The sequence below is a fragment of the Diadema setosum genome, chromosome 10 (genome assembly GCF_964275005.1).
Source record: "Diadema setosum chromosome 10, eeDiaSeto1, whole genome shotgun sequence".
NCBI classification, from domain to species: domain Eukaryota; kingdom Metazoa; phylum Echinodermata; class Echinoidea; order Diadematoida; family Diadematidae; genus Diadema; species Diadema setosum.
In genome coordinates this window covers 6,716,104-6,788,192 of record NC_092694.1, presented here as the reverse complement: position 1 = coordinate 6,788,192, position 72,089 = coordinate 6,716,104, and the positions used below count along the sequence as shown (strand labels likewise).

At 38.2% G+C, this 72,089-nt stretch overlaps 6 protein-coding genes across 6 annotated transcripts; 4 read left to right on the top strand and 2 right to left on the bottom strand.

Annotated features, from left to right (window-relative positions):
* Nucleotides 1-10,854: 10,854 nt before the first annotated feature.
* LOC140234455 (actin-1-like) lies at nucleotides 10,855-14,485 on the bottom strand. Its single transcript, XM_072314500.1, has 4 exons — nucleotides 14,357-14,485; nucleotides 13,593-13,835; nucleotides 12,658-12,904; nucleotides 10,855-11,369 (listed from the first exon to the last, which is right to left on the bottom strand). Exons 1-4 carry the CDS (start codon nucleotides 14,483-14,485, stop codon nucleotides 10,855-10,857), a joined length of 1,134 nt encoding a protein of 377 aa, XP_072170601.1.
* A 6,478-nt stretch (nucleotides 14,486-20,963) lies between these two features.
* LOC140234454 (actin, cytoplasmic-like) lies at nucleotides 20,964-24,536 on the bottom strand. The gene is made up of 4 exons (XM_072314499.1): nucleotides 24,405-24,536; nucleotides 23,346-23,588; nucleotides 22,041-22,287; nucleotides 20,964-21,463 (listed from the first exon to the last, which is right to left on the bottom strand). The coding sequence occupies exons 1-4, from the start codon at nucleotides 24,534-24,536 to the stop codon at nucleotides 20,964-20,966; spliced, it is 1,122 nt and encodes a 373-aa protein (XP_072170600.1).
* An 8,232-nt stretch (nucleotides 24,537-32,768) lies between these two features.
* On the top strand, nucleotides 32,769-35,761 carry LOC140234453 (actin, non-muscle 6.2-like). Its single transcript, XM_072314498.1, has 4 exons — nucleotides 32,769-32,894; nucleotides 33,422-33,667; nucleotides 34,659-34,893; nucleotides 35,235-35,761. The coding sequence occupies exons 1-4, from the start codon at nucleotides 32,769-32,771 to the stop codon at nucleotides 35,759-35,761; spliced, it is 1,134 nt and encodes a 377-aa protein (XP_072170599.1).
* Nucleotides 35,762-39,746: 3,985 nt separating this feature from the next.
* LOC140234451 (actin CyI, cytoplasmic-like) lies at nucleotides 39,747-42,873 on the top strand. Its single transcript, XM_072314497.1, has 4 exons — nucleotides 39,747-39,893; nucleotides 40,325-40,576; nucleotides 41,533-41,779; nucleotides 42,264-42,873. Exons 1-4 carry the CDS (start codon nucleotides 39,747-39,749, stop codon nucleotides 42,782-42,784), a joined length of 1,167 nt encoding a protein of 388 aa, XP_072170598.1. The 3' UTR covers nucleotides 42,785-42,873.
* A 3,089-nt stretch (nucleotides 42,874-45,962) lies between these two features.
* On the top strand, nucleotides 45,963-49,602 carry LOC140234450 (actin, plasmodial isoform-like). The gene is made up of 4 exons (XM_072314496.1): nucleotides 45,963-46,100; nucleotides 46,934-47,161; nucleotides 47,628-47,874; nucleotides 49,091-49,602. The coding sequence occupies exons 1-4, from the start codon at nucleotides 45,963-45,965 to the stop codon at nucleotides 49,600-49,602; spliced, it is 1,125 nt and encodes a 374-aa protein (XP_072170597.1).
* A 3,475-nt stretch (nucleotides 49,603-53,077) lies between these two features.
* On the top strand, nucleotides 53,078-56,999 carry LOC140234525 (actin, cytoplasmic-like). Its single transcript, XM_072314567.1, has 4 exons — nucleotides 53,078-53,209; nucleotides 54,117-54,368; nucleotides 54,860-55,106; nucleotides 56,488-56,999. Exons 1-4 carry the CDS (start codon nucleotides 53,078-53,080, stop codon nucleotides 56,997-56,999), a joined length of 1,143 nt encoding a protein of 380 aa, XP_072170668.1.
* The last annotated feature ends 15,090 nt before the right edge of the window (nucleotides 57,000-72,089 follow it).

Genomic DNA, 72,089 nt, shown 5'->3' with positions numbered 1-72,089 from the left:
GAAAACATCTTATTGTCTTAAATACAAGAAAAATAAATCGTTGATTTATTAAATTTGTTTAATCTACAAACCTTGCTCTGTCAAGCACAACCCTAAACAGGTCGGGAGATATTACATTTTGCATGTTCTAGCTTGACAGCGTCATGTATTTGAGCAGCAGAGATATAAGCAGGTGATAAGAGTACGAGGAAGGTGAGGATACACTGAGACAACGAACTCTCATCAAGATCAAGTTACCTGCTTGGAAAGTCAATTCAAATTCGAATTGAAATCAAATGTAATTTCCGATATCGCAATTTTACCCGACACAATCACAAAAATCAGTGCAAGGCAATATAAAATATTAACATGAAGATATGAATCTATTTCATTATTCTTAATATTATTGGAAAAGAAAGACGATGAAGTCATTCCTTCTACACGTTCTAGTATAGAATTACAGTTTACAAAATGATCCTGATCTTAAGTAATAATGTAAATGGAATCAAGTAACAAACATCTTTCTGTATATCATCAGATCATACAGTTAAAAATCTAGAGGCCGGTTAGAAAGAGGATAGAAAAACGGAATATAGTACATACATATATGCATAAAAAAGGTACTTGATATTGGTATTATGAGCAAAATTGTAACGAACATAGAGACGAAAGACATCTTGAAAATATTCATTACGTATTTCTTACAAAGGAAAATCATGTCATATATCAATATCTAAGAGAGACGAATTTTAACAAGAGATCTGTTTGTTTTCTATCTCTTTGTACACACGAAGACTTGTGATACAGCAACATTATATGAGACGATATTACTGTAAGTATTCTTGTATGTTGAAGTGTAGGAGATGGTTATTGTCTTCAGGTTACTCTGGCAACATTTGATATGAGAGGGGATACAATATGGTGAGTAGCAAAAAATTTAGAAACACTTCTTGTGAACGATACTGGGACCATGGCACTCATACTCTTTCTTCCTAATCTACTGCTGTTTGATGGGTGCAAACGCAGCCTATACGGACCCACTCATCCAAGCAGAATGCTTCTTGGGGTGAATGACTTTCACTCGAGCCGGTGGTTGCACCAGGGCCCCGAGCTCGTCTTGGAGCCGTTCTTGGAGCCCACGATACATGGTCGCACCTCCAGCGAGTATGACACCGGCCAGGAGTTTCTTGCGGAGCTCGGCGTCGCAGTCCATCACGGCGTCGTAGATGACCCAGTGGATGCCGGGAGAGTCTTTGCCCAGGAGCGTGGGTTTGAAGAAGACTTCGGGAACAAGAAGTCTTTCCTTGTCGATGATGATGGAGTGGCCGTCAGGAAGCTGAAGAGTTTCCGTGACCGTCCGAGGGTTCGCTGTCTCGCGATCGAAGTCGAGAGCAACGGCTCAAAGTTTCCCTGATGTCGGCTCATTTTCGAGTGACGCTGGGACCATGCCGTCCAAGGAATCCAGAGGGAGGAATAAAGTTGTTATGACTTTAAGTTTTCGTGTGATGATGATTTGATTCCGTGTCACGAATTTCCCTCATTCCGTAATAATTGGGGGCTTGTCCGGGAACTGGACATTCAAGTCATGTTGTGTTTGGATGCTGATGTTCGTCGACGGTATCGTCGTTGGGGAGACGTTGGCTTCGTCCCAGCTACGCATTTTGATGCGGTGAGTAGATTGTAGTCACGTTTGTGGTCACTGCACTGGATGATGCATGACAATCGTTTGGAGGGGCGTTTGGTGTAATTTGCCTCCATTTCTAGGGTAAGGTGACCTGGAGTTGATTGTATGCCTCTTTGTTGCAGATGACGTTTTGTGACTAAGTTTACTATTAATTATTTGTTTGATCTCCCGGACCCATTCGTGGTCGCCTGAATTTGCCATTCGTTTGCTGTGACAGCGTTTGGTGGTGTGTATTTTGCCATTTGGTACGGTCGTATTACGTAGCCATAGCAGCTGGTAGTTATCATGGCCGATTTTGATGTGGAAGCATTCGTTGGTCAGGGTTTGACCGTGACCAGGTTGAAAGGGCTGGTCAAGGATGATTTGAAGATTGTAGCTGGTAGGCTAGGTGTAGATTTGACCGGTTGCACACGTAAAGCAGAGATTCTGGATGCTGTAGTTAAGCATGCAAAGTTAAGCACTGTGCCTCCTGTCGAATTTTCAGACAGTGAAGGGGAAGGTAGGCCTAAATCACAGAGTCAGAGAGATGAATTGAGTGAAAAGGAAAAGTTAGAGATGGAAGAACGAAGAGATAGGATCAGAGCAGCAGAGCATTAGCGTGAAATGGAAAGAAAGAGAATGGAATTGGAAATGATGCGGTTTGAAGCAATAAATTTGCAGGCTAGAGAGAGGTCAGAGGTCGATTGGATCTGATTTGGCAAGTAGAGCAAAGTTGATGCCTAAATTTGATGAGAAGGATTTAGATTCATTCTTCTTCACATTTGAGAGGATAGCAATGAGATTAGAGTGGCCGAAGGATGAATGGGCATTGTTGGTTCAGCAAGTGCTGACAGGTAAGGCCCAGGCGGTTTTCTCCTCTCTGTATTGTGAACATGCATTCGATTACGAGAAAATGAAAGATGCAATTTTGCAGTCCTACGAGCAGGTGCCAGAGGCATATCGACAACAGTTTCGTAACATGAGACGATCCGAAGGTGAAACTCATGTTGAATTGGCGAGAAGAAAAGAGGTCGCTTTCGATCGTTGGATTAGATCTTTGAAGGTAGATCTTACGTACGAGGCACTGAGAGAAATTATGCTCCTAGAAGAGTGCAAACGTGGCATGGCAGTTGACGTGCGGACGCATGTAAATGACTCCAAGGAATCCACCGTAAAGTCTGCTGCGATGGTGGCTGGCTGACAGTTATGAGCTAACACATAAGGGAAAGAGGTCACCCCTTGTTAGGCGGAAATTTTCCCAGGGAGAGAAGTCTGGTGAGGCTCATTCAGCAAGTGGTAGTGCTCAGCAGAGTAGTGGTGTTAGGAATGAAAGAAAGCTCATTTGCTACTACTGTAAGTCTGAGGGACATGTAAAAACTCAGTGCCCTAAGCTAAAGCTGAAAAATGCTGGAAAACAAGAGAAGTCAGAGCCAAATGGTTTTGTACGTGTGTCAAGTGGAGTGCATGGAATGAGTCAGAGTGTAGCAACTCAAACTCAGAGCAGGAAAGACGATGATGAAATTGATGAGAGGTACAAGAATTTTGTGTCCTGTGGTGTGGTCAGATTCAGTAGGGGTGATGAGATTCCTGTCACCATTTTGAGAGATACAGGGGCCACACAAACTCTTCTCGTCGCAGATCAGTCGTCATTGGATGAAAGTGATTTCAGTGGCAAACAGGTTCTTATCCAGGATGTCAAAGGGGGATATAAACCCATCCCGCTGTACAGTGTTGAGTTGAAGAGTCAACTTGTGTCTGGGTTGGTGACGGGGGTGTTGTTGACAATTTGCCGATGAGAGGTATTTCTCTTTTGTTGAGAAATGATTTGGCTGGTGGTAAGTAGTGCCATCACCCGTTGTGTGTTTCAGCTACAGAAATCTTGGAGGAGGAAATCCCAGGTATTTTTCCCTCATGCGTAGTGACAAGGGCACAGGCGATGAGAGAGAAAGAGAATGAGAAAAGAGAAGATGAAGCTGAAGTCGCATTGGGAGATACATTTTTCGCAACAATGAGTCTTCGTTCGCACCAACCAGTGAAAGTTTGATGGTGTCATTTGTATAAAGTGTAAAGGCGGTACAGTATGTACACTGTAGTGTGAAATCATCGAGGTAATAATCGATTACAATAGAATCGGTATAATAGTGGGTACCTCGGAGACCTCGGAAGTCTACTCTTGATTGTAAGCTGCGCGAATTTCAATATAAAATGTTGTATGGTTTAATATATACAAAAGCTAAGTTATTTTCTTTTGGTTTTGTAGGAGATAACCAATGTACATTCTGTTATTCTGAGGTCGAGACTTATGAACATTTGTTTTTTCATTGTAGGGAAGTCAATCAGATTTGGAAATTGTGTAGTGAAGTTTTTGTTTTACCCCAGATGCAAAAGTTAGATTGGCAATCTGTTCATGTCGGTATTAAAACGCAGGATATCGGAAAAGGGCAACTCATAAACCATTTGATATTATTGATAAAATGGATGATATTTGTATTTTCGAAGGAAAAGAGCAGGCCCCCATTGATAAGAGAAATTAGAGAAAGAATGTTAGAAAGTCGAGAAGAAGAAAGGAAATTAGCAATGAAACGAGGGACGCTGGCCTTGCACAGCAGGAAATGGAATCAATTAATGACACGGTGATTCGGACTCCGCATCTATTGCTACCTCTTTGTGCTTTTTGTTGTTGATTGTTTGGTGAACAGGTTCGGTGTTTGTGGGCGTGTGTGTGTGTGTATGTGTGTGTGTGTGTGTGTGTGTGTGTGCATCTGTGCTGGAGTGAGGTATACCTGGAGTATGCCTATCTAGAGGAGGAAGTGTTGATGAGGTTATACGGGTGAGCGATGAAGGGGTAATGTTTTATAGGTATGGATTATGTACAGACACTGATCATGTAGATTTGTAAAGCTTTTGTATGTATGTGTGTGCATAGGTACGTAGCCTTTTTGTTGACCCCTGATACATAGGTATGCAGGCCTTTTGTTTGACCCCTCAACAATATTGATTTCATTATCTAATAATTACTGCTGTGATGAGTATACAGGACGCAGTCAATGGATATATTTTGTAATGTGTATTGTACATACATAATGGTATTGCTGACCCATTAGGCATTATCAAAAATTGATCTTATAATTATTGCGGGGATGACTATATTTGTGAAGCAGTTGCTGTGTATTGTATAGTAGAATAATCAGAAATTGACACAATGACAGTCCTAAGAATTATTTTGTAATATTTTGATATACGTTTGAAATGTCACGCAGCAAGCAACACAACTATAATTGTTGAATTGTAATCAACGATGGATGATGGAATCGAAATAAAATATTGTTTGAAACAAAAAAAAAAAAGTATAGTTTCCAATTGATGTAAGATCGATGTAAAGAGTTGATCGATCATCGAAATTAATCGATTTTAAAAAACGATCGATTCTTTGTTTTTAATCGCTCGTTTGAAGCCTGCACAGTTTAGTAGTTTAGCTAACGATTTTATTGGTTTAATAATCCGACTGGAAAGTAGGAGTATACACATGCATACGTTGTACGTTGCGTTATAAGTAAGTAAGTCAAATACAGTAGCGCATATTCATTTCTATTTTTGTTAGAAAGTGTTGACCATCAAAGATAGGCAAACTTTCTTCTGTGGGGGAGATATGTCATGAATATGCATTTATACAAAGGAGGTGTGGCCTGTTTGGCCCATTGTGAAGATGGCTCATTTTCGAGTGACGCTGGGACCATGCCGTCCGAGGAATCCAGAGGGAGGAATAAAGTTGTTATGACTTTCAGTTTTCGTGTGATGATGATTTGATTCCGTGTCACGAATTTCTCTCATTCCGTAATAATATTTTAATGAAATCTATTTAAAAGCAAGTTGCTGACGTTATCCAATATATAGCATTATACGAGTTATCAAGTGAGAGCGTTTTGTTCTGAAATTTTCTGTCTATTCCTAGTATTTTCAATATCTCCCTTTGAGTGTCTACGTGATAAACATCAATAATGCTCTAGTCAAACCCGTTTTGAAGAAGGCTGGTCTTAGGTATGGAATTTTGTAATCTGCGGCCTGTGAGTAACCTGAAGTATGTATCAAAGTTGGTTGAAGGTGCTGCCCATCAGCAAATTGTTGATCACCTTAACGTTAATTCACTTCTGCCTTTTAACCCTTACTGTACTGGGCTATTTGGCTCCATGAAAATACATCGGAAACGCAATGTCCGATGAGCTTGAAAATTTGCATGCTGATAGATCTTCGCATGCTGAATCTGATGTTGTAATTTATTTTAATCAATTATGCATTTTTTGCATAATTAGCTAATTAATTATTCATAATGCGTATTTTATGCATTTGGGGGATATTTTCATAATTTCAGGCTAAACAAGTACAAAATTACATGAAAACTGTGTAATAATGAAGAATAATGTTTCCCAAATGTGAAATAAATCAATTCTTATCCATTTTTATAAGTGCAGCAGATTTGCATAAACTATTAATATGCAAATTTACTACTTATGAATTTGTGCATACTTTTAATGTATGACGTACTAAAATGAAACTGGAAGTAAAATTTTCCTTTTACAGGACCCATGGGCACTACCATACTTTTTAACTGTATTCTAATGTCCCTGATATTGTAAACTTGAAGTATAATCTATGCAAATTTATGTAAATTTATGATTTTTTTAAATAAAAATTAGCTTATATGTGATTTTACGTGCAAAATGTAAGAAAAATCAATGAATACAAAGAGTATAGAAATGTGAGAAAAATCAAACAAGTTATTTGCCATACTCATAAAACATTTTTGAAATTAACTTTACAGAATCACGTTTTTTGTCTCAAAAAGTGAAAATATCACTGTTATTCTTTTGTTTTTCCAATGTTTTTATTTCTTTTGTTTTTACTGTTTACATTTGTTATGTATTTTATTGTTTTCTAAGAGTGCCCAGTAAATCATGTGGAAGGATAAGAGTTATTTGAATCATCTATGTGGATAAAAACTCAATTTCCCCCTCAGAGAGAGAGGAAAAAAAAAAGAAAAAAAAACTTTTTTGTTATGTTTTATATTGTTTTATATTTTTTATGTATATCATTGTTTCTAAACTTTGCCCAATTTATTTCAGAACAATATAGAAGCATGAACCAAGTGGAAAACCAATTCCTGAGCAAAATTTATAAAGTAATACAAGCCATGGTCTATTGACAGTATGTAACTGTACACAAATATATGCAGCGATTAGCCGTTTTAATGACATGTGCATACTAACGATCCCCCTAGGCATTGTAGGTCCGATATGGACAAATGTGGTATCAAAATGTGCGCAAGACTTCAGGGGAAAAAGTCATGAAGCGAGAATCCGAAATTCCCAGCGGTCGCGATGCAATCGCCAAAAGTATGGAGGGGGGGGGGGGGGCTCCGGGGGGGGGGGGGGCCTAGCCCCCCCCCCCCCCCCCCAGTGCAGTTAGGGTTAACCAGTCGGCTTACAGACAATTCCACAGTACTGAAACAACACTGTTAAGAATCAAGAGTGACATATTGATGGCTATGGACAATCAGAAAGTAACCATATTGCTTTTATTAGATCTGAGCAGTGCTTTCGACAGCATAGATCATTCTCGCTTAGTGGAATCACTGAATACTTGCTTTGGCATTGATGGCGTTGTTCTGAAATGGACCAAGTTATACTTCATAGCAGATATCAACAGATCGATATTGATGGTACTGTTTCAGATATTTTTTCCCAGTGCCCTCTGTAGTCCCACAGGGGTCTCGGCTGGGCCCTCTGTTCTTTAATCTGATCAAAAATGTGTATGATAAGTTTCCTGGTGTATCCTGTCACTGCTACGCAGATGACACACAGATGTATTTTTACCGTTGTTCACACCTGACGTACTTGTTCAGCAGCAAAGCATCACTCACATGGAAATACAATATGTGTCAATTATGTACGCGAATGGCTGCTGCAAAACAAACTCATGCTAAATGAGAGTAAGACTGAACTGTTATTGATTGGCACATCCAAGCAAATATCTAAACTTTCTTTTGATGGGATATCGGTTGGAAGTACCGTCATAAAGTCTTCTGCCATTGTTAGGAATCTTGGAGTGTGTTTTGACACACATCTGAACATGGAAGCACACATCACAAATGTGTGTAAATCATCATACCATATGATATACAGTCTTAGACGTATCAGGAAATATTTTGATGAGAACAGTATGAAAGTGATTGTCCAAGCATGTATTGTTAGTAAATTGGATTATATAATTGTAATGGGTTATTATATGGACTCTCTGATTCTCAAGTTGGGCGCCTGCAGCGAGTCCAAAACTCCTGTGCAAGGCTTATTTGTAACAAACCTAGGTTTTCAAGGATTACTCCTCTTTTGAAAGACTCTCACTGGCTTCCGATTCGTAAACGAATATTGTTTAAGATTTTGTTGATTGTATATAAGTCACTTATCGGTCAAGCCCCAGTTACATATCCGAATTATTAGTGTTTAAATCTCATCGACATACTCATAATTTGCGCAGTTCCAAGGACACTCTTCTTTTATAGATTCCAACATGTAAAACAAAAGTAACAATGGGAGACAGAGCATTTGCCTGTGCAGCTCCGAAACTCTCGAATGATCTACCATTAGAAGTCCAGAAATCCCCAACAGTAGCAGTCTTTAAATCACGACTCAAAACACATCTTTTCATTTAACTGTTCGTTATTATTAAGCACATCAGAAGCTTTTGCAGCGCAGAAGAATATATGTCTATAGGTTTTGCGCTTTATAAATTTATATATATATATATATATATATATATATATATATATATAATATTTCATTTCATTTCATTTCATTTATTTCATTTCCAACAACATTTTCATACACAAAATAACACAACATCAATGCAATATAGTAACAAAGAAAAATACGTGAAGTTGACAATACTACGCATCACAAAAGCAAAGTAAACAATGAAAATTGAATTGAAACTAAAGTTGCAGGAAATGGAGGAGACATGCTAAAAAGCTAAGCTTGTATTTTGCAGTCTCCTCGTGGACAAAAAGACTAAATAACATCAAAAAGCAATTAGCTAGACATAATATAAAAGGTGTACAACACATACAGACCTATACATACAAACAAACAAACAAACAGACGGACAAACACAAGCAACCTCTCTTGTAAAGAGAAAAATAGAGAGAGAAAAACAAAACAGAGTAAAGGAAAAAGAGGAAAAGAGGAAATTATTTTGAGAGAAGAAACAGAAAGAGACAAGAGGACAGGGAAAGGCGAGAAAGGAGAAGAGATGAAAGGTCTACACCAGCACACGCGAGGCACATGATGCGGTGGATCACCGAGGTATCAAGATGTACATAATGTATAGGAAAGGAATGGATAAAAGAAAAGAATGTAAAGGAAGTAAAGGAAAATATAGATTTAGCAAACATAGTCCTAGTTAATGGCAAATGAAATGAGTTGGATTGCCGGGTGCGATAAGAATGAACAGATCTATTTTTAGTGAACATGGAATCAAACACAAATGGGAGAGAATTATTGGTAAGTTTGTACATGAATTGTCCTAGGTGTAAAAAATACACATCCTTAACTTTTAAGATTTTGTTTTCATGAAATAACACATCAGTATGACTTCTCCACTATTCATTGCAAATAATACGAAGAGGTTTTTTTTTTTTCTGTAACAAAAGTAGTCTTTCCAAATGAGAAGAATGTGTGTTTCTCCATGCGAGTATACCATAATTCAAATAAGGTAAAATCAGAGATGAATATAACATTAAAAGAACATTTTTGGGTAAACAAAATTTAACTTTATTTATAACACCTATATTTCTTGAAATAATACGGCTTATGGAATCAATATGTAAATTCCAAGTGAGTTTACGGTCAATAATCAAACCTGTTGTTGTTGCTCATTTCCATCTATGAAGATGGCTGGATAGCCCATATTCAGCTACAATAAGCTGGTCTTCCATGGGGTCCAGTTGGATGTGGGGTGGGACCACTTCACCGGGTTAGACACCCTGCTCTTTGCGATGAATGAATGAAGCGGGATCTTTTACGTGCATGAGCTGTGACTCTCTCATACACGGGACCTCCATTTTATGTCCTATCCGAGGGACAGAGTGTTTTGCCTCTTGCTAGAGGGGACGGTATGTTTACACACAACATTGCTCAGTCCAGACTCGGGTTCGAACCCGGGCCGCGTGATCGTGAGGCAGACGCGCTACCGACTGAGCCAACTCACCGCCCTAAGAATTTGATTGAAGAAACTTCTTCGATAACTGTCATTCAGATATACATTCCTAGGTACATTTTCCAAAGAGTTACTAAAAATCATACATTTAGTTTTTTTAATGTTTATGGACAATTTATTTGCTCTTATCCATTGAAATAATTTATCCAATTCAACATTTAAAACATCAATTAACATATTAGGATCAGAATGTGACAAAAAACATTAGAATCATCAGCAAATAATAGAAAGGAAAGAATACTTGATGAATTCGGCATGTCGAATAAAACCATCCTCTGATATTGTCCTGACACTGACACCAATTTTTAGTGCCCCGGGCCAATGGTCCACCGATATTGTCGAGCCTTGTATCATTATGAATATAATCTGCCCTTTGAATCGTCAGGGGCAATGAAGAACGTAAGGTGTAAAACAGTAGTACGTGTACCTAATGTCTCGCAATTACATCCACGATCCTTGAGCAATCCCAGCAAGTATTCCGAATGATGGGATCCAGCTGACTCGAAAAATTTGTTAGGAGGAAATGACGTACATGTAGTCGCGTTTCTCTTTTATGTTTGTTTCACTGTCAGAGTGTAGATATGTATTATAACAATAGACTTACAATACTAAGCAATGTTAAGACAAGATTCATGACCACGAGAGCATGAAGAAGTCGCTAAATGTCCAGTTATGATTGATTTTCTTCTTTTTTTTCAGATAATGTTGCCGTTATTTTTGTTTTGGTATTGATTTTGTTCTTTTGTTTTGTTTTGTTTTTGCATGGATAACGAATTGATAGCCAGAATTTACTTCATAAGCACAAAATTAAACAAATTATACAAAATTATTACAAATAAAGAAATATTCTCTTAAATCTTAATGCTGTCTAACGATGGTGCCTTGCTTGTTGTTGGTGTTTTGTATTGTTTTGTTTTTGTTTTGTTTTTGGTCTATTCAAAGAGCTAGAAGAAGCGTCTAACAATCCTCGGTCCACATTCGTCATATTCCACTTTACAGACCCATAAACCCCCACTGAGTTGGCTTTGGATAGCGAACATTGATCCTCCGACCCACGAAGCATGGTTCCGCGGTGCCGTCACTTTTACTTCCGTTGACGACGGAAACAAAGTGGCAAGCTCCTTCTGCAGTCGTTCGCTAAGCCCGGGATACATGGTGGGTCCACCGGAGAGTACGATGTTGGCCAGGAGATCGTTCCGGATGTCGACGTCGCATCTCATCACCGTGTTCTGAATCGCCTCGTGGATGCCTGGAATCTCGAGTTTCATTAGATTTGGATCGAAAAAGAGTTCGGGGACGACGAATCGTTCTTTTCCGACGGTCACGACTTGTCCGTCTGGAAGAGTATAGTGCTCGGTGATAGTCGACGATATAGAGTTTGCGATCTCCATTTCCTTTTCAAAATCGACAGCGACGTAGCACATCTTCTCTTTGATGTCCTTGGCAATTCTCAAGTCGTCTGTGCAATGGAGATAAAAGCGTGCTCAAATTTTATCTCACAGAAATTAAATGCATCCTTCTGTATGTGTAAAAATACCGCTTATTCTGTTTGTTTGTTTGTTTGGTTGGTTGGTTGGTTGGTTGGTTGGTTATATTTTCCAGTCCTATTTGTAACGGTTATGGTCTATGGAATAATCAAAATCTTTAATGTAAGTATTACTCTTCAATTTGTCAGGATACCTCCATCCCAGCCATGCCAAGGATACTCATTCATAAACGTGGACCTAGAGAGACATCATGGATACATTAATTACACAGTCACAGTTCAAGGGCGCAATCACGAGGAGTAACTTCGAACAGAGGACCCCTTGTTTAAAAGTTCGAAGTGTTATCATTACTACAGCGCTGTACTCCTTAATATTCGCACTGACGCTACTAAGACAAAAACAAAAGTTAATGTCGGTGTACTGAGGTCGTAAGAGATAATGCTGTAGAACTCGATTCATTTTTAATCAATTCAATTCCATTCGATATTCTTGAAACTTCACTTAAGTTTCCATAACACATTCTCTCAATGTAAATTTCACAGTGAAATTTCAAAGCATGTGGCTTTGTCTTCAATACACAGAGTTTTGATTTTATTATTTGTTTCAAACGAAGGAGTGGTAGAACATTCAGTTAACTCGGACCTAGAATAATAATGTAATGAGACTTTCAACGTTTGACATGTTTTCGAGAGATATATGTAAGTCGCGATCAGTTATGCAAAGAACACAGATTTCACTGAATTTCCTGCATCTCACATGAAATCAGCATCAGCATCATCATCATATTTATATTACTGTGTCTCTTTCTGCTCTGCCATGGACGTCACTGCCCGACAGCAATCGCTGATGCAATAAGCATCATCCAGTATGGAGCGCCAAGTGTCGAATGGTCTCTTTCGTTACGCAATGACTAATTTCGTAACGAAAGAGACGATGTGACACTTAGCGACCCATACTCCAGTTCCTTCTGTCGTCGCCCTAGTGCAGCAAGGTGGATGCTCTTATAAATACAGCGTACTCCCGTTGTCCTTTTCTTTTCTTTCGTTATAAAGACATTTTGTCATAACCGAACAGTATAGCGTATAAAGATAGGCCTACATAGATGATAACATTCGGACCTGGATTTTGATTTCGTTGTAACGAAAATTTCGTTATAACCGTGTTTGATATAACGGGAGTGCACCGCTAGGTATGTGTGATAATTTGCCAACAAGTACACATTCCTTAATAGGAAATGCCACATTTGGTATCAATTCTCACCTATAGTCTCGAATGGATAGCCCCTCTTTCTGAGCAGCTTGAACATGAAATCAGAGTGTGTAGAGCCGGCAAAATCCACGTGACCCACTGTGTGCCTCAGGACGTGGCCCTCGTAGACTGGAATCGTGTGGATGCTGCCTTGACCGACGTCGAGCACGAGTCCCGTGGTGATGTCGGCAGCGATGAGGGAAGCCACGGGGTGTGAAAGGAGGTACAGGGCTGGTACGTTGAACAATTCAAACATTTCCTAAAGGGAGATAACATGGTCTTCTTTGATTTCAACTCCTTGGTCTGTAATTTGTTTGTCTATTGTTGCCTATACGTCTAAGCGTATATTATGTACCATTTAAAGCATGATAATGGTTTTGATTACAACAAATATTTCTAGCCGTATGATTTTGACTCAAGTCTTTCACTCCGTCTCTTCATTCTAAAAAGAATGTAAACATTGGCATGAATTACCACAAACACACCGCACTCTTTACTTACGATGTTTTCTCTGACAAAAGCTTCCCGGCTCGCTGTTAGCCACCCCCTCCCACCATTGTTATAGGCCTATGCTACATGTACATAATTATGTGTGTGTTATGCACATATTATACAATATGTGTATATTAATGTCGCAGTGTACAATCAGGCAACCATTCAAAACTTTTACGTATGTATGAAACACATGATTCAACGATGTATGTTGATTTAGCATATTATCATGCCGACACTGTTTCACATTTTGTATCACTGTATTGCCTATTGGAATGCAGAAACAAAACTAAATTGAACTCGATCATTGCATCGAATATCCGTGGTAATCATAAGGTACGGAAGATTGAGAAGAGAGAGGGGGAGGGGAGGGTAGAGAGAGAGAGAGGGAGGGGGGGGGGAGGGAGGGAGTGAGGGTAGGCGGGGGGGGGGGGGGAGATTTAGTTCACATTTACCAGCGCCAACTTCTCTCTACTGAATGTGGGATTCATCGGATGTTCAGTGAGAAGGACTGGGTGTTCATAGGGGAAGACCTGGAGCTCGTCGTAGAAAGTGTGATGCCAGATCTTCTCCATATCGTCCCAGTCGGTGACAAACCCATTTTCCACCGGCCACGTCCTGTCTAGTATATCTTTCTTCTCCTCCGCCTCACGGCCAATATAAACGTCCTTTAGACCTGTTGAGTTGGTTGACGCTTCCTAATTTGGATGTATACAATGTGAAGGCTATGAATGTGACAGTTAGGGTCACATAGTGTTGTTGGGTACCGTACAGATGTTCATGATACCCCACATTTTACAACATGTCTTCCATTCGTAATCATAAACACAGGGCCCTGTTGCATAAGAGTTGAGATCGAACGTAAATCAGAAAATTCAAACTTAAGTCCATGAAAACTCAGTTCTAATTGGCTGATACCTGACTTATGTTTGATTTTTTGACTTATTTGATTGTATCTTTTTTAAGCCTGGAAGAAGAGGAACAAGAGGATGAAAAGGGGAAGACAAAAAGAAAAGCAAATACAAAGGAGGTGAAGAAGGAGGAAAAAGAAGAATTAGAGAAACGGAAATGTCAGAAAATAAGGAAAATAAAAAAGCAAATGAAAATAAATTAGGAAGGGAATTGTGAACAAGTTAAGAAGAATGAGATGATGGAGAAGAAATAATTTGGATTTAAAAAAAAAAAGAACCCCAGAAACACTTGAAGATAATGGGTGCACCTGTGTCTTTGGACGCCCGACAACGGCTGGAAAGATGACCCGTGGTTCATCTTCGCCAGCGAAGCCCGCCCGGCACGTAAGAGAGCTGCAATCGACGATCACTGTTCTGTAATCCTCTGACTCTGCCATCTCATTCGGCCTATACCTATTCTTCTTATCTTTTTTTTTTTCTAAGGGAAGAAAGGAGCGGAAGGAATTGTTTTAAAGAAGAATAATAAGAAGAATTTCTACAATAAGTCACCATACATACAAGAATTTTTGCCTGTCACGTTACATTTGATAAAATTTATTTCAGTTCCGGAGGTGTTCAATTTTATGTTTCCTCAGAGTATTAATCTTCATTTTGTTAAAAAGTGGTACTCATTTAGTCGTTATTTTGTATCTAGGCCGAACGTGACCAAAGACTGACAATTCACACAGAATGAGAGACTTGTATAACCTTGAACCACGTACTGCACTTTGTCAAGTACACGTACGGTTGGGCTTTTCCGCTTGTTTGCACGTTTGTATATGCACACACTGTTCACTACAGACCTAACGGATGGGATTAACCATGTGAAAAGGCGCATTTACTATTGCGGACTATCCCACTTGACTTTAAAACGCATTATAATGTCTATTAAATGATATGATTTGAAACATATTTCTCTGTTGTATTAAATATCCCTCTCTTTCTTTCTTTCTCTCAACTTACCTTTCAATACTGCAACTACACTGTGAATATACATTAATATATATATTGTTTTATTATATTGATATTGATTTAGCATTTGAAAATTTTATGAATATTTTGATTACTAACTATGAATCTAGTGTTCCTCTCCAAAGGCCTCACCATTCAAATTACAAAAAAGTACCTCGACAACCATGGGTAACAAAATCTCTTCTCAGGTCTATTAACCGCAAGAATAATCTTTTTCATAAATATCGCAAAGATCCATGCCCTCGAAATAAATCAAGATATACTCGATATCGGAATATATTGACATCCTTAATACGTGTTGCTAAGCGGAATTATTTTTCGCGACAGTTTGTTAAATATAAACATGATGTGAAGAGTACGTGGAAGGTGATTAACGAGACACTCAAATACAAAACCAATACCGATCCTCCCAAATATATTTCAGCGGACGGCCGGCAGATTAACGATCCGGTTATCGACGGCGAAATCTTTTAATGATTATTTCGCAAGTCTTGGTCCACATCTTGCCAGTAAAATTCCGAAATCCTCAACTGAATATCATAGATATCTGGGTAATAGGAATCCTCAATCAATATTTTTTTAACCTATTGTTGAAGAAGAAATTGTTGATATTGTCAAGAATTTAAACGATAAAAAAAGTTCAGGATATGATGGAATTACAAATTTTCTTTTAAAAATTTTTTGAATCAAATCATTTCTCCTTTAACGTACATTTTTAATCAATCTTTATTTAATGGTAAAGTCCCCAATAAAATGAAAGTTGCAAAAGTTGTCCCTATCTTTAAGAAGGGACAGAAAGATTTGGTGAATAATTACCGACCAATTTCCTTATTGACTTCAATCTCTAACATCGTTGAAAGGTTAGTTACACGCGATTATAGAAATTTCTCACAAATCATAATATTTTATCAGATTCTTAGTTTGGTTTCAGAAAACATTATAACACAACCCATGCTTTACTTACTTTTATAGACAAGGTAGCTCATGCTATAGATAATTTTGAGCATACAATTGGAGTTTTTCTTGATTTTTCTAAAGCTTTCGATACGATAGATCACGAAATTTTATTTTCTAAACTGTGTCATTATGGAATTCGTGGGACACCTCTCGAATGGTTTAAGAGTTACTTAACCGATAGAAAGCAATTTGTTAACATTAACGGCTATGATTCGCAGTTAAAACTTATTTCATGTGGAGTCCCACACGGCTCCCTCTTGGGCCCACTTTTATTTATCTTATACGTAAAGGACCTTCAAAAATCATCGCCAATTTTATCATTTATTTGTTTTGCTGATGACACAAGTTTGTTTTGTTCTCATCGAGACCCCAATACATTAATTGATATGGTGAATACTGAGCTTAGGTCTGTGCAATCCTGGATTTATGCAAACAAATTATCCCTGAATATAGAAAAAATGGTATTCAGTAATTCTTTGAATGTTGTTCCACATGAGATCAAAATAAATGATATATATGTTTAACGCAGGTCAATAACGCAAAGTTTTTAGGGATTTGGATTGACCGAGAATTATCCTGGAAAACTCATATTAACTTTGTAAGTAAAATTTTGTCCAGAAATAAAGGGCTTTGGATTGACCGAGAATTATCCTGGAAAACTCATATTAACTTTGTGAGTAAAATTTTGTCCAGAAATATTGGAATTTTAAATAAGCTTAAACATTTGTTCCCTGTTTATATTTTGCAGAGTATATATTCTTCTTTAATATCTCCACACTTTAATTATGGAATTTTGGCGTGGGGAAATGCAATTAATTTACTATTAGATTCCCTTCTTCGTATTCAAAAGCGTGCAATAAGAATTATAAACCACGCCGGATATTTTGCTCATACCAACTGTTTTTTTTCATCAAAACAGAATTCTGAAAATTCCAGACCTATTTTATTATAATCTTAGAATTTTCATGTATAAACTAACAACTAATGAATTACCATCTGTTTTTATCCACATGTTCAAAAGAAATCGCTCTATTAATTGCTACCAAACTCGTCAGAGTGACGCTTATCACCTTCCCCGTACTCGCACTATTTTTGCAAAGAAAACAATTATGTTTACTGGACCCAGATACTGGAATGACCTCCCTCAAGATATTACTTCTTCCTTATCTTTATTCACCTTCAAACGCAAACTAAAAGGGCTATTACTTAGTGGATACACACTACCCGGCTCTTAGCAACATTTTTTTTTCTTTAATACCCCAGTCTTTTGTCTTTGTCCACAGCTCCAAGTTATTTAACGATACCGTTACGGCACTTATTTTGTAAACACGGCGAAATATGTACAGTCTCGTTTAAGCGATACTAAAGTATTCATGTGGTTCGATAGTTCGTTCTTAATACCGATTTTGCACTGGTACAATTTAAGTTGGTCGAGATAAACATGTCCGTTCTCCGTATAATTTCATGCCTATAAATTCGGGAACCTACAGTTTTTACAAGCATCATTGCTTTTATGTAGGCCCCATCATATTTCTGACATTGATTTGTGATATCCTCAGATGATAATGACCATTTATATCTGTGTGTAATGTTTGTTTGTCTTTTTTTGTTCAAACATAAGATATGGTTGTATATATTTTGTACTTTTGTTTTATTGTCAATCATTTTGTAATCCCATCACTGAGAAAGTGGAAATATGAAATAAACTTGAAACTTGAAACTTGAAACTTAATGCATGCAAGCTTTCATGGATACTCATGCAGAATCTGCCCAGGATATAAACCATGAGATATCACCTATGTCTGTATCTTGATCATCTACATTTGCCTATCATAGTCATCTGGATATGTCAATTAGTCAATCAATCAATCGATCAATCCATTAATCAATCCATCCATCAATCCATCAATCAATCGATCGATCGATCGATCAATCACTCAATCCATTAATCAATCAATCAATGTAATCAATCAATATTTCTATCTATCTATCTATCTATCCATCTATCTATCTTTATATATATATATATATAGATTATATATATATATATATATATATATATATATATATATATATATACTTTATCTTTATCCATCCATCTACTAACCAACCAACCTACCTACCTATCTATACCTACCTGCCACTGATCTATAGGCCCTTACCCGACCTGAAAGTATGTGCCTATACGTCCATACCCACCTATCAAATGCCTATCAAATCTATAGCGTTGTTCGCTTGCTGTATAAATGGTCTGTATCTTTACTCAGTCCCTGTGATCTGGATCTGGATCTTTTTTCCCCGTAGTGATCGCTCATCTTCAACTACTGTGATCATATATCACGACGCAGTCTTAAATGGATTCAATTATTGTTTGTATACCTACATGTGATTGCGACCTACCTGGATAGGACGACCATGCAGGGGCTGAGCAGGACTGGTGTCGAGTTACCCTGCGTCGTTCCCTTTCCACTGAACGTTGTTTTCACTGTTGGTATATATACAATAGTCATTGGAAGTTGCAGTAAAATTCTCACGCCTGCACACCAGCATGCCCCATTTCACGAAGTGGAAACTGTCAATTGAACCATGGACCTTCAACACACAATGCAGCGAAGCTAAATACTCATTATAAAAGAACGTTCATGGTATTTGACGGACAAAAATATTACAGTGTACATTTTGTAACTGAAGCGTCCTGTGAGTTCACTAAAAACCACATCCGCCGGAATACTCACCATGGTCACACAGACCAGTTTCCTCTCACCTCCCTGCACAGACATAACTTTGTACACAAACAAACCTGGATATAGGCACACTAACACATGGATATTTCGAAAGCCCGTAGCAACTTGGTTGATCGAGTTTTTCTTTTGTCTAGTTTTATCAGCCAAATTAGATATGCATAAATACGAGATCTGATCCATCACCAAGAAAGCCTGGTTAAATCGCCAAATATTGGTTCAGCTATTCAATGCACGGTTTGTACAATTTGATGTCGACAAACGTACCCTATAACGGTCAGAAAGCTGGCCACCATGCAAGCTGGGACGTGAGAAATCGTCTTTGGCGACACGTTCAGGAGATTATACTGAGTATATAGCATATTGTGTCTTTCTTTATCTTTATTTTTTTAAGTCAAATCACCTAATTTGTAGCCTTCTCGGATTAAAAATGTAGAAAGTTTCATATATATATATATATATATATGTGTAGACATTTCCATGCATAAGTATTATGTAATTTCTCGATCCTTTGAAATCCTGCGAAATCCAGTTATAGGCTCAAAGATAAATACCAGCAATGTACACCATGCCAACAGTCATATATACCATGCTACCTTCAATGTACGACAGCTAACTTCAATACACCGACACAGCCCCAAGGGGCGTTTGGATTTTACTTTGATGGCCACAGTTCACTCAGAAAATGCCGCTCTTCCTGAACTTTGTGTTTCATGTCCCTGTTCCTGAAGCTGAACGCAGGCTTACTAGGGACCCTCCTGCATGGTGATCGACAATAGTAATTTGATTTTTTTTTTCTTATTTCATCTCTGTATTCTCTCACAATAATTTCTTTATCTTTCATGTGCACGGTTAGCCATGAATAATGATGAATCAATGTGTATGTTTTCTAAAGTGATTTGCTAATTTGTGCCATGCATACAGACCCAAGAAATGAAATGAAATGAAATGAAAGGTAAAACTTAAAACAAAATTTTGGTGTTTGATTCAAAATTCGCTTAACACTAACTGTAAAGGAGACACAAAAAGAGAAATTCCTAACTTGCTCGTCATGGATTGTTTTATACAGAAAACGTCAATACCCATAAGAGTGGGTTATCACTTTCAGGCAAGAGCATTATTAGAAAAGCAGCAAGTCTCCCCTAAGAGATATAAAAGCTACAAATGCTGTAAAAGATACATCGACGTGCATGGTACGACAATTATTATGTTCATGTCAACAGTTAAATGTATTACTAGTACACGAAAATGCATTGTCTTCTTTCGTACTGAATAGTGCGAAAAAATGAGGCTAAAGAAATACCAATTCCAGATTGAGAATAATGCGAGGTAAAAAAGAGTGAAAACATCTCATTGTCTCAAAAACAAGAAAAAATAAGTCATTGATTTATTGAATTTGTATAATCTACAAACCTTGCTCTGTCAAACACAACCCTAAACAGGTCGGGAGATATCACATTTTGCATGTTCTAGCTTGACAGCATCATGTACTTGAGCAGCAGAGATATAAGCAGGTGATAAGAGTACGATGAAGGTGAGGATACATTGAGACAACGAACTCTCATCAAGATCAAGTTACCTGCTTGGAAAGTCAATTCAAATTCAACTTGAAATTAAACGTAATTTCCGATATCACAATTTTACCCGACACAATCACAAAAATCACTGCAATGCAAACATGAAGATATGAATCTATTTCATTATTTTTATCATTATTGGAAAAGAAGGACAATGAAGTCATTTCTTCTACACGTTCTAGTATAGAATTACAGTTTACAAAATGATCCTGATCTTAAGTAATAATGTAAATGGAATCAAGTAACAAACATGTTTACAGTTAGAAATCTAGAGGCGGATTAGAAAGAGGATAGAAGAACGGAATATAGTACATACATATATGCATAAAAAAGTACTGGATATTGGTATTACGAGCAAAATAATAACTATAGACGAAAGACATCTTGAAAATATTCAATTATGTATTTCTTACAAAGCAACATTATGTCTTATTATCAATATCTAAGAGAGACGAATTTCAACAAGAGCTCTTTGTACATACGAAGACTTGTGATACAGCAACAATACATGAGACGATATTGCTGTAAGCATTCTTGTATGTTGAAGTGTAGGAGATGGTTCTAGTCTTCAGGTTACTCTGGCAACATTTGATATGAGAGGGGATACATTGTGGTGAGAAGCAAAAATTTTAGAAACACTTCTTGTGAACGATACTGGGACCGTGGCACTCATACTCTTTCTTGCTAATCCACTGCTGTTTGATGGGTGCAAACGCAGCCAACACGGACCCACCCATCCAAGCAGAATGCTTCTTGGGATGAATGACTTTCACTCGAGCCGGTGGTTGCACCACGGCGCCGAGCTCGTCTTGCAGCCGTTCTTGGAGCCCACGATACATGGTCGCACCTCCAGCGAGTATGATACCGGCCAGGAGTTTCTTGCGGAGCTCGGCGTCGCAGTCCATCACGGCGTCGTAGATGACCCGGTGGATGCCGGGAGAGTCTTTGCCCAGGAGAGTGGGTTTGAAGAAGACTTCGGGAACGAGGAGTCTTTCCTTGTCAATGGTGATAGAGTGGCCGTTGGGCAGCTGAAAAGTCTCCGTGATCGTTCGCGGGTTCGCTGTCTCGCGATCGAAGTCACGAGCAACGGAGCAAAGTTTTTCCTTGATGTCTTCTACCGTCTTCATGTCTTCATACCACCGAAGGAAAAAATATACAAAAGTATATAAAAATTATAAAGATTTACATTTGCACATAAAAACAATGCACAACATAATAACTTTACTACGTATTCCAAATTGGTGCACGTAGTTATGTACATAAATTTTCAATGATTTTATAGTACTTCACATTGAATGTGATACTGGTAGATTATTTTATTATCAGCTAGAATCATACCACACTGATGGGTCAAGTATGCAGCGGAAGGAAGGAATAGATATTTTAATGATATCTAAAGCAAGTTGCTGACGTTATCCAATATATAGCATTATAAGATATTGTCTTGGAGTTATCAAGGGAGAGCATTTTGTTCTGAAATTTTCTGTCTGTTCCTAGTTTGTTTTTTTAATCTCTCCCTTTGAGTGTATACATAATAAACATCAATAATGTAACCATCTTCTGATATTGTCCTGACACTGACACCAATTTTTAGTGCCCCGGGCCAATGGTCCACCGATAATGTCGAGCCTTATATCATTATGAATATAATCTGCCCTTTGATTCGTCAGGGGCAATGAAGAACGTAAGGTGTAAAACAGTAGTACCTAATGTCTCGCAATTATATCCACGATCCTTGAGTAGTCCCAGCAGGTATTCAGAATGATGGGATCCAGCTGATGTCACGTGACGGATAGCATGACGTAGGCAGTGACCTTCGTAAATCGGTACAACGTGACCAGAACTTGCTCCGACGTCGAATACGACGCCCGTCGTTCGCCCGGCAGCGAACATTGAGGCGACTTGCTGGCTGACTGTGAAGACGGATGGGACGCCGAAAGTGTCGAACAAGCACTGAGGGCAAGAACGAAGGACAAGACGGGAGTGATACACTTTAAGAGCTAACCCATGTCTATCAAATTTTCCAGACACATTGGCCCGAATTCACGAAGGTGGTACAAATGAAATCATGGTTTAAACCATGGACAAAAAACCATGGAGCGCCAAGTGTCGCACGGAATATTTCGTTGCGAAATTGGTCATTTCGTCGACAAAATGACTGTTTCGTTAACGAAATTATCATTTCGTTGACGAAATGTTCATTTAGTTAGAAAATGTTGTCATTTCATTACAAAATAATCATTTCATCGACGAAATGACTACTTTCGTAACGAAATATTCCGTGCGACACTTGGCGCTCTATCATGGTTTTTGTCCACGGTTTAAACCATGATTTCATTTGTACCACCTTCGTGAATTCGGGCCATTAAGTTTGAGTTTGAGTTTATTCAACTTCACCGCTGCCCACTCACTTCAGCCAATGGCTGTTCTTTTGTGAGAAATAAGAGAAAAATGTAATGAGCGAGATCGGGGGAGGAAAAAGGACAGTGATAAGAAAAGGATAAGGAAGAGAAGGGAGAGGAGAAGGGGAGGAAAGCAAAGGAGGAGGAAAATCAGGAAGGTTTAATGGGCAGTGATGGGATGGGGGAGGAATGAACGAGGAAAGGAAGGAAAACGAGAAAGAAAAGAAGGAAAAGGAGGAAAGGAGGAAAAGATAGAAGGAAGGGAACATTTTGATATACAGTCAAACCTGTCTACAGTGGCCACCCAAGGGAGACGATACTGTTAACCGCTAATAGCAGGTGGCCGCTACAGACAGGGTCTATATCATGGTATTTCGCTCGGAGCGAATTTTTTTTTTCTCTTTTTTTAAGTCGACGTTTACGACAAGTGGCCACTGAAAATAGGTGACTACTGAGGCAGGTTTGACTGTATTCCGATTGATTCTAATCTGTTTTAATTCTCTAGGATGTGATAATACATAGAGTCTTTCTTATACATTGAACCAGACTTTTTACCTGTATTTATAATTATGAAGATGCAGAAGAACAAAATATTTCTTGCCATGATACCTGCATTGCCTTCTCTCTGTTGGCCTTCGGGTTGGTCGGCGACTCGGTGAGGAGGACGGGGTGGTTCTTGGCGTCGACGTTGAGCTCGTTGTCGAAAATGTGATGAAAGATCTTCTCCATGTCGTCCCAGTTGGTGACGATCCCGTCTTCGACAGGCCAAGTGAGGTTTAAGATACCTCTCTTGCTCAGAGCCTCTTCTCCAACATACGAACTCAAGTTCCCTACCGCGCTTTCAGTTACAATCTAGAAGACACATACGAGTTCGGTGGATTTTGAGAATCTTGCAATGAAATATAACAAAGATGATAAACACAAAACTTTTTGGACATTTATCATTTGACAGCAAAGTTAGGTATCATAGTCTGATATTTGGAGCAGTTACAAACGTGATCAAGGGCAGTGTACATTTCAGTCAGGATTTAGATGAATTAAGAACTTAAAATCAGATTGATTTAATCTTACATGGAAGGTTTCCCCAAACACACCTGTAGATTCACTGAATGCAGAAATATGTTTGAAAGACTCTCTGAAAGTTTGAGGAAGATTCATTCAAAAGATATCAATTTCAAAGTCACTTTTCCAGGTGTATGTCGCATTTCTCATACTCCGAAAGGGGTCGAAAGAAATAAAGTTCAAAGTTCATAGTATGCTAAACTGTATATGGGCTAAAACTCTTCAAAGCCTCATGATGTCAAATTGGTAGAAATATGCGTAAACGATGAAAACAATTCAAAATCTCATCGTGTTCTGAAGGAGCTAGTTTAAGCGGTTCTCTCTCTCTCTCTCTCTCTCTCTCTCTTGAGTCTATAATATCTTTTAACTATTGTGGAATCAAGGGAGGGGGATTAAACAAAACTATAATTATTATACACTCATGACTTCAGAACAGATTGTATAAATTTCCTCAAACTTTCACTGAGTGTTCCACTGATCTCTGCGTTCACCGAATCAGCATCTACTTAACAAAATGATTTAGGAAATCTCCCCTGCAGTCGTGGTGGTATAGAGTGTGAGGAATTGTTGGGAGTTGAAGACAGTCAGAGTCCAGACTCCCCTTACCTCTCTTCGGAGATGACCTACGACCGACGGGAAGACAGTTCGCGGATCCTCGTCACCCATCAGCCCCACGCGACATGTGAGAGACCCGACGTCGATGATCACGGGCGGTACCTCTTCGTCGGCCTGTGCCATGCTTCTTTAATTGTCTAGCTTTTAAAGACTGTATAAAAAGCCAAAGAGGATTGATCGTTTAAATTTAATATCTCATGTCTCTTAGTAATAAAAATTTGTAACATGTAGAAGACCCAAAATGAAATATTGTGCTTCCGACCTTCTTACGTACCCAAAATAGCATTATCTAAGCATCTCCATTCATGCCCACAAAGGCACGCACTCTCAGACATAAACACACAAGATACATACTCACATATGAATAATATTATGATATGCACGTGTATAAACACACTCAAGCAGTCAAGAATGAATGGAAAGAATATAACACGTGTTGTTTATAGTATGTATACTTTGCTGTACTTAATATTACCCGGTTGAATCTTAAATGTGTCTTGCAAATTCTAGTCAAACGTAGAAATCAAGAAGATGAGATCACGATACAAAGTAGATTGATGAGAGAAAGGAGAAACATGGTATTTTCAGCTCACATGCTGTATGTCTAACAAGAATTCACCAATGGAATACTGACTGAGAAGTACTTATTATTCCAAGGGCAATAGTAGCTATATCTTACCTTTGCGAATGTTGTACACTAGGAAGTTGAACTGACTGAATCTTTCCACTTTATAGAAGCTTCTGCCAGGTTAGTCTGCTTGCGATCTGCATGATTATGTTAATATCATGCATGGTATCGATACAAACTGCCTTTCCCCCATTTTATGGTTGACATTAGACGATTTGGTTCGGTCAAAGTGCAGTCAATGTTTACAGTCCTCCGTTTATAACTATCATGTGTTTGCATAACAAGATTTCATTTTTACCCTTGTCCAGAAGCGGTACAGGGTGCTTTTAAAGTCTAAATCTGTAGGTACAGATACAGGTGTATAATGTATAAAGTAATAATAACAATGAAAATAATAATAATAATAATAATAATAATAATAATAATAATAATAATAATAATAATAATTATAATAATAATAATGATAATAATAATAATGATAATAACAATAATAATAATAATAATAATAATAATAATAATAATAAACGTCAAGTAGCAACTAATGCAGAAAGAAAGTGTGGCTGTTTTTGTTCACCGCTGATCTCAGATTATAACCACTGTAATGTTTATCAAGCAGCTCTTTGTAGTTCAGTCTAATAGATATTCATTTAATATGATCTATCTATTGTTATATGCTTTTATATATTATTCATCTCTCAGTTCATAATTTTTCATTCGTGACAACTGTAAATTTCATGTAAGAACTCATTCTACAATAGCTTCTGGGAATCTCCTCTCTACACGCATTGCTTCTATATATGTGATAATTATGTAGATTCCTCATATTCAGCATTTTTCCATCCTTTTGTTGTTGTTGTTTTTTTTTGTAATAGAAAATTTGTTTATAGTTTACATGTAAATGTGGAATGTAGAACAATAAAACTAAGGGGAAACCCAACAAAATGTTAATTACACGTAAAATCACTGATATTATGATATGGCATTCTTAGTTAGTGTGCTTGATAATCTACCTTGTCCAATAATACCTGATTCATAATATATCAAACAATAATAAATGGCACTAATAAGACTTGGTTTACGTTTCTTATTTGTAAATGATATAGGAACTATTCATTGATGAAACATAATAATGACATCATGTCTACTATAGTATATATACAAATAATAGCACACAATACCCTGTCAAGCGTATTTATTTGGTTGTAAGAATATATTAATTCAATTCAATTCAATTCAAACTTTATTTCAACGTTCAAAAACTGAGCGTCGACAATCATGCATGATAATGATACTTTCGGTGTTCTGAACTCCCCTTTTGTAAATGGGAAACCAAGCAATTTTTTGAATAATTTACTCAGAAAGAGCAAAAGATAATAGAATGAAGGTATATAATAGTAACATTTCTTAATTACCTGTAGAATAGAATAACAGCACGTCCAGTCACGACGCCTTGAATGCAGGATAAAATTATGACGTTCAAGTCACTGATAGAGATAATGTAATTTTTGTCAGAATCTAGAGCAACTTGGATATCAACTCCACTTCAGCAATATAATCATATTTCTTGGATAGATGAATCAGATTTGAGAAGATTTTTTTCTATGCATGAATTTATGCATATATTTCCCAGAACGTCCAATGATCTTGGAGGGGGTGGGAGGGTCTATTTTCTTGGGGCATACATAACACATTTATAAAACCTCAATAGTTAATCTTTGTTCGTATATACATATCAATAGCATGCAATGTGTATTCACGTCAAGTTGATATTTCATGTTTGATTAGTGTCAGTGGTGGCACTGATCGTGGTATTTATGCTTTGCCGGATTTACAATATATATGGCGAAATCAGAACAATATAACAGCATGCGATGCGTGTAACAATATAGGCAAGCTTCATTTGAACGCCAGTCATGAATATTCATGACAGGGAAATCGACTGAAAATTTTCGCCACATATGGTAATGGTGTGTGCTGGTGCGGAGTTGGGATTGGGGGTGATTGTAGGCCATGCAAACAACTGCGTTACAAAAGAGAGCTAGAGAGAGAGAGAGAGTGTGTGTGTGTGGGGGGGGGGATGTGGGTGTGCGGCAGGATTCGGGTGAGGGGTTAGACACAGAGGCCCGAATTCACGAAGGTGGTACAAATGAAACCATGGTTTAAACCATGGACAAAAACCATGGAGCGCCAAGTGTCGCATGGAATATTTCGTTAAAAAAAATCATTCATTTCGTCAATGAAATGATTATTTTGTAACGAGATGACAACATTTTGTAACTAAATGAACATTAAGTCCACGAAATTACATTTTGTAACTAAATGAACATTACGTCCACGAAATGATAATTTCGTTAACGAAACGGTCATGTTGTCAACGAAATGACCAATTTCGTAATGAAATATTCCGTGCGACACTTGGCGCTCCATGGTTTTTGTCCATGGTTTAAACCATGGTTTCATTTGTACCACCTTCGTGAATTCGGGCCAGAATGTCTGATTTACAATTGTATTTCTGATTCATGGTAGTTTGACTTCAAGACCCTCTGCCTCATAACATTACTGTACGTAGAATCTACTGAGTTGCTTCCCAGAATATCCACGTCCTCTAACGGCGAGAGAAGTAGCAGGTCCAGCTGGATGAAACGTCGAATAATTGCCCTCGGTAAAGGCACGGGTGCCGCGGCCGTATGGCCGTCGTGGGCGGTGTGGAAAGGACTAAAGTTGGCAAAGTGTCTGGAAACCATACTAGATTCATGGAAGGGCTGACTTGTTTGGGTTTGGGTTTGGTTTGGAACAGTTTATTCAGAAAAAAAAACAAAAAAACAAAAAAACAAACAAACTTGAATTCAACAATATAAACCCACGACGAATGCAATAATCAAAATTTTAACAAAAGTATTACGCTAGTAGAAAAAAAAATTACAATACACTTTAGCAATGATATTAGAATGATGCAAAAAGATCAACAAAGCCTTCAAAGATAAAAAGCACAATCATCATATATATTACGCAGGACGTAGGAGTCTCATTTTATGCTGAGAATATTCAAGAATTAAAAAAAAAAATCGTTCATCTATTTTTGCATAAGTGCATTATGAAAGTTTGGATGAAATAAAAGATTTATTGGGAAAGAGTAGGTATGTGCTTGCGTATATCAAAGAGGAAGAAGGGAGAGAGAGAGAGAGAGAAGGGGGGCTAGGGAACTTATATTGATTCTACAGACTTTTAGAAGAAGCAAGGATTAAGTCGTGGTTTTTTTTTTTTTTTTTTTTTTAAGAGAGAAAATATAATTTAGAGGTGCGAGCAAAGTTTCACAAGCTGTCCCAGCTTCTATCATTTTTTTTTTGTCTGCCAAAAGGGAATGGAATCTCACATCTCAGAAGCATTTATAAAACGTTAAAGGGATGGTACAGTATTGGTGGAGATGAGAATTGGGCTTTTATTTTTTTTTTGTGAGATACCCGAGAAAACACTTACATTCATTTTGCTGATAATATGTGGCCCTGCACCACAAAACAAACAAAAAGTCGCCAGACATGAATTTTTAGTTAAGACCATATTCTGAAAGAGCGGACTTTAAGCTTTAAAATGATGTATAACACAAATCAAATGGACTCTCCTAACCTATCTAAATATTTGAAAGAAAGCACAAACTCAGGAAAAGTGTGAACTGAGAAAAGAGGCTCTGAAGTTCAGTGTCTATTCAAGCGCTTAATCTTTACCAAACCGTGTTGGCTGTGCGATGAATAGGACAAAAAATAGGAAGTAAACCACCAGAGTAGCAACAATGAAGGGATTATCAGATTAAACTGAAATTAAGCATGCCTCATTAACATATTCTGTCCATAATTAATGCCCACTTTCAAAGCAGTAGCACTATCCTTTCAAAAGTTATTAGCGTTGAAAGTGAAGAGTGTATGGACAAGGTTTTTCTGAATGAAAAAGGGATTCTAAAGACACACCTAATCACACTATTCTACCAAAAATGTTTGAGATAAACTGCTAAAAAAAACACACTTTCCTGCCCGTTTTATGATACCAAATTTAAGCATAATGTAAAAGAAGACTTGGTCTTTCAGAAAATATAAAAAAGTCAAGTTCGGCTAGGTTGACCCATTTCACTTATTTTCAGTCCTCACGCAAAATCAGTGTGTGCGACTTTATGTTCGTTTTGAGGTGCACGATCATGCTATCATTTTAAGAGGAATTCAAAGTTCATTTCATGAAAATCGGGTTTGGAATGACTGAAACATCCAAAAAGAAAGTAAAATAAAGCGATCGTAATAAAAGGTGGGTCCCACATTTAGAATCGCTCTGTTTTGGATATCTCAGCCATTTCAAAATCAATTTTCATCAAATAAACATTGAATTCCTCACGGAATTACATGCTCTATCATATTTCATATGAGGTTTCTCATTATCTCACCAAAAAATGTTAGAAACCTGAAATTAGGTCTCGACAAAAACTATACGATCCCTTTAATATTATTTTCAACATAAATCTGTATAGACCCAAATGTTTCGTCATAACTGTTGTGCTCGAGTTGCATGGAAGCGAAAGTACCAACACATTCCAGATATGTTTCATCATGTTCGATGATGATTTATTAAGTTTTATCAAAAATATCATCATATATTCTCTCCATCTGAGAAAAATAATGTCAAGTCATCTCTAATCAGCCTCGAGAAATGTGTATGATAGTCATGGTTCATAACATGGTTCATAACAAAAAAAAAAAAACTGTCCAGCTGAAAGTAGGCTTTTTACCTGTGTATAAATACAATAAGCTTAACTTAACTCATCGGTCGGTCGCCGTGGCTCCCTCTGGTGGCGCAAACTCGCAACAAAATCTCACACTTTAAATATAATAGCTGCTCCGACATTGGTAATATTTTCTGATAAAACAATTAGAGGTAGGCTTTTATAAACTCCTGTATAATGTCGTGCCTTTCTGGAGCCCATAGTGACATTCTACAAATTAAAGAGTTCTAGACCCATGAAAAGAAACTCGCCGTGTTTTCATTTTACATATTATTCATGTTTCATGAATGATTAAGACATGTGTTGATCTTCACAGAGTGTCTCCGAAAGTTAATCAAAAGGCGTAATGTTGCTTGTGTTTTTATGGGTGTCGTTTTTATTGTTGTAGTTAACCTTGTTTATGTTTGTCGTGTTTCTGTTCCGATAGAAGTGCGGTCTCACTGACAGGGGCGCATAGTAGTCTTCTCTTTTTTTTCAAAAGCAAGGAGTACACATTTCAATCATTAGGACTTGATAAGAAGTATCACATTGATACAAGAAACAGTGTAGGACGCCCTACAACATCATGGGATGACGTAATGTTGACGTCCGGTGACCCTGAGCATCGCTCCATATCTTCGTAAAAGAAAGCGTCTGGTATAAAGGCTATACAAATTCTGTCGATATATCCCCCCCCCCCCCCGTACCCACGCAAGTGTACTGTACATTGCAGTTTCCTGTCGTAAACAAGCCAGCGCTGTATGAAGAGTGCAGAGCGACTTATTGTACGTATAGCGCGCGGTAGATGAGACACGGCTGTGTGCTGGGCCCAATCCGCGTTTATTTTGTGGGTATTGAGTGAACGCTGTGATGGTCTCTACCTTTGTCTGCTCAAGAATAATCCGTCGAAGCTTGATACTTCCGTGACTTTTTACAGAAATGTCCTGACCACCAGTACAGCGAGCTTCTTCCCTCACGAACAGATGAAGCAGAAGTGTACCCGAGGGCATAGCTCATCGCATCGCATACTACTTAGCAGTACTTATAGCTTGATACAACTGAACAATACAATGGCTGAACTATGAGTCTGAGACTGTGATCACTTATCCTTCAAGAAACAGGTGAGACACTGTACGATATATTGAATGCCATATTGAATTGCAGATCTCTCATTCCTCTTCTGCTGTAGCAAAAAAAAAAAAAAAAAAAAAAAAAAGATGGGAGAGATACTTATATGGGTATATATGGCTCTCTGGTCGTAGGTTTGATTGTTATGATAAATTGTATATCGTGTGTGTCAATCTCGCATTCAGCCCCGCCCACTTATTGGATATGTACAAATACATTTGTACTGCCCATGTGTACGTAGGAGCCTATGTGTGCATTATAAATGCATGCAGCTATATCATATTATATTCATATATGTGCATGCATGTTAATATATTGTATCTGTGTAGTTATACTATATACTACTCCTGCTACTCGTGCTACTACTACTACTACTACACTGTACTACGACTATTTACTACTACCACATACTACTACTAGTACTACTACCGTACTACACTGTACTTATTACTACTGCTATACTACTATTACTACTACTACTAGTTTAGTCGACTACTAAGACTACTAGTCGACTACTACTACAGTTGTAGTGGTAGGCCCATCGAACTTTGTACTTTGACTACCAGACCACGCATTATACATGTTATAAAATCCCGTCAGTGTCATTCAGCGGTCCTGTATACAATGTAGGCCCTACAGCTAATATTTTGAACAACTTTCAGCCTTTATCTCGGATTGCGACCCTCTAGGCCTGCGTAGGTTGCTACAAAGTGCACTCATCAATTCAACATAATGTTGTAATAGGTTATGTGTGTGATTTGTGTAAACAGAATCACATACTCATATTATGCATCTAGATATTGTATTTATAAATCATTAATTTGGATGGTAGAAGGCTAACTATCATCTAGTCAATTCATATATTGTCATCATTGGTGATTGAGGTCCTGCATATTTCATTGGACAGGTTTATTTTGTTTTATATGTTAATTATTGAGTCTGTTTTGAGATTTAATTCATATTCATTAATTACCCAGAAGTGCCAAGTCAACCCGAAAGCCAGAGACTTAGCCTGAACCTGAAACAGATCAATGTATCAATAATAAAGTCTTAAACGTAACCTATGAGTGTCCATGCGCCTGCAATTTCATTTCTGACTACTGTTCAGATTCCTTCAATACAGCAGTAATCAACCGGAACGTTTACATTCATTTTGCTGATAATAATGATGCCAGTGATGCTCCGATATGAACACTCGTTGTATAGTCTTTTTGGAATGCATAATTATCAGGTAAGGACAAAAGACCAAAATAAAATGCGTGTGTTACTGGGATATACTCTACGTATTTAAGCCAACAATCTGCCATATCTTTTCACAGGTACGTTATTTGAAGCACGGATTTCAGCGCGCCGATCCGCTCTATGACACATTCACATAATAAGTATTTCAATTTCACTAGGAGAGACCCTAAGAGCACTGTGGTAAGGTTGAGCACCGTGAAATTTTAGGTAGTGATAAGAGCCATCGAGCTAGCCTAGGTTGAACATTTACAAGGTATCGCGTGCATAGGAGGACGAATTATAGATGTCTGATTGTAGGTATAGGGCCTATTTACTGTCGGTTGTCAGTTTTTTGTGGCTGTGGTACAATATATTGATTCCAAATTTCCAATCGAACAAACGATACTCGATCAATCTTATACAACATCAGGAACAGCATCTCTACACTAACAAAGGAGAGTCACCTTATAGGGCAGTGCTGTGAAGTGATTCTCTGAAAACACATTCCATGATCAGTTATGTCTCAATGAGGCAAGGGGCAAGGTGACGTGCAGTGTAACCCATTTGAACTTTCCGCAGTAAAAGCGCGGTCTGAAGCCGTACAGTTGCTAACGCTGCGATACCAGAGTCGATCACGATGGATGAACTCGATTACAGCTGCTTCATGATCGACAGCGGGTCGGGGCAGTGGAAGGCGGGTTTCGCCGGTGAAGAAAAACCTCGAACGTCTGTCCCCGCCGCTGCTGGAACACCAAAGCACCAGGTAAGTAGGATATCAATGCAAGTATACCTTTGACATTGTGTCGTATACTATTAAAGATGGTTACAAATGCCTTCTGACGCAGGACATTTTCGGGGTGGGATGGTGGCATGTATTATCCCATGCCAACCATGATTTGTGCCATTATGAGAATTATGATTATGATTATTATTTCATGAACGATCGCTGGCGAAGACAAGTTTGTGCAAAAGATATGCAAGAAGGGCCTATACCTAAAGCTTGCCCTTCAAGATTTCTCGATTTCAATGTTAACATATAAAATGCCACACTGTATAAGATGACGTTTTCGAGGGGAAAAACATTATTTTTGTCTAACTGAATGAAATCTGTGTTTGATATTTGTCCTTGTTTTCAATATTTCCATGGGATGTTTCACCTCAAGTGCTATGCTATTGCGACTGCGATACTTGGTCTTTCGATTTCTAGATACTGTGAAGTCTGGACTTGCATTATGATCCAAGTGCTATATTTTTCTGTCGGACCTATCATGTCATTTTTTTTTTTGAAAGCTTATCCAGCCAAGTATGATGTACTTCAGCGAGCTGCGGTATATCGGCGAGGAAGCGCTGGAGAGACGCGGGCTGCTCGACCTCGAGCACCCCGTCCAGCGCGGGGTCGTCACAAACTGGGATGACATTCAGAAGCTTGTTGGTCATATTTTCTACAGCTGGCATCGCTCTTATCCCGAAGAGCATTGCACCTTGTTCACGGAACCTCCCTTCAATCCCAAGTCACACAGGGAAAAGATGACCGAGGTAAGATATCTGTGTGGTAAAAGCCCGTGTGTCCCTTTCGCAACCTTACTAGTTCTAAAGATATCTTTCAAAAGCTGGTATATTGTCAGATTGTATGTAGCAGTAGGTAATTAAAACTTTTCCTCAGAATGATAAAACCGGAAACTTCTTTATCATGGAGAGGGACTGAGTACTGTAGATTTCAAATGAATTTATTCGGAACCCCCACCCCCCCCCCCCCCAAAAAAAAAGTCCAACCGTCATTTCCTGTACAAATGACGAGCATGTTCCCAAGTAACAAGGATTTAGTTTTTCATTTCCTTTTTTGAAAACTCTGAAATGTATACCATTACCGTAAGATTTCGTGCGCGATATTGGGGACATTATTCTTTAATCATGCAAAATTTCGTGACGTTTGGATAAAACGACCTTTGATGAACTGGAGACTCGACTCGAGTCCAAGCAACAAGATGTAACGTGACGCGACTCTTCCGTTCCTCAAAATTCTGGGTTGATCGTATCAGAATGGCCACTGTCGTTCAGAATGATTATCCCCAAAAATAACCCTACCCAATGCCTGCTCTACGAAGGCAGCTTACTTACACCCTTTAAACGTACCTTCTTTTTTTTTCATTTATCATGCCTCGACAATGTGGGTTAGCTTTTTAAGTAAAGTGTAATTATTTCAGAAATTAATCATTTTGTTTTTACATGATCAAGTATGAATGAAACATAAAAATTCAACAATATAACACATACACACAAAGAAGTTACCGGAAGGTTTATTTCTGGGATGTTGCCGTGTCTCATTCTCTCCCTGTGTTGAACTGTTTTGGTCATTTAAGTTACGTTAACTAATGCTGCTTGAATCACCTTCAAATAACACGTAAAACGACAGAACATGGGCTCCTGCTAATGCAGTCGTTATCTTTGACAAGTGTAAAGTAACGTTTTCATTCCTATGTGATTTATATCGTTTGTTTTCTTTCACACATCTGGGCTGGACAATCAGGTGATGATCGAGAAGCTTTACATGCCTGGGATCTTCTTCGCCAATGCTGCCGTCCTGGCGAGTCAACGAGATTCCCTCGTCCTCGACATCGGGGAAGGCGTGTGCCAGGTCGTCCCCATCCGCGACGGTGAGGCGATCGTCCACGCCGTCCAGCGAATGGACCTTGCAGGAATAGACTTGACCAAATACCTACAGAACCTTCTAAACAAAAAAGGGCTATCGTTTGTTACCTCAGGTACGTTCCTGAGGGAGATAATGTTCTCATGTTTCTGTTGCATGCTCACAAAAGAGTCACATCTATCGATTAATTCTCTTTAACTTGATATTTGGAAGCAAATCAAACATTCTTCGAGAGGGATTAATTGACCTGTCTTTGGGATGTTGCTGTTTCCAAACAGCGAGGGTCTGGATTTTGATGTAATGAACAGAGTAGTATGGAAAGTATTCAATGGAAAAGATGATGGTTATTTCTCAAATTGATACTTAATGATAAAGCAAGTTGATATTTCTGTCGGATTTTCTTTAAAAGAAAGTAATGAAAACGACGATTTCTTTTGCCTACTGGTTTATCTGCAGCCGAGCATGACATAGTGCGTGAAATCAAGGAAAAGGTGAGCTACGTCGCTCTCGATTTCGACCGCGAAATGAAAGTCGCAGCGAGCGCTCCAGAATCTGTCAACATTTCCTACGAGCTTCCCGATGGTCACAACATCACTGTTGGCAGCGAGCGATTCCGAGCCGCCGAAGCCCTCTTCCAGCCCAAGCTGATCGAGAGCGACCACCCGGGCATTCACGAGCTCGTCTACAGCAGCATCATGACGTGCGACGCCGACGTCCGTCCGCTGCTCTTCGGCAACGTCACCCTCGCCGGTGGCTCGACGATGATCCGCGGGTTCCCCGAGAGGTTGAAGAAGGAACTCTCAGCTCTTGCCCCACCCGGAATCAAGGTCAATGTCATCGCACCACCGAAGAGGGAGCAGTCCGCCTGGGTCGGCGGGTCAAAGTTAGCTTGCTCTATCCCCTTCCAGGACAACTGGATCTTGAGACAGGAATACCTAGAACACGGAGCGAGCCTTGTCCACAAGAAATGCCAGCTGTTCTAGTGTGCGTTGTCATGGAAACGCTGCATCGCATCAGCGAATCAAGCTGTAAAAGAAAACTTATTTCTCCAGGTTGATTCTGAGAGTGAAGCAAACATTACAGTAACTACATAGCTGTTGGAGCGCTGGTCGCAAGTATTTAACCCATGATTTATGTTACATACATAGTCATTTTACTGCATGCCAACAACGTGTGTGATGTCACAAGGAAGGTCGAAGACAACCAATCATGAAGTCAGATGGGACATGATTACGTTTTATTTCGGCTTTCCTCCAGCGGTCCCTGAGTGCATTGGAGGATGTAGGGCCTTCATGTTGTTATGAAGGCAGATTGACGCCATCCGTTCTGGAATTAACACTCTCCTTCTCTGGAGAAAAAAAAAATGAGTGTTACCCGTTTTCTGAGAAGGCCCCTAACTATGCAGAAGATTATCTTCAACTGCAGACTGGAAAGATCGACCGACGCCTTTGTATTAGACTACGGGTAGGTAGTTACGTACACCATCAAATTATAACTCTGCAAAATGTTCAGTATATAGTAAGGTAAAGGTACAAAATAGGGTGATCAATTCATCTGGACTTACTGTTTTAATTCCGAGAACGCCAATCACGTCCGAACCTGGAGCTCAATCAGCTCTTCTGATTTGAAACCGTTCTTGGAATTAAAACAGTAAGTCCAGATGAATTGATTTGATTTTGTACCTTTATTGAACGTTACCTGGATGAATCAGAACTTACGCCATTTGAATGTATAGTAAGATTAAATAAATGCCCAACATAATTGGTAGACGCTTCATAAAAATTGACCGTAAAAATGAACAACAAAGAATGATGATATAGTAGTAACCGCTTAAACTTATTAGGCTATGTTATGATAATGTCATTGCCTAGTAAGTCTTTTATTGACCTATCTGATAAATTCACTAAATATTTATTTAAGTGTTTTCCCCTTTACAAGAGTCTATGCGAATAAGACTTGAATTATTTTCATTAAATTTGTATTCTGTGTGCATAACCTGACAATGATGTCTAGAAATAAGTGGGAACGGGCTTGGAGAAATCATTACTTTTTATGTTCTTGATGTTGGTTGTTTGTGTGTGTGTGTTTTTTTTTTTTATTATTAGCACGAACACTCAGTCTGGGAGAGTTGTTTAAGTAAATAAAATCAGCACCACAACTAGACCTTATTGGTATAATGTGGTTGTGACTGATAATGTGAATTTACGTGAAAACATGAGGAACCTAAGAATTCCACAGTTCTCAATATCGGACATTTCCTACTGTCCGATTTTGATGAAACTTTTACCGTTTCGTTAAGCATCTGTGATGTTGTTGTGTAATGATACACAAAGTTATCACTACCCCCTCCCATTCCACTATGACCGGATATAATTATCTCTTCACCTCTGGCCAATCAAAGTGCGTAAATCATCTTAAAATACAATTATGTACATTATCATTGGAATGTAGTTAATCAATATAGATTAGTCTTTTATAGTTGATTACACCAATATACCTCGATTAGAATCACAGTTAAGTGATACATAACTGTTATACAAACGTGGATATGCATTGAAATGTCTTTAAACAGAAAAAAAAAAAACCAAATCTGCTTAAGCCACTCGAAGACAAAAAAAAAACAAACAATGATTTTATATCCATATTTCATATATTATTTCATACACGTGCACACAAATCTTATTCACGTATTACTTTATCTTTTTTTTTTTATTTAATCTTCTCGTAATGACATCATAACGTGTTAAGGCAGCGATGTGTCTGAAATTGAGACTAATTCAAGTGTGGGTCAACTAATGTTACCCCGCTGCGAATTTGCCAAGCAGTCAACTGCAGAACGGGATAGTCTTTTCTCTCAGGATATGTATTATGAAATCGACAAAAGAACGTACAAAACTGTAACCACATTACCAGGCTTTCAATACGAAGCAACATGCCTGGACTGTAACAGCCTATATTTATGGTATTTTTCCGCATCTGATGAGATCTTTAATGAAATAAATTTTAGTGTCATAACTTCAAACTGACTTCATGCTTTCCATTTCTTTGTGTGTAGGCCTACTTAAATCACGGAGGGAATTTCATTATACAGTATTTAGCATCAGCAAAAAAAAAAATGATAATAATAATAAATGAATGAAAAAAAAAACAGAATCTTTAAATCTGCAAGTGTTCTCGAAACTCAGTAAACTGTGGACACGGGGCGATCATTCGCGGCAAACTGTTACACACTTGAGTGACTGTCGTTGAAAATGTACCTTATAACTGAAACGTGTGGTACAAAGAATGTATTCCCTACACTGTACATCATTCTCTGTGTTTATGACTCCTACAAAACGATAACGCTGGACACAGGTAAAAGACTCGATACAACATTGTCAGGGAAAGGTGAGCGACTAGCTTGCGTATAGATACACGTAGGCCTATCTATAATACTAGTAGTAAATTTAATTAAACGCACATTCGTAAACGGAACGAATGCATGGGTGATATATCGGTACGGTTCTTTACGCTAGTTGTAACCACGAATATGGTGCAATATCCTAGCATACGTTGGTGACTGCGAATAAGGTGCTAATTTCCTGATGTGCACTGTTGCGCTGCATGCTTCACCTTCCATCGCTTTATATTTAGATCCATAAACCGCCTTATCTCGGGACAAATTCCGGCTGAAACACTTTCATTGTCAGTATTAAAGCCTATACTTGATCGTTGGTCTACTTGTATCGCACCTTAACACTCAGGGTGCTGTATAGCATTAACTCAGTTACCCGCATCTCTAAACTGTGAAGCCATGTTTATCTTTGTTTTGTTTTGTGTTGTTTTTTTTTTTTGACATCATGACCGTGTAGTTTACCTTGATGCACGCCATATCTTGCGTTCTGAAAGAGCCGTGGTCTAGGCTTATCACATACGTCTATCTGTGTCCCTTGCAGAGGAATTACCACCGTATGTCAACAAGAATTTCGAGAAGACCAAGAACGCGGCAATAATAGCAATTCTCGCTATTCCCACCATTTGTAATGCTACACAACAACAACAAGAGCGATCATTATTACTACTACTACTATCACTGCTACTACATGTACTATCCACTACTACTACATGTACTACTACTACTTCTACTACTACTTCTACTACTACTACTACTACTACTTCTACTACTACTACTGCTACTACTACTACTACTACTACTACTTCTACTACTACAGTAACTGCGACTACTACTACTACTACTACTTCTACTACTACTACTTATACTACTACTATACTCTTACTACTATTTCTACTGCTACTACTACTGCTACTACTACTACAGATGTACTACTACTACTACTACTACTACAACTACTACTAATGATAATAAGAATAGTTATAATAGTAGCAATGTATGATGATATTGATAATGATCAAAATTAGAATAAGAATAGTAATGATCTTACTGATTCTTATAAATCGTCACTATTTCTACGAATATTTTTGTCACTGCACGCTACTAAAACCAGTACTACCACAACAATTACTGACACTACTATTCTGTTCCACTGATGTTGTAATCAGTATTTACCTAAGAGATTATATATTCTCTTCGGTATTTACTCATTTGATACTACTATCTAACTTTTTTCTCTTCTGGAAATGATGAAAAACTGTTTATTTTTGCGGGTAAAGTAAACGAATCCTTACACCAATTCACTGAAATTGAAATGATTTATACCAGACCAGAGAAACCAGAGCAAAGTTAATGACGCGGTTTTGTTGTCGTTGTTGTTGTTGATTGTTGTTGTTGTTGCTGGTGCAGTTGTGTTTTTTTATTTCATCTTTAGCTTGTTAGTTTGTTTGTTTGCTTTTTATTTTTTTTTTAATAATTTAGACTTGGGACAGAACAATCTACGAAACCTCTATCCTTGAAATATTCTTTTTGTTGTTGTTGTTGTTGGAAGCATCGGCAGCTAAGACCTGAATGAGATGCATGCCATGGATGATGACGACGATGATGGGATGAACAGCGCCGTGGTCATCGACAACGGGTCAGGAATACTGAAGGCAGGGCTAGCTGGGAATGACTACCCAAGTGTAGTATTTTCGTCCGTTGTTGGCAAGCCGAAGAGACAGGTGATAATAAACAGTTGTCTCTAACTGCAGTCCCATCAAATATTGGAGTTATGGAATCACTTGTCCCAGATGTATACATATAACCTGACAATGCTGTATTATGTCAATAATCATTTCAAGGTCCTTTTTAGAGCAGTAATTATACTGAAAGACTAACCTTGGTAAATAAGACCATATTCGGTTACAGTTCGTTATTCTGAAGGTTCGGTAAATCAACTTATCCCGTTAATCCGAATATGAAAAAAGGTTCGTTTTTTCCGAAGGCTCATTGTTCCCATACAAGGTTCGATAATTTGAGAATAAAAAAAAAGGTCGTTATTCGCAAGGTTCGTTAATCAGACAGAGGTTTTCGTTTTTGGATCAACGAAAATTAGATTTTCATTTTCGGATTAACGAACTCAACCCTTATTGTCATCACCACTACAATTTAGCCATCTGCACAGTCACTCGGACCGAGTAGACGACCAGTTCGGGAGTATGTCGGGAGCGACGCCCAGAGAAGGAGAGATCTCCTGAACCTCACCTACCCCATCGACCACGGCATTATCAGTGATTGGGATGCCATGGAGACGATCTGGCGGCACACTTTCGACCACGAACTCGGCGTGGATCCCGAAGAGCTTCCCGTTCTACTCAGCGACGCTCCCCTCAACCCAAGAGACAGTCGAGCCAAAATGGCGCAGGTACCGTCTTTATTACGTCATCTCGACCTGCACATCTTAGTACACACGACCGGTGCCAAGTTTTTTAAAGTGTGTGTGTGTGTAGGGGGGAGGGGTATATTTCTGGTACTACTTCCGGGTTTTATCGGCTATTTCTGATTCCACTTCCGGGTTCAGCCGAAAGCACACAATAATCTCTTCTGAACCTTCGTTCTAATAATTCAGCCGTATAGCTGCAGTCATCAGTCCTCTCACAACTAATACACTGTTGTATAAAATCCTCTCTTTTTGTACGTGAACCTTCTCCCCTTCCATTGTCGTCTGTATAAGAGTGAACATGTGGGCATAAGTTACTAGTAAGCAGTTTACATCAGGCTTCGTTACATTATATAAACTACTCTAGTATATCCTCAGAAATCCATGCAACTACAATGACAACACAGAAATTATGACATAAAACTATAGATACATAAATCATAGAAAAACAAGATTGTTGAACTATGGATTGACCAATTTCAAGATAGAGAATATAAGAATGTCATTTTTATAGTGTAATCATTCCCATCGCATTGTAGCAATGACGGACAAATATTGAGTGAGCGCAAAAAAAAAGAAGAAAGAAAATGATGTTCGACGATCATCTGTTGGTCATTGTATAAATGAAATGATAACCATTAGCAATAAAATTCTTTGTAATCATAAATTGAAACGCACGTAATGTCATAATAAACGATAAGTTTAGTATACAACGATTCTGCGTAGTATTGATTCATGATCCCTTTATGAATTGACAAAGTTCAGGAAAGACTGAAAACATAGGCCAGTTCTGAAACCAATAACGATCTTTCACAATGTAATTATGTGCACAGGAGATTTATGACGTTAGAAAGAAGAGAGAAAGAAAGAAAGAAAGAAGAAAATAACCTTGTCCCCCTCTCAATGCTTACATCATTCTCGAATGAATGACGTCATGACAGATTCTGTTTGAGAAGTTTGGAGCGTGTGGCGTACACGTGGTCAACCAGGCCATCCTGTCTCACTACGCGATCGGTCGCACGTGTGCCATCGTGGTCGATATAGGCGACAGCGTCATGGACATCGTGCCCGTCTACGAAGGCTTCATCATCCACCAAGCCGTTCAGCGTGTTCACTTCGGTGGACGAGATCTGACGAATTACCTGATGAATCTTCTTAACCAGGGAGATTATTCGTTCTCGACTTCGGGTATGAGATACATATGATCTCGTTGTCTTTATGACTTTATCATTTAGGATTGCCAATAACTATGCATCGATAAAAAAATAGAATAGGTACGTCCAACTTCACACGTGCTTCTTTTTTTTTAAACGCTGGTGAGGTGGTATTTCCTTTGTAAAGCGCATAAAAAAGTTGGGTGGAGCAGTGACAGAATTATTTTTTAAATGATGCAGACGTAAATTGTAGTTTTCGTTTAAGACACGGTTACGATTATTCTGATTTACCTCAATTAGAATCGGAAGGTAACATATTATCTAGTTGTCAGATGCGGAAAGGAATAGCATCATTTGCGTGAGTGGTATAGCCATTCCATTTTGAACTATTGGGAAAGGGGGGTGATGAAGGTTTGCGCGTGACGTCATAATTATGCCATGAATGAAATTTGCATGATTAAGGAGCAAAAGCAGAAAGAAGGTCACGTGTTTCTCTCGTTTCCCTCACACACAAACAGGCGAGTGGGAGATTGTCAAGGAGATGAAAGAAAGTTTTGGCTACGTCGCTCTGGATTTCGAAGACGAATTGGTTACCTCTTCCAGCTCAACTTCGATTGAGAGAAATCATGCCCTTCCGAACGGCGACAGCGTCACCGTGGGCAAGGAGCGATTCCTCGCCAACGAGTCGCTCTTCCAACCGCGACTTGCTGGACTCGACCACCCGGGCATCCACGAACTCGTAAAGCGCAGCATTAGCAAGTGTGATATCGATCTCCGCAGGGATCTCTGCTGCAACATCGTCCTCTCCGGAGGCGCCTCCTTGACGGAAGGGTTGTCGGAGCGACTCCGGCAGGAGATATCCGCCATGGTGTCTCCTAAAATGAGAGTGCGAGTGGTGTCCCCACCCGAAAGAGGAATATCCACCTGGATTGGCGGTTCTATTCTCGCCTCTCTATCGACATTCGAAAAGATGTGGGTCACGAAGAGAGACTACGAGGAATACGGACCGAACAGTATCCACATGAAATGTGCCAATTAGTGCATGTTGAAAACTGAGCAATTCAAGTACAGTTTTGGAAAGGAGGCGGATGTAACTTGAGAAACTCAGGGTTCGTCAAATTAAAATATCAATGCATTATTTTTTGTATGTAAAGAATCATCTGTTGGCGTATATTTCTCTGAATCAGTAGATTATTTGTGTCTGTTTCTTACCCTTAACCCAGTAATGATGTGAGAAGACGGAGGAGAAAGGGGAGGACAGAACTTCTGCCATCTGCCAACATTATAGATGGTAGAATTGTGTATCTTTTTCAGAGATGGTATCTGTGCGATACTGCAATTGTAGCAGTAAAACAAGGATGGTCAAGAGTAATGAACAAAATGGAAGTTTAGAATGATCTCTTTCAAAGCTGCCCTAATTCTATACAAAATTTATGACATCTAGTTAGTATCTCAAGGTATTCTTTATATGAATAATTAAATGACTGAGCTTCAACCAACCTTAAAATTGTAGAGGACAAGCTTTCGTCCTCTCCTGAGGACTTCCCAAGCCTTATGCAGTGTTGTCTTGCTGGCGCCGTTGCCTGTCTTTATCAATCACTGGACCATAATTATATTGGTGAAAGGGTATAGCCCGAGTCTCTGTTGAGAGCTGGATTGACCCTTCTGATCCAAAGTGCTTCCTTTATTTTTCTTTTTAACCAGTTGCTTTCAAAGTCAATGATTCTTTATATGGTAAAGGCAAATACAGCTCGTTGGAAATATATGAAACTATGCCAAACAAAACTTGATGCGGAGAATGACTGAGAGAGAGAGAGAACGAAAAAAAAAATGCAATATAATTCTAATTTTACGTTAGCCAATTATCATAGTGATCGCGGTAGATAAAGAAATGTTAATACATTCTAAGTAAACAGGTGTATCAGAATATACGAAGTCTCTTCTGTAAACTGTTCACTGATCAGGCGGTCTTATTGGACGATGAATGATCACACTATCCGTGATTGGGCAGCTTATGATGGCCTACGTTACAATTGCATGATGGGACGGTGTATGGTTGAACGGCGTATGATCGGATGTTGTATAATCAGACTGTGTATTTATCATGAAGGAGGATGCATATAATCCTTTGTTTGTTTGTTTTTTGTTTGTTTGGTTGTTTGTTTGTTTTTTGGTGCCCTGTGGTGCCAAATAGAAATTAACCCTTTTGTACATGTTTAATCAATAAAAATAATAATGTATGGTGCATCTTCATGGGCGTTAGAAGTAACTTGATGGCGGCAGCAATATCGATGCATGTCCTGGGTCAGGCATATAAGCACGCCTCATGTAACTCAAGATTATTAAACATAATAGAAATACTGAAATAAAGATTTTTAAAAAGAAATATGAAATAAACTGAAAAAAAAATAATCTCTTATACTTTGTATGATTGCGTATTAGCCTTTTGTAGAGAGAAATTTAGAAATAGAAATCAAAAGCAGAAAGTCAAATATCAAAAAAAAAATCCAAGCAGTGAGAGAGACAGACGAAAAGTATGAAGAGATGCAGAGAGATATTACCTCACTATGTTGCAATACATGTATTTTTTTATAATTATAAGTGGCATACCAACAGCTTATGTGTGTGTGCGTTTGTGAGTGTGTGTGTGTGTGTTCCTCTCTGTTTGATGTATTTGCCTCTTCTTTATCTTTCTTTTTACAAAATTCTTTCCATTTGTAATGTTGGCAATGTGGAATTTATGTTGTCATAATGAAATTTGTATTATTTTGCAATTAACTAATTTGTATATGATCATTGCTCATATGAAAAAGAAAGAAAAATAAAAAAAATGGCAAAAACAAACAAGTGTGTGTGTGCGTGTGTGTGGTTGGTTGTTTGTTTTGTTTGTTTTGTTTTGTTTTTCTGGCAGTGGACTATCACAGGCAGTTGAGCTGAATGAAGTTAGTCCAAATCGTAATCGTGCGAGAAAGCGAAACGACAATGAAACGAAAGAAAGAGAAATACAATGTATTTATTATGCACTTGAGGCACTTGAGGGTATAGAAATACCCTGCAATTATATCATGGCCACAGTTCGGTAGGAGTCACACTCTGTTGTAGTCTGTAGGCAAAGATTAATCAACGGAAGTACTGCAGAGGAAAACAACATCAAAAGAAACACAGAACAATCCCAAGGTTATAAGTATATTGTTCTATACATGAATGCACAAGGATAGTGGTGATTGAACCATGTACATGACATTGTGATGTATCGTTGCCAGTGTGTCTGGACAGAGTTGGACCGATTTAATTGTTCACAATCATGCATACAGGCAAGGATAGTAAACTGCGGAAGAATAAGCTGTTTTTGGCACAAAATACAATGTATGGCGTAGCGCGTGTACTTTACCAAGCCACCCGACAGTGTATGCACTATAGGGTTCATCAACTGGAGTGTAAGCTGCAGATATTTCGCCATTATTATCGGAATACCATCGGAACACACTGTTCTAGTGTGTAGAACAAGTAGTGCATACTGCAGACCTTTTCATTTAGAGAACTAGCAATGTAAACACTAGTTTTTGTTGTCAGTACTGGTTATAATCCGTGATAAACATATACACTGTAGTTAGAGCCTACAAAACAATAGGACCTACTACTATCACTACTACTACTACTACTACTGCTACTATACTACTATCACTGCTACTACTACTACTACTACTACTACTACTACTACTACCACTACTACTACTACGACTACTACTACTACTACTACTACTACTACTACTGCAGTGGCGGATCCAGAGGGGGGCACCGGACGCGCGTCTTCTCTTTATTTTTATTTTGTTTTTGGTTAAAACACAAGAAATAAAGATAACAAAAAAAAAATGGGGGAGGGGACGTGCGCTCCCCCCCCCCCCCTCTCCTTTGAATAAAGGCGCCTCCCCTTTACGGAATTCCTGGATCCGCCCCTGCTACTACTACTACTACTACTACTACTACTACTACTACTAGTATTACTCACACACTATTACTACTACTACGAATAATAATACATATAACAATAGATAGTGATAATTATGACAATGATGATATTACATGACCTGTCAGCTTGACATGTAATGATAAAGATGCTCAGGAGAAGGCAATATCATTATTTTTTCTTCTTTCTAATTTTTGTGTCCTACGTCTGCAGTATACCATGTCCAACAAATTGAGGTAAATAGAACCGAATGGCTGAACCAGTCGACGGCTTTGATTTCCCCGCAGTGGTCATCGACAACGGATCCGGGACGTGTCGGGTTGGTTTCGCTGGCGAAGAGCAATGCGTGGCAGTGTTCTCTTCCGTCGTCGGGAAACCACTATCCATGGTAAATACCACTGTTTGACAATTTGATCCAAAGGCTTGCTTCGCAGAACATGTCGAGTATTTAAACCGACATAGATTACAGTGTCTGGCCAGTACAGTACAACAGTACAAGAGTACTTTGATACCGATGTAGATAGTAAACTGAAGTAATAAAACACTACCTTGAAAAAAAAAGAGGAAATCAATTTCACTTTGCAAACATGTACAATAAATGTATTGCTAAACAGTAAGCAAGTTCGTGGAATATTCTAAACCATGTGCACCTAATTCTAACCCTTAAAATCAAATTTCAAGTGCTGCAATCTTTCTGGCTTTGAACATTCTTATTTTACAATATTACCGAAACATAATTTTCAAGCACAATAGTTACGAGCCATATGATGGTTCTTTCTTTATTTTTTGTTTTACTTAGTTACTTTCTTGTGTGTTTGTTTGCTCTTTTTCTTTTTCTTTATTTGTTTGCTGGTTTGCTTGGTTTGCTTGGTTTTTGTTTCTCTTGGTTTAGCCTTGCTTAATTTCTGGCCGGACACGCATTGTTTTGCGCAGTTCATGCGTGTCATGCGTAAAGAAAGTCATCACACATTCGAATGCTGGGGCAAATTATTTTGATGTATAGGGCCCCAATTTTTCTCTCTTTCTCTTCTTCCTTTAAAACAACAACAACAACAACATTCGAATGTGATGCCTATTGTTATCACTATATTGTAGTATATCATGCTACGTAGAGGAGAAATTTTTTGTGTGTTTAATTGACGCATAATAATGTATAGGAATGAGTTGTTCACGAACTTGACTTTCCCTATATAAGATTAAGTGTCTCACTGAATTCAACAGGTGCCGTTGTCAAGGGGCGAGTACATTGGAGACCACGCCCAGAGAAAGAGGGATCTCCTTAGCATTCGCTACCCCATCGAACACGGGATCGTGGCCGACTGGGAGGGTATGGAGAAGGTGTGGTCCTATGCACTCAGCAACAAACTCAACGCCTCCCCCGACCTCAACCCGATCTTGATGTCGGAGGCACCGCTAAACCCGAAGGCCAACCGGGAAAAGATGGCGCAGGTGGATCTCTAACTTTACTGTCAGTTGCTTGTAGAAAAAAAAGGTAGTTGTTACAGCAACTGCCTTTTAATTCTTTTTTTTTTATCGGTACAACCATGTAAACATTCCCCTCACACTGCATTTACATATAAGTTAATACCCCGTTATTCATGCTACGTAATTCTTAATTTCTTGATTGTTCACACCGTTTTAGCTCATGGAACGAGACTCCAAAATATATGCACTGAACATGAAATGAAGTCGTGGTATCTTTTCAGTCATCGGAGCTAAACTGCGCTATCTCAGCACTGAAAATATGTCATGTAAGAGTAATTGGTATCCTAGTTTTCAGTTTTGTGACTCTTGCTTGTTGGTTGTGCGTTCATGTCTTTTTGGTCTAATTCTGACCTCGCCGATATAGTGATTACGTTGTAATCACGTGATGGTCCTGTAAATTTATCATCCAAATCCCTCCTTCACTGAACAGGTGATGTTTGAGAAGTTTCATGCGACTGCCTTCTACGTGGCCAACCAAGCCGTCCTATCCCACTTCGCGTCCGGGACGACCTCGCTCCTCGTCGTTGACATCGGCGACGGTGTCATTGACGTCATGCCCATCTACCAAAGTCACATTATTCGCCGCGGCGTGCAGCGGGTGGACTTCGGCGGAAGGAACCTAACGGATTACCTGATGAGGCTGCTGAGCAATCAGGGATACTCATTCACGACGACAGGTAAGTGTAGGATGCATGCATTCGACCGGGATCCCGTTTCATAAAACTTGTTATCGGTAATAACTGCCACATTTCTATGACAAATTTGCTCACAGCCATTCAGATGCAAAGATTTCAGTAGCTTATAACAACTAATCATAACTTGTTATTGACAGCAAGATTTATGAAACGGGGCCCTGATTTCGACTCGTATATGTCTAATCTTATGGGTTCGTAAATCCGAAAACTGAAATAAGAATCATTTATTTGGAGGTTTGTTATTCCGAAAGGTTCGTTAATCCGAAGATTCGTTAATCCACGGTTCGTTATTCCGAAGGTCCGTTAATTCGGAAATGAAATTCGGTTCGTTAATCAGAAATATAAATTTCGTTTATTTTGCACCTTCTTTTCATTTTCGGATTGACGAACCTTGGAATAACGAACCTTATCAATTTTGTTTTCGGATTGACGATAGAATAACGAACATCACCCAAGTTTGACGTACGAGCCACGCAATATTGAAGGATTGCGGAGCATTATAACTTTTGTTACCATGACAAAGTGTGCATTGTTTCTTTTTTTAATGATATCATTCGTGCATGTACCTTATAGTGTGTTCGACGAACTGTCCTTATCAGATGAATGAAAGCCGAATTGACAACTTGTATTATTTTGAATCATGTTTCTTTTTCTTTTTGATGGAAATAAAATTAAGATTGACTGTACAGTTCTGGTTGAGGTGGGGATCCATGTTTTGAACATTCCTAACTGAGATAATAAGAAACCTCTTGTGAAATATGAAAGAGCATGTAATTTTAAGGAGGATTCAACGTTCATTTGATGAAAATTGGCTTTGAAATGGCTGAGATATGTATATAAAAATAAGTGATAATAATAAAAGGCGACAGGCCACGCCTTTTATTAGGATCTCTTTGTTTCACCTTGTTTTTGGATATCTCAGCCATTTCAAAACCGATACCCCTTAGAATTGCATGCTCTTTGACATCTCATAGAGTGGTTTCTGAATATCTCGCAACACGTTAAAAGCTAAATCCTCACCTCAACCAGAACTGTACACACCCTTTAAACTGAATTGATAAAAGATCGTATGTTTTATGGTTAAGTGTTAATTAGCAAAATACTCGGCTTTTCGTTTGGTGAGCTTTGTGTTTTTCATCCTAATTGTACAGCACCTCCATGACGCATTCGTGCCTGTTCTTAACTCCGTTTTACATAGCTGACAGAGAACTGGTTCGAGAAATAAAAGAGAAATTCGGCGTAGTTGCCATGGACTATGAACACCAGATGCTTTCCAACAAGTGTGCTCCGATTTTCTACGAGTACGGCGATGACCAGTTTATCAAACTTGGCCGCGAAAGATATCAAGTCGCCGAGCCGCTCTTTCGGCCCTCACTGCTCTGTCTCCCAACCCCGGGCATTCATGAGCTCATCTACGATAGCATCATGAAGAGCGATGTGGACTGCCGAAAGGACCTTTACAAGTACGTTTACCTCTCCGGTGGCTCGACTTTGTTTGAAGGGTTCGCCGATCGTTTGAGGAAGGAGTTGGCCGAATTGGCACCGGCCGCGGTGAACATCACTGTGAAACCGGCAGACGACAGGGACGCAGCAGTGTGGATTGGTGGATCGATTATGGCATCGATAGCTAGAATGGAAAGGATGTGGGTTAGGAGAGAAGAATATGAAGAGTATGGACCGAACATAGTTCATCAGAAATGTGTTAACTGAGTAAAATTTGGGTTTAAATAACGAGTAATGCATTCCCTTTGCAAACAGACATCATACCAACATCACGTCCATTTTTTTTAAACAGTCAGTCTGTTAAAGCAGCCAATTTTTTTCATTATCTTCTACGTCGTGCGTATATCCTTCGACAAGTGTAAGAACAAACAACTCAATAAGCAGTTGCATTCTCAAGGATGCCTATGCAAATTCTTGTTCTAAAAAAAAAAAAATACAACTTAAAAGAAGAAAGAAGTTGTCGCTTATTGAACGTTAGGGGCCTATACTCCAAATTATCCTGTGATAAGTGTTGATGTTGTCAAGGGGACAATATATGCGTATAAAAGATATAATGTATTACTAAAAAGCCGAGGGCATTTGGTAGTGACGTGTCACTATCGTATATGTTGGTTTCATATCTATCGTTTTTAGAACCTCCGCACAGTCATGACAGTAGACCAAATGAATATCAAGTTGCATACAAGTTTTTCATTGTTAACGAGGCATATCTGACCTTCTACGTAACACGTCTTTGAAACATATAATTATAGTCATGGTTATTCCTACGAGAATAATTAATAGGAGGCGATAAACATAAAGAGGCAATATAGATGGCAATAAAATGAGTTTAAAGAGGCAAGTGGATGTATTGTATGTTTTGTGTGTTTTGTGAAATAATAAAAAGCAAATTCAATTCAAATTTTATTTTTTCAATGACAGCGATAGACAGAAAGACCTAAAGAGAGAGAGAGAGGGAGATAAAGACAGACTCACAGACAAACAACCAACAGTACAGACAGACAGAAAGAAGTGCATTTATATTTACTTCCCTGTTATTGTGATACGGGTATAGCATGTAATCTACTTCCAACGAGTATTCATGTATATGAATTGCTATGTAAGTACATGTACGTTGATATGATTTTTTTTTTAATCAGGTATCTTCGTCTGTCTTTACCTTTCTCTCATTGTTATTTTCTCAAAGGACTGCGTCAGGAATCTTTTCCCGGGTCACGTAGTGATGACTTTATTTTTGTATGCAATACAAAAAGGGCTACTAGTCATGCTAGTAGAGAGTTAAGTCAATAATAATTTCATTTTTTTGTCAATCCATGTCACCAAAACCTAAAATTGGAAATACAATACCAAATTTAAAACAGCCTCAAAAGGACGTGTGCATTTTTTTTTTTTTTTTTTTTTTGGTGGTTATCATAAAAATTGCCGTTTATCGATATCGGTTATGGGTATTAGTACCAGAATTGCTTTTATTTTTATTATTAAATAAATTAAAAAGAGAATCGTCTCCTTTACACCCTTGTATTGTAATTGTCAAGACACAAACCAATAGTTTATCTGATGATAAATTTCTCTATACACAATCTACTTTATATATATATATTTTATATAGGAATATATCATGAAAAATTCAAACGTTCATGTTCGTGTGTGAGTGCATTTTGTGTGTGTATACATGAGAGAAGTTTCTGTATAAATAATTTGAGATGTACACTGAATGTTATGATTCTCAGGTTATACACCGTGTGATTGTTTTTTTTTTTTCGTTTGATTAATCATTGTTGATTGAATATTGTTTATATACATTCAAGATGATTTGTTTATGTACAATTAAAGATCCAAAGATTGTGATTAAGATTAACAAAAAATTAAAGTGTGTGTGTTTGTGTGTGTTTGCTAACATGACGGGAATGTGTATTTCAACAAGAAATATGTAAAGAGATCTTTTTTTTTTTTACTTTTCACAGATTTTCATGCATATTTCTTATGTTTCATCTCAAGTGGTTATCCTTAAAAGTCATATTTTCAATGTGGGTTAAGATAAAGCCATTTATGAATCAACAATGTGGCCATGAACATGCTTTCATGAGTTGATGTCGAAAACAATTCTTGCTTTCCGGTAAACAGCCCATGACATTAAATACATAATATTTTCGTTTGCTTAAAGGGACCGTGTAGTTCTGGTTGAGACCTAACTTCAAGTTTCTAACATTTTTTTTTTTTTTTTGGGGGGGGTGAGATAATGAGAAACCTCCTATGAAATATGAGAGAGCATGTAAATCCAAGAGGGATCCAACATTATTTGATATGAAAATTGGTTTTTGACATGGCTGAAATATGAACAGAGCGATCATGATAAAAATGTGGTACCCACCTTTTATTAGATCGCTTTGTTTTCATTTGTTTTTGGATGCCTCAACCATTCCCAAACCGATTTTCATCATATAAACTTTGAATTTCTCTTAGAATGGTATGGTTTGTATTATTTAATTAGCGGTTTCTTGGTATCTCGCAAAAACTTGAAAGTCCAATTCTTCATCTCCAACAATACTATAATCCATTTCTGTAAAGCCCCATACCCGGAACTTCGATACATTACAAGTCTGCTATGCGCTGAATGTGTTTATTTCCATTAGCTTGAGACTTGAACCATGCAGTATCCACCCTCATCAAATCAGTGAAAGTTCGTTTGGAATTTAAATGACCGAAGTACTCACACGCACGTTTACCTCAACGTGTCTGCAAAATGAAGACTAGTTCTCGGTTACACGCTCCGCCCATCCTACTGTCCAACCATGAATGCACTTGTACGTAGCGTAGATGCATTGCTGTGTGTGTTGAACACAGACTGCTAGCAGCCGATTCTCGGCACCAAGTACTATGCACCGCAGATTCTCTGTCTGTACTGAGTCCATGCATAGCTTGTTTGTGACAGGTTCATCAGCATTTGCACTGTACACACGGGAGAGCGCAGGGAGGGAGTGAGCTCTAGAGTTCAGTCCTAGTAGTTTCGTTTTTGTTTTTCTCGCATTACCTCGAAAAACCGTCATCACTATCATGTCAGGTAAGTTTATATCCTGTGTAAGTACAGTATGTACATAGTCCCGAGTGGGTGCCCAATCCCATTTGTGTGATTTGTGATGGACACAATGCGTCGAGTATAACATAACCTCGGATTCATGCTCCATGACTGTCGCTGCACCCTGAGTAATATTTTTTACGACGTGTCCGTAGACCATTGAGAAGGAAAGAGTGAAATATGGATATCCTGTCAGAGAACACGCTGTTACAGACAAGATGAATACGTTTTCTGTAGATTATGTGGTGCGAGGAAATTATGACAACTGAGGCATTGTGAGGAGACTATACTGGCTCGTGTGTGGGGGACGTTTGTGTTTTGCAGTGTAGTCTTTACAAACAGACCTTATAACGGGTCAGGTAATGCTTTTAAGTGCTCGTATTATAATAGAAGAGTGTGTCTGTGATGGATGTACTGAGCATTTAAGCCATTAAAACGGAATGAAGTTAAAAGTCAGCGATTTCTCATTTTATTCATTTTCTATAACACATATACAGTCGCGTGTGGAAAATAATCATTTTGATAGTTTTGCACCTGTAGATAATTGTGTTTGTTAAATCCCAAGTAACCCTACCTTGTGCAAGACTGGCGTCAAGATAGTTAACCATGGATGACGACGTCATAGACGATTGTGCCTTCGTCTTTGACCTGGGTTCTGGTCTTTGTAAGGCGGGCTTTTCCGGTGAAGAGTCACCAAGGTTCAGCATCCCTTCCCTCGTGGGCGAGAGGAAGTATGAGGTAAGATTTGGGAGATGATAATGATTTAACCCTTTCGTGTCAGGGACGGGTGCTGTTCGTTACCGAAGGTTCGCTATTCCGAAGGGTCGTTATTCCGAAGGGTCGTTAATCCGAAACACGCAATTCCCTATACCTAGAGGTTCGTTAATCCGAAAATGAAAAAGGGTTCGTTAATCCGAAAATTTGTGGCGTTATTCCGAAGGTTCGTTATTCCGAAGATTGGTTAATCCGAAAATAAAATTCGGAACAATGAACTTTCGGAATAACGAATCTTAGGAATAAAGAGCCTTCGGAATAACGAACCTTCGGAATAACGAGCTGTAACCGCCAGGGACTTTGGTTGGTGTGTACAATTAAAACACTGAGATTTTCTCTGTCCACAATTTGGTACTCATATCGTGCACAAAGGCTTAATACATTGCTTGACAGGACCTAAAGTATCCTGTGCAAATTCTTTTGAGGGTCTGAGAACATTGCAGGGAAATAGTCAAAGGAAAACATAGAGGGGGAGGGAGAACGGAATGGGAGAGTATAAGGATAATATGATCATGATTATGATAATTACAATGATAATACTATGATAATAATAATAATAATAATTATTATTATTATTACAATAATACTAATGATAATAATAATAATAATTATTATTATTAATATCATTACAATAATAATATTAATGATAATAATGACAATAATAATAATATTATTATTATTATTATTATTATTATTATTATTATTATTATTATTATTATTATTATTATTGTTATTATTAGGGGTGTTTATAATGCTCCTCACCACTCAGTCCGAGTGCTCAAAGGGCATGTAATTCTCTTTTGTACGGGACCACAATTATTTAGTTCGGTTCTATTCACCCGATGGTTTCCCTGTGTCGTTCACCTTGCAGAAACTTGTGCCTTTCAACGTTGACGGAGATTCCATGCGCTACCGATACATCGGCGATGATGCCCAGTGCAAGAGAGGTCTTCTCCGACTCAGGCACCCGATCGACCACGGGGTCGTCACGAACTGGGACGACCTGGAAGGACTTCTGAAAAATATATTCGACAACGAGCTCCGCTGCACTGCAGACGAACTCCCCGTGCTCCTCACCGAGGCAACGATGAGCCCGAAGTCGCAGAAAGAAAAACTGGCAGAGGTCGGTCTCCTTTACACTATTTTAGCAGCATGCAGAAAGACCTCCAGCAGGGCGGTTGGTCCGCAAGACATGTCCCAATCATTATGACGTCATAAAGAGAAAAGGGAAATTGGGAAGGGAGTGTAATTATGTAGAAGGATGAAGAGGATGAGGGAAAAAAAGAAGGTAAAAAAAGTGACGTTATTAAAAAGCAAGAAAAAATAAAATAAAGATGAAAGAGATAATAACAATGCTGATGATGATTATAATGATGATGATTATGATCATGATGTTCATGATTATGATGATTGTGATGAAGGAGATGACGAATAAGGGAGACAAAAGGATGGGGGAGAAAATCAAGAAAATCAAGGAGAACAAAAAGAGGAGGATAAACAGGAGGGCAAATTCCAAGGACATAAAGAAAAACAGAAGACATTATAGGAAGAATAGAATTGCCCAAAAAGTGCTTTATAATTATGTAAACTATTTCAAATGGTTCTGTTCACCAGCTCATGTTCGAGAGTCTAGAATCCAGAGTCATGCACGTGGCCAACCAGCTCGTCCTTTCGCACCACGCCTCGGCCAGCGAAGGGGGCATCGTGCTTGACGTTGGAGACGGTGTCTGTCAAGTCCTGCCCATGTGTTACGGCTCTATCCTCACGGACGCCGCGCAGCGACTCGATATGGGAGGAAGGGACCTCACGAAGCATCTGGTAAAACTCCTCAATGATCGTGGCTGTAGCTTCCATACCACAGGTTAGTCCAGGCTGCGAGGTAACGTTGGTACGAATTATGCTAAGAGGGTTCTAGGGCAATTACCCCACTGGACAATTACCCCGAAACCTTTCCCTGACTCTAAACAGTATCCTAGTCCTGAACCTAATCCTAACCCTAACCCAAACTCTAACCTAAACCTAACCCTAACTGCCAACCCTATATAATCTTTAATCTAACCTTATCACTAACCAGTAATTAGCCTGGGTTAATTGTCCTCTGGGGGTAATTGCCTGATACGTGCTAAGGGCCAGTCGGCGTACAATCGTTACTGCAAACTATGCATGAAACATAGTGCTGCAAAAGACGATGCACATGCATTGAGTATCGAAATCGAAGCGCTCCGTTCCTTTGTACTGTTACGAGCTCCCATTAGCATAGGATTTGAGATGGCTCGGTACATCTCAGATTGAGGCACGTTCCTGATATAGGCTCGACACCTCTGGGAACTTTCCTTTCTCCGATTGGCTCATTTTCACAATACTCGACACTTGTTGGGTGTTATGTGCAATAGAGATCAACTTTTATTAAATATAACTTAAATTCCTCAGAATAAAGTAGGAAAGAGGAATTTTCCACAGAGAACTCTCCTTCATGTATATCACTTTCATTTTTAAATTCCATTATTCAGCATCACAAAAAAAAAAAAATGCAGCTCAATTTGTCCCCATCGATCATGTCGATGGCCAACTATATCATTTTTTAAGTTTAATTTTCATACAAAGAAAGTCATTGATTGAGTAGAAACAGGAGATGGGAATTTGTACCTATAAAACATACATGACATGATATCAAGGCGCCTAATCGTGAAATGTATGTAAAACACTAAGGCTTGTTGCCCAGATGACATTGGCGACAGTTACCTAAACGTGATGATCCCAGCGAATAATAATCTTTGTACGCATTCGACGGCTAGGTTCCAAGTAACAACAAAATCGTACTTCGCTTCTTGCTGACTACGTTTTAAACAGCTAAATTTGCTTTCACTGAACGCACTGATATTGTGTACTCACTTCGAATGCTGTGAAAATGTTACGCGAGTCATTCCATGTCATAATAGGTAAATTTCCCATCATTGCAGCTCAAATTCTAAATCTCTCCCACCAAATAACTTACTGAAACTTCTGTAATGATTGTAGTCGTACTCGTCACGCAACGTTCATGTCGCAAGAGGAATTAGTGTTGTAGTGATTGACTGGTTATGTCTTATGCTTCGAGGAGTCAAATCCGTGTTCAGAACCTTACAATTATTATCACGATAAGAAATCATGCCTTCGTGCTTTCCGGTGTCAGTGTTAGACTACAAGACTAGAAAAGTTTTAACTTCTTCACGTGAATGATTTCTCCGTCGGTTCCTTTCCAGCTGAGCACGACATCGTTCGCGATATCAAGGAGAAGACTGGGTACGTCGCAGTGGACTTTGACAAGGAAATGGAAGTTGCAGACGATGTCACGAAGACTTATGAATTGCCAGATTATCAGGAGGTTACTGTCGGACGAGAACGATTCCTGGTGTCCGAGCCCCTCTTCCAACCAAAACTCATTGGTCGCGAGTGTCCGAGCGTTCACGCCCTCGTCCACGACAGCATCATGAAGTGCGACGTCGATCTGCGCAAGCTTCTCTACGGCAATATCACCGTGGTTGGTGGCTCTTCCATGTTCCCGGGTTTCCCCGAGCGACTGGAGAGGGAGCTCACCGCCCTGGCTCCCGCAGCGATGCCGGTCAAAGTGGTCGCCCCTCCGGAGAGAAAGGAGTGCGCATGGATTGGCGGCTCTATCCTCGCCTCCATGTCGAACTTCCGGTCACTCTGCGTTGCTAAGAAAGAGTACGATGAGCATGGAGGTAGGATCGTGCAGCAAAAGTGTGGGCTATAGTTACCGCTACCAGTCCAGATACACACAGGCAGCATGAACTGGTATAGATCGAAGTGAACTGAGCTGCATAGAGCTGCACCCCCACTTCTGGGTGGGGGGGGGGGGGGGGGAGATGGAAGTCGATCTCAAAAGTTAAGATCAACGAAATACTATGATATGTCATCAGTTTACCTGTTCAGCTTTATCCGATGTCTTTGAGTCCACTTTAAATTGTTAGCAAAAAAGTAAAAACAAAATATTTGTTCCTCTTTTTATTTTGTATGTTAATGGCCGCGTGTAAAAGTCTCCAGAATCTTTTTTAAGTAAGAATATCATAGAAGACACACACAACATAACATCACTTTTAGGTTGTAATTTTTAAGATCGACTTAAATTGTTCGTGAAGCACCCCCTAGCTTCAGCTCCATTTCGTTCGGCCGTTTTCTGGTATGGTAATACTACTGTTGTAAGTAATATCTTAGTCCAGTTACTTGCATGATTCATCGAGGTTATCATCCCAAGAGCGGATTACGTAAAGAGGGGCACAGCTTATATTTCCGATGACACTTCCTGGTTCTTTAACAGGAATTACCTCATAGCATTTGCGATTTCATAAGCTGTCCAAAAAAGGTCATGGTGTGATTTCATGCATACTTTTATTGAAAAAAAAACACCACACACACAACAAAAAAATTCAAGGTATTCATTTATATTTATTGTTCTTTCTTTTACTTAAAAACAAAACAAAACAACAACAACAACAACTAGACAACAAAATTAATTGGGCGCCCGGTGCGCCTCCCCGTACACCCGTCATTTCGTCGACGAAATGACCGTTTCGTTAACGGCATTATCATATCGTGGACGAAATGTTCATTTAGTTACAAAATGTTGTTATTTCGTTACAAAATAATCATTTCATCGACGAAATGACCAATTTCGTAACGAAATATTCCATGCTACACTTGGCGCTCCATGGTTTTTGTCCATGGTTTAACCATGGTTTCATTTGTACCACCTTCGTGAATTCGGGCCAAAAAGTGTTTATTTCGAGGTCAGCATTATTGATGCCTCTTAAAAATCAATTCGAGGAAGGGAGATTTGAAGACTATACCCCATGACGTAATGCATAAAGAAAATTTGACGAAGCAAGATGACGAAATGATAGTACAGACTGAAGCTCAGATTAAGTTTGAAAACTTTATACAACTACAGTGTGTACATGTCAGTCTATTGTGCTACGGGCTGAATGTTCTACTAATCTTGTATAATCCCTACCGTGTCATGGTGAGATTACAATGGTTCCAAACAGTGGAAATACCTATATTTTAATTAATGTTCACACAAATTGTGATGACAATGACGTCAAAATTAAAAGTTGTCATGATGTTAAGGAAATCAACGTCACTAGTAATATTAGTAATCAATTGTAACCCTCCCCCCCCCCCCCCAAAAAAAAAAATGATAATAATTGATAAAATACTATCACGATCTGATTGTTTTTATATTACTCAATAATAGTGCGTTATATTAACCCAATCAACATACTGCTTTCATTTACATTGATAAATAACCTCACATTATCTTCCTTCCAAATGATAACATTAGTACTGTACTTCTATTAACAGATATTCAGTGGTCAGTAACAATTGGAAGCTTGCAGCAGTAAACTATTGATTACTCGAGGATATACAATTATAATTGTAGCCTTTGTGATATTATTACCATTTATTGCCATTCTGTCTGGGGAAAAAATATGGTGTGGCGCCCTCTCGTGTTATAATTTTGTTAGTCCTCTCACGAGAAATTGCGGTCCGAGTCATTGATTTCAATGTTTGATATGATCCCCTTTATTTGATTATGATTTATTTTGATTAATTCAAAGAATTTATTCAAAGAAGTCATTTTTCTTGTTGTTAAACAGTTTTGATTGAAGGAGGTATACAATCAAACAAAATCACAGTGGCAACGAGCTGATGATAAATATTCGAGGATGCAATGTACTAAGGATTGAAGGTGATCGGTAAGTTTTCATTTTGCAACGAGGAACCTTAAATACACATTTGTACATACATAGGGGCTGCGGAGACCATTGACTTTTTGACAAAAACATGTTCCCATAGTCAAAGTCTAAGAGAAGAAATCAGAACTGGTTACAGTCTCAAACAGAGTGTATTTTCCGAGGTTATTTTCCTCAACAGAAATAAATCTGAGATGAACTTGTGTGTAGGACATATTTTAAGGAAATAATAATTAGATTTTCGATGGTTGGGTGTGCCTATGTAAAACGGTGGAGAGAAAGTAGCGTACTGAAACTTGTAGTGTCAAGTATTAGAGATGGTATATGGCTGTCTGCAATAACGAATTGAAGAGTTTGTTTGCAAAAACCGATAAGTCCATTTTTGAAGATTTTGAAGTACGGTCTCTGTCATAAAGTACAAAATGATACCTTTCAAAATTAATGATACATTGGTCACTATATAAAGGTATATTTTTGAAGTTATGGTCAAAAGAAGCAAAAATTTTCTTATTATTCTCTTTATTTTTCTTGACCTTTAATCGGAAATATCTCCATTTGACATATTTGGACTTATCGGTTTTTGCAAACAAACTCTTCAATTTTATTCGTCAAGAAAAAAATAATAATTCAGTGTTTTGTTTGTTTTGTTGTTTTTTTTTTTTGGTATGTTTTTCCTCTTTCTATCGCCCTTTCTTTTCGTTGTCGTTGTGTGGTGATTGTGTGGATGTTTATTTAACATTGCAATGTACCCTTGTTTTTTAACCAATAGGTGACCCATATTGTAGCGCAGTATTTTGTAGTCATCTTTTTAATTAAAACACTTGTCCTTTGGATAATACACTATGAATAAAAAATCAACAATTTTCAAAGTTTTCCGTTACAGACCAGGGCCCCGTTTTATCAAAAGATAAAATCGATTTTAAATTTCCTTACCACACAGGCCGCCATAGACTTGCAGTTGAAATCAACTATATAATCGATTTTAACTCTTCATAAAACAGGGCCCTGGTAGTCCTATGTAAGTTATATAAGTCCTTTTGGACTGTCTTTTATACTATTCCCTTCGTAATGGTAGCACTACTGTAGTAGACCTAGTAGTCGTAGCAGTAGTAGTAGTAGTAGTAGTAGTAGTAGTAGTAGTAGTAGTAGTAGTAGTAGTAGTAGTAGTAGTAGTAGTAGAAGTAGTAGTAGTATAGTAGAAGGAGGAGGAGGAGTAGTAATAGCAGTAGTAGTAGTAGTTGTTGTTGTAGTATAGTAGTAGTAGTAGTAGTAGTAGTAGTAGTAGTAGTAGTAGTAGTAGTAGTAGTAGTAGTAGTACTACTACTACTACTACTACTACTACTACTACTACGCCTATAGTAATACATGTAATATACATGTGGTAGTTTTGTTCTATGATATATTTCTCTTAGAAGTCATAGTGTGGATGTCATTTAGGTGTGCGTGATACAGTGTATCGCCTACCCAGATTTTCTAATATTCTAAATCCAACTGTCGTCCTGTTTATCTGTGTGTCTGACGAAAGTGAAAGCGTCACGGCCCCCGTATTTACCGACAAAGCTGGCTGAATCGTATGTATTTGCTTGCAGGCATGACCAAAAAAAAAAAAAAAAAAATGAAACTTTTTGTTATAAGGCTTCCTTTGCAGATTCATCTGGATGTTGTCACGATTGCAGATTTTTGCTTTTTCTCTTGTTACCCTGCCACACAATATCCAAGCGCTGAAAACGACACCTCTGCAGTTTCCATAGCAACCTCTATCCTCCCTCCTCCTCGCTTAATCTTTGCGAAAACCTAAAAGGTTTAGGGGCTACCCTTTTTGCGAACTTTTCCTAGTTGCTTGGCACATGTATTTCTTCCGTGGGTTTAATTTGGTAACGGATTGGCATATATCTACGCTATCATCAAATCACATGGACTACTGACTTGCGAAAGAGATGGTGGAATTCCTAATATCGTATTCAGTTACAAATGTCTAAGAAGAGGAAATGGTACTCTGGTTACATAAATTTGATAATGATTTTAAAAAAATATTATATTGACGATGATGACAGAAAAACGTAACAATAATCGCCATTATGATTATAATGATTACAAGTAATATTGAGGATAGTAAAAAGTAAAAGAGGGGAAAAGAAGAACACTAGCCGGTACGAAACTGTATAAGCCACCTAAAAGTTACATGATCACGATGAAACGATGATGATGATCATCATCATGATCATGATGGTCATGATCATGATATACATATTGTACGTGTGTGCAATAGTGGAATGAGAGCTAGAAGAGAGAGAGAAAGAGAGAGAGAGAGAAAGAGAGAGAGGGGGGGGAGAAAGAGGGGGAGAGATGTGCAATTATCAGATGCTATTTTCGTATATACAATGCACATATGTAATGCGAATCATTGATTGACTGATTTGATGTAATGCGCTGTGTATAGATTGCATATATTCTGATATGGGAGTTTATGTATATTACGAAAAGAAGATTGTGAGTATTTTTTTTTCAATCAAATTGATTATCCTTGTTGAGTAAAATGTGTTGATTTGAGTTTTATGATTATTTGATTATTTTTATTTATCTGAGTATCTTTGACTATTTTTGATAAACTGATTATTTTTGTTGCGTAAAATGTGTTGATTTGAGCCGTATGACAACACAACATCTGTATTAATTAATACAATGTAAGTATAAATGACCGGTATATATATATAACATAAACTTATTGTTTGTTTGTTTTTTGATAATCATTGAGAACAGTAATATATTATATTTTTAATATATGATTTTGTTTGGTATTATAGGTTAATCTAATTGTGCAATGGTTCTGATAAATAAGATTGATCCTTTGTTATTTTAATGTCTTTTTTTCATCGCTACATTGTATTTTGTGAGTATTTTTAATGTATACATGGCTATTGTTAACAATGTCTGTAATTCAGCCTCCGGGCTGCGAAAGATATTGACTAATAAAACACCATTTCAATTCAAAAAAAATTCAATTCAATTTCAATTCAATTCAATTCAAATGATCATGATCATGATGATGATGATGTATAACAGCTCAAGGGTAATAACTAGAGACCGATCATCTTCAGTTAACCTGACAATATCCTATACATGTAGCGGAATATCAAAAAAAAAGAAGAAATATTTTAACGAAGATATTAATTGGTTCATATCCAAAATGAAGAGACACATATTTTCAAATTTACAAACACTGACGCGTGCCTTGCTCGTCGTCAATATGACATTCGCCAATGGGTTCTCGTTTAGAGCAGGGTTAGCTGTTGCTAAAAGAAAGTAACTTACTATCTGAAAAGTCATGTTTCATTTTACGTTGCTCTTAACAACAAAACAAAGCCACAAAAAAGGATCCACGTTTCTCTTACTTCCTAACTCATGTCCTGCCCAACCCACGACAGTGTAATTTTCATGAAACATACAGTACCAGGAAAAAGACCGACGCTCTGTTTATCATGCTGTTGCTACCCCGCGAGTTTGAAGGAAAAGTCGGCGGGCCTTCCCGCGCTCCCCGCGCTGCTCCCTTCCGCTGACCTTCAAATCTGGTTTCCACTCCATACTTCTCAAGGTTATTCCCTTGGTGCGACATGGCTGTTGGTGAACGTTGCTAGGCAACGATGCGGAATTAACGTGGGTGAAGCACCCTACATCACAAGATTCCACGGCCCGCCAAAGATGCAAGGAGGCAAATCAAGGACAATCTTTTTCTTGACACTCTTTCTGCCTTCATGTCGTGGGCCTACCAAGCTTAGTTTGTTATTTCGTTCTAATTTTTATTTGAAAACAACACTGACAGTTCAGGAAATCGTGGGAGACTAAACAAAGATAAAACCTTTGATTTCCGTGGTGCCAAGTTGTTTCCCCGACATGGCGATTCGACCTTCAATTCAAGGATTTTAGGAAGATGGCGCTTTCGACGACTTGCCCCCCAGAGGAAGTCTTGCAGCTGCAAGGATGCGAGACCGGAAGACGGTTGGCATGGAGATGGAAATTGGCGCCAAAGATAACGGAAGAGAATGTGGGAGGAGGGAGCACTGGGTGGAGGCGGGAATGCCAACAAAGAACACCCCTCCGTTTTATCTTTAATGTGTTGTGACGCAAGTAGTATAATCAAAACTTGCTTCAGCAGCTTGCGTTTTGAATAATTATGAGCCTACTTGCAATTTTTCGCCTTTTCGGTTTGATGGTACCACCTAGCCGAAATGATTCAATTCAAATTTCATTTTTCACACTTTGTTTTTCAACAGAATTTACCAGGAAATATGAGAAATTTGACATGTATTTTATGGAATGTTACACAGGCATCAAAGAATAACAACTTGTTAATGACTGTATATTATCAGTACAAAAGAAGAATGATGTATACATAAATATTTTATAGATTCTGAAAAAAAAATGGAGGTACCCACTAAAATGAGTACGCTTGTACTATGTAGGTACCTCTTAATGATGTGCCGATTCATGGATTTCTTCTTTTTTTATGCGAAGTAAATTTTGATTCTTGCAATAGCTGGTGTGGCTCTGTGTATGTATGTGAGAACATGTGGTTAGTTGTGGATCATGATCCATGCATGATTAATAGTAAGATTGTTTATTTCATCATAGCTACTCGGATCATAGTTCTAACGTGAACAGCAGTTAAAAGCTGTTGCTATGAGTGGAAAGAATTGTGTCCCCGTCAGTGCAAAGTCTTAACAGATACAGAGTTTGTGAACTACTGGGGCTAGCTAGCAATAATTATAAGATCCTTTAGTTCAAGAGTGATAAACACTTGTCTACTAGTTGGGAAATAGATTCGCTTTAATTGTCTTTCTGTATTTGTTTTCTTCAGGGGTAATAACAAGAATGGATATAAAGCATGCAAACGAAATAAAAGGTGCAAATCAAAATTCGAATCGCCTATTCCGTGACATAAGTGACCAAGGATAAAACTTTGTCCTTCATTACATAACAGGAAAAACGAAGTTGACTACTATCATAAGAGAGGAAGAATGGGAGACTGCAATGAGCAGGCTTTGACTTGAATGGGGTTCCAACAAGAAACAAAAGAAAATTTACTTACCACAAAACATATAGAAAAGGGAAGGGCGAATTATTTTTGCGATAATTAACTGTTACTGCTCAATACAATACCTCCACGTCATTATTTTTTATTACATGTAATCACTCTTTTCTTGTAAGTTTTATTATCATTGTTGTGATGATGATGATGATGATGATGATGATGACGATTATCATTATTATTTTTATCATTATTATTATTAGTAGTAGTAGTAGTAGTAGTAGTAGTATTAGTAGTAGTATTATCATTGTTATTATTATCATTATTATTATTATCATTATTATTATCATCATCATCATCATCATCACTGGTCCATCTCCCTTATCCTTTAGTTAGTTATGTCTTCTTAAAAAGCAGAGAAGCCTTCCAGTTTCAAGAGATTGCTCTCCCAGAAGTCCCTGCTTATCAATACATTATAACGTAAAGATAAACGTAAGGAACGTAAGGATATAAACAACAAACAAACAAACAAACAAAAACATGATTCTTGATAATAACTAAAGCATCTCTTATTGTAATAGAATTTTAGTACTTTGTTTTTAATTGTCAAAGAGAACAAAAATTACATAAAGCATCATTGAGAGGCCTCCCAAATAACACTGATGTAACGCTCGCATAAAGTCATCACAGCACGCTGAACAACATGATATATTTTGATTCTATCTAGAAAGATGCGATGCTCAGAGAGACCAATAACGTATTTGGCACTGTCATCCTCACGAATGAACTCGATGACCTTAAATTTGGCAAGCGTGGTTGCTTGCACCGGAAGTAATTAACGCAGTCCTGTGGGGGTTGAACTCTCCGCGGACTGGCGGATGAGACTCCACGCCTTTTTGGCTCCTATCGCGGTGACGACCTGTCAGGTGCTCTTAAATTTCTGTTTGCCTCCATCTACGGTGAGATCGGACAGTTGCTCACGAGCCTCGCACTATAATCATGTACGGCCTACTTGTACACAAGTACTACGAGGGGAAAGATGTTTAGCTTTCGGAAATGTAACAGTCCTCATTGAAAAACAGATACTGAATTGTGGCATGTATTGATCATAATCATTGTAATGTCACTGTAATCTTTTTCGTCTCAATTTATCACCACAATTACATGTATAACTTTTATACTTACTACATGCTAAGTGCTATAACACTAAATCTCGTCACTGTCACCATCCTAATCATCTGCCTGCCTTGGGTGATACAGTATTGATATTTTTTTTTTCTTCCAGTAGTAATGCTTCCAGTAGAAACGATGCAAGTTCTTCAATTGATATTAAAACCGTTATATTATTGAAAATTAGAAGACTTTCTTTCCTTCCCCTTTCCCTCATTTTTTTTTTTCTGTGTACTCATTTTTCTTCTTCATTTCTTGCTCCACAATCCTCTTTCTCCTGTTTACTTGTTTCCTTCTTCTCCTTCTTGCATTCCTTCATATCTTTCTCAGCTTTTAATGTCATGTGCTCCATTTCAGAGGAGAAAATATAATGATAAGAAGAGCTTTAGTGGCTTAGTGCGCCGTATTATGGCCACGTACTTCCAATCATTCAAGGTCCCGGATGACCATCACGAGTTCAACTCGCACGAATCATAAAGCAAACGAGTCATACAGCCCACGAGTTATACAGACCGCGAGTCATGCAGCCCATGAGTTCGACACTATAGGCAAATAAGGCCCATGAGTCCGACACTAGGCAAACAAGGCCCACGAGACCGACACATTAAGCCACATGATGTAATGTCGAACTCGTGAGCCTTGCTTGTTAGTGTCGAACTCGTGTGCGTTGTATGCCTATATAGTGTCTAACTCGTTGGCCTTATTTGCGTCGTGTCGAACTCATGGGCTGTATATCTCTTGGGCTGTATGACTCATGGACCTTTTCAACTCGTTGGCCGTTATGACTCGTGGGGGTCGGGTGTCGTGTAATGACTCCGAGGTCTTTGATTCGAGTCCCCTAGCAGGTGCAACAGCTGACTGTTGTGCCCCTTCACCCATAGGCAATTTATTTTCACTTCCACTCCTGTATGATAGAGGAGATTTCAAGCCGTTAGTCTCATAGTTGCAGCTTTACAAGCACGATTCATCACTTTCTTAGCAATCACGTAAATCAAATCAATTCGCTTTCATTGACTCTAATTTGGGTAACGACGAAATGAAACTCTGGATCTATAAAATGAGCGTCAGAGTTCAGCGCGAAGAGACTTATCAATGATTCCAATTATTTGGGTTTGCACCTCATTACTCGTGGCAACGGTCGTTGGTGGTCAACCTACTCTACCGTGCTTTCATCACCTTTATCCTCATCAGTAGTACTAGTTGTAAGACTTTTGATTTCTGTATTCTACAGGAAACATATTCAACGGCAGCCTGTTCGAATAACATCGACGTATTACAGCTTGAAAATGATGACGTGTCTGGGCAGCCTGTCAGAGCATTCAATACGGGGACATCTGTTTGAGATGAACTTCAAGCTTTTGTCTTGAATACGAAAAATTGTCTACGAGTTGTGCCCTGTCTTCATTTCGGGTGCTGTTCGTTATTCCGAAGGTTCGATATTCCGAAGGTTCGTTATTCCGAAGGTTCGTTAATCCGAAACACACAAATTCCCTATACCTAGAGGTTCGTTAATCCGAAAATGAAAGAGGGTTCGTTAATCCGAACATTTGTGGCGTTATTCCGAAGGTTCGTTATTTCGACGATTTGTTAATCCGAAAATGAAATTCGGAAAAAACGAACCTTCGGAATAACGAATCTTCGGAATATCGAACCTTCGGAATAACGAACAGCACCCGAAATGAAGACAGGGCACAACTCGTAGACAATTTTTAAGGAACCTTCGGAATAACGAGCTGTAACCCTTCATTTCAAAGGTATACAGAATAAAGAAGATATCTGCAATTACAAGAATAGTTGCCTACACAAAAAGGTGAGCAGATTGTCACATAAATAATTATTCGTAGGATGTCATTCTAGTGGGGCAAAGATGCATGTCCGAACAATGCGACAAGCTTGAAAACACCTGTCAGCTGCAGAGAATTTCACCGTGATAGCTGTTTCTCAATATCCTCTTCAATTTTGATTTCGTTACTATAGACGAGCAATTAATGTGTGACATCAGGAATATGAAGTCGACAGGGGTTCGCGTTCTGACATCCACCACCTGTCTCAACAGCCACGCCCCCCCCCCCCCTCATGTCATTGATCTTTTTATGCGGTATCAGCGACAAAGTTGAGAGAAGAATCGCTAATTCATTCTGCGAAATGAAGGTGAATGAGCTTCTCCACAGCGCAACAACTTGGCACACTAGCAGCTATGAAACTTTTGTTTTCTAATCGCATGTGTTAAACTTAGTATTCAGTCACCATCAGACGGCGATTTATTTACTCATTAGGTGATCCGAGTATCCTCTCGGATCACCTTCTGTATCTGTACTGATTCTTTATTCTTCTTTCTTTATTTCTTTATTTCTCCGCAAAAGTTGTGCAAGAGTTAGCTCAGAAAGTGCATTGCCTTTCAATGTCAAACTTATACCATATATGTATCATGTCGCAAAGACGACAGCGCAAGTAAAATCATAGTGATTAGTCGACCGTGACGTCACTATGACGTCATTATATGAAAACACATTTTCATGCATATCTCATTAATGGAATGGAATTTTTCAATGAAATTTACGTCACATATATTTCAAGTCAAGCGGGTTCTACTCATATTCTCAAAAATCCATATTTATCTTAAAACGCGCGCGTACGCGCGCGTTGAAATATTTGTATGCTCAAATCGAGCTCAAAATTTTTTTGCACACGTTTCAGATCATTTGGAGCATTTTTTGAAAAATTGAAAAAATTGGACGGACGCGTACGCGCGCGCACATATTCGCACGCACAGCTAGTATGCAATAGAAATTTTCAGTTTTTTCACACGGATCGGATATCTAAAATGTCAAGGAATATTTCTACCAAGTTTCAAGTCAATCCGACTCAATATGACGTCATACGGGCCCGTCAAACTCAAAATTCCGCGCGTGCGTCAATGGGGATACACAGTGCAATTATGCCAAAAAACCGTCAATTTTAAATCGGATTTTATTCGTCAGGATGAACGGTGACCCCCCTTTTTCTTGGCATATTCTGAAAGCTGATGAGTTGTACATGTCATTTCATGGGTTTGCTATGCTGACAAAATGATTAAAAGATATCAAATTTCTTAATAAAGTAAAAAAAGTAAATTTTCAAAATGACGTCATCAAATTTCAAGTTTACTCGAGCGTATCTCACTTATCCTTTGCCAATTTTCACCTAAATTTCAGTATATTGTAGCTTATTTAATCATCTTTCATTCATATGATAACATAATTTTGATTGAATGACGGCATCACCTCGTAAAAATGGATTGAAGGTAACCTTGTCAAATTTGGCCAGTTTACGTGTAATCTCTATGGGAGTGCAATTTTTATGGAAATGAAAATTGACATGACTATCTTTATCGAGCACTAGCTCACTTATACTTCGGTGAATTTCTCCAAGATTTTAATATGTTGTAACTGAGACTTTGGGCTATCGTAAGTGTGCCCTTCTTTTTTTCATACCATGTCGGGATCACGTCAAAAAACTTGCTTGAAATTAAAGCTTATTTTCGATGTATTGAAATATTTTTTTCTGCTACTTTCTGTGCAATAACTCGAGAAAAACATACCCTATCACCACCAAATTTTGCACATGATTAGTTCATGTCACGAACATTATTTCATAAAATAACAACTACTTGATCAGACACCATCTTGGGTATGTAAATTAGGGTCAAAGTCATAAATGTTTCATTTTGTATCTTGGTAAATACATGTCTTTTCTTTCCCATATTTTGCACACGCAAAGACCATGTTACAAGGATCATTTCACAAAATAACCACTAATTGCTCAGATGCCATCTTGGGTGTGCAAAGTGGGGTCAAAAGTCATATGTACTTCTTTCTCTATCTTCGCTATTACGTGTTATCTCTATGGGAGGGAATTTTTCTAGATGTGAAAATTGACATGACTATCTTTATCAAGCACTAGCTCACTTATGCTTGAGTGATTTTCTCACAGATTTTAATATGATGTAGCTGAGACTTTGTGCTATCGTGGATGAGCCCTTTGTTTTTTCACACGATGTCGGTATCACGTCAAAATACTTGGTTGAAATTAAAGCTCATCAACGATGTATCGAAATATTTCTTTCTTTGTGCAACCTTCTTTGCAATAACTTAAGAAAAACATGCCCTATCACCACCATATTTTGCACATGTTTAGTTCATGTCACCTACATTATTTGATCAGACACCATCTTGGGTATGTAAATTAGGGTCAAAGGTCATAAATGTTTCATCCTGTATCTTGGTGAATACCTGTACTATCTTTCCCATATTTTGCACACGTAAAAACCATGTTACAAGGATCATTTCACAAAATAACCACTAATTGCTCAGATGCCATCTAGGGTGTGCAAAGTGGGGTCAAAGGTCATATGTACTTGTTGCTGTTTCTTCGTTATAGTGTATACAGAATTTGGTACCAAAGATGGCAGATATGACTCCCTTTTCTAAATGAGAATCCAAACATCACACGGCCAATGTCTCTAAACACAGATGAAACCTGTATGGCCATGCCTATTGCGATCAGGACTCAAATCATTGATTAAAAAAAAATCGGATCACCTTAATTTGTCAGTAATGACAAATTACAATCTCTAGTTTATTTATTTTTTTTATGTATGTATTTATTTATTTATTTATTTATTTATTTATTCATTCATTCATTTAATCATTTGTTTATGCATGTATTTCTTTTTTGAGGGGGTACTCGTGATTAAAGAATCGGTACTTTTCCTTGATTTACGACGATGGTGCCAATATTACAATTGACATGGCGTGTCTGTTTTGTGCGATCTTTGGAAAGACAACTCTTTACTGAGCGATAATTCTTATGACAACGGACTTAAACAATCTGATGGATGACACGCATTCTTTGTGACTCAGCTGTAACAAAACTTCTAAACTTTGTAGATAAAGTCACTGCCTGAGAGATTGTTAGTCAGGTTTGGAAAAATAATAGAGACAACCCCTGAAGCCGGTAAGTAGGCAATATATTTCGTGAGAAGTAAACCTTACACCACACTTGAGTCATAGTATTGTTTGAATGGACTCCAAACGATTTATTATACATAATAATAATTTATTCATAAATTATACACTAAACAGAACTTCCTTCGTGATGTATCACTGTGTGACTGCCGAGTTTCTCAATCTATGATATCATGTCGGATTGTACCACCTCATGAAAAAATGAAATAAACAAATTTTATGCTACTCCAGTATCAAGTCATTCAACATAATACTATCCATTCCAATCTTATCCTATATACTTATCAAAACTGAAGTTATCGTAGTGTATCTATCATATCATTATAATCACACAAAAAATGATATGTTTCACAAAAGATGAAATTCTACTAAATAACTATATCATATTATAATTATAGCTAAAAAGTATTTAAATACGCTGTAGTTTAGCTGTATTACGACGCTTACAAAAGATACACGTCCTCGTACAAAATAAATGAAATAAATATCAAATCGTCACAACTACTAACACTGCTAAAAAAGAATAACGTTTCAACATTTTCCAAAAATGTTTTTTATAGATATTTTACATTGTATATAAAAAATGTAACATATTTCCTTACATCACATTATACTATATCATCTCATTTCAGTCGGCAGTTATAATGTGATATAACAGATTACAAAATATAGTATCAAATTCTGCCAAATATTGTTGAAAAGTCCGGATTAACCTGCAGACTTCTGTTCAGCCGTGAAATTCTTATATTGGCTAATGTGTTCATCGATAAGAGTAGGGGCATACGTGTCATATTACCAATTTATTTCTTCATGCAATCATAAATTATTATATCAATCCACCTGTTTGAATAAAAACGATTGAACCAAGAAAGACAGAAAGTATAAAAAGATGAGATATGTCTTGACAATACCTTCTCCCCTTTTTTCTTTCTGACCGAAAGCATTGTGATGAATGCTTCTACGAGGGCGTCTGCAGACGGGTGTCTAGGATAACACTTTTGCACATGTTATAGTCATCTAAGCTTCACATCTTGCATTTCTATAATTTAACTTAAGATATAAACATAAAATATGTTCGCTTAATTTAGGAGGAAAACATTGTCATCCCTATTTAACCACCATGTTCTCTCTATTCTTCCTATTCCGCCTCCCCCTTTAAAGGTCCAGTTTACCTTTGGGAGCAGTGATTTCAAAAATGTTCAAGATATCACATTTGATGGATATGTGTAGGTCAATTATATCACAAAACATGCTACCATATAACATTTTTTCAATAAAACCTAAAATTTAAGGAGATGTCACTATTTTTCTTAATAAACCATAACTGTATACGGTTTAGTCTGGAAACATTTTTATTATAACTATTGTTCACATTTTGTATATTTAACAAGACTTAACATCGATTATACTGGTTCAAATTTTTACATTGGTTGTTTCTACCTCTAACTCACATTTTAGAACTATTTTGAAGCACTAATGCTGCGTTTTTGTTTCATCTGCAAATAGTAAATTATGCCTTTAAAAGGGATGGTACAGTATTGGTGGAGATGAGAATTGGGCTTTTAACTTTTTGCGAGATATCAAGAAAACACTTATGAAATAAGACAGAGCATACCATTTTAAGAGGAACTGAAAGTATACTTGATGAAAATCGGGTTTGGAATGACTGAAACATCCAAACAAAGTAAAACAAAGTGATCGTAATACAATGTGAGCCCCACACTTATTAGAATCGCTCTGTTTTGGATATCTCAGCCATTTCAAAACCAGTTTTCATCAAATAAACGTTGAATTCCTCATGGAATTACATGCTTTTTCATATTTCATAAGAGGTTTCTCATTATCTCACCAAAAATGTTGGAAACCTGAAATTAGCTCTCAACCCAAAC

Coding starts and splice junctions, on each gene's coding strand:
- LOC140234451 (XM_072314497.1), top strand. CDS start 39,747: ATGCATGCCATGGATGATGACGACGATGATGGGATGAACAGCGCCGTG. Junction 39,894..40,324: donor TTGGCAAGCCGAAGAGACAG/GTGATAATAAAC, acceptor ACTACAATTTAG/CCATCTGCACAGTCACTCGG. Junction 41,780..42,263: donor TTATTCGTTCTCGACTTCGG/GTATGAGATACA, acceptor ACACACAAACAG/GCGAGTGGGAGATTGTCAAG.
- LOC140234450 (XM_072314496.1), top strand. CDS start 45,963: ATGGCTGAACCAGTCGACGGCTTTGATTTCCCCGCAGTGGTCATCGAC. Junction 46,101..46,933: donor TCGGGAAACCACTATCCATG/GTAAATACCACT, acceptor TGAATTCAACAG/GTGCCGTTGTCAAGGGGCGA. Junction 47,162..47,627: donor ACCGGGAAAAGATGGCGCAG/GTGGATCTCTAA, acceptor TTCACTGAACAG/GTGATGTTTGAGAAGTTTCA.
- LOC140234455 (XM_072314500.1), bottom strand. CDS start 14,485: ATGGCAGAGTCAGAGGATTACAGAACAGTGATCGTCGATTGCAGCTCT. Junction 12,905..13,592: donor GTAGAGAGAAGTTGGCGCTG/GTAAATGTGAAC, acceptor ATCTCCCTTTAG/GAAATGTTTGAATTGTTCAA. Junction 11,370..12,657: donor CTATCCATTCGAGACTATAG/GTGAGAATTGAT, acceptor TCCATTGCACAG/ACGACTTGAGAATTGCCAAG.
- LOC140234525 (XM_072314567.1), top strand. CDS start 53,078: ATGGATGACGACGTCATAGACGATTGTGCCTTCGTCTTTGACCTGGGT. Junction 53,210..54,116: donor TGGGCGAGAGGAAGTATGAG/GTAAGATTTGGG, acceptor TTCACCTTGCAG/AAACTTGTGCCTTTCAACGT. Junction 55,107..56,487: donor CTGTAGCTTCCATACCACAG/GTTAGTCCAGGC, acceptor GTTCCTTTCCAG/CTGAGCACGACATCGTTCGC.
- LOC140234454 (XM_072314499.1), bottom strand. CDS start 24,536: ATGGCACAGGCCGACGAAGAGGTACCGCCCGTGATCATCGACGTCGGG. Junction 23,589..24,404: donor TAGGTCATCTCCGAAGAGAG/GTAAGGGGAGTC, acceptor TGTGTCTTCTAG/ATTGTAACTGAAAGCGCGGT. Junction 21,464..22,040: donor ATATAATTGCGAGACATTAG/GTACTACTGTTT, acceptor GGTGGTATGAAG/ACATGAAGACGGTAGAAGAC.
- LOC140234453 (XM_072314498.1), top strand. CDS start 32,769: ATGGATGAACTCGATTACAGCTGCTTCATGATCGACAGCGGGTCGGGG. Junction 32,895..33,421: donor CTGGAACACCAAAGCACCAG/GTAAGTAGGATA, acceptor TTTTTTTGAAAG/CTTATCCAGCCAAGTATGAT. Junction 34,894..35,234: donor GCTATCGTTTGTTACCTCAG/GTACGTTCCTGA, acceptor GTTTATCTGCAG/CCGAGCATGACATAGTGCGT.